Source organism: Dama dama, chromosome 5 (genome assembly GCF_033118175.1).
Source record: "Dama dama isolate Ldn47 chromosome 5, ASM3311817v1, whole genome shotgun sequence".
Lineage (NCBI taxonomy): Eukaryota > Metazoa > Chordata > Mammalia > Artiodactyla > Cervidae > Dama > Dama dama.
Window position 1 is genome coordinate 4,010,093 of NC_083685.1, and position 67,803 is coordinate 4,077,895.

Genomic DNA, 67,803 nt, shown 5'->3' on the forward strand with positions numbered 1-67,803 from the left:
ACTGAGCCAGCTCCCAGCAGCAGCAACCCCTGGGAGTAAAGGACGAGTTTTGGGACCATTCGCATAGTTCTCACATTGCTGAGGGCATCAAGAGATGACTTGTCGGGGGTGTGACAGTGCTGGTCTTCTACCGTGCCCGTTTCAAAGCCCAGGAAAGTGACCAGCCTTAAGACCCAGCCTCAGGACCCCTCTGAGGCACGGGCCCCTGGGGCCGGGAACGCCTGGCATCTCTCTCTGCCCCTCTAGGGACTCTTGTCTCAATCTCCCCCCTCCCCATCACCCACCCGCCTGCCAGGCCAGTCTCTGGTTCATCTCCTGGAGTTCAGTCTGGTAGAGAAGTGGAGAACCAGGCCGACCTTGTGACCGTCAGGCCAGGCCGCTCAAGAGCAAGGATCAGTGTCTAGACCCCCAGAAGTTCCTTGCTGCTGCCCGTCTGGGCCCCTCAGCGTGCCTCGGCCTCCCCGAGTCACCGACTATCTTTCACCTATCTCTGTCAGTGTCCTTTCCTCTGGTCTCTGCCATCACACAACCGACAACTGCGAGCGCCGCCTCTCTGACTTTCCACCTGCGCGCGGCTGCCGTCGCTCCGCGTTCTCCGCGGCCACCAGGGGGCGCGCGAGGCCCGGCCTGGGTGCTGGCGGTGCCGAGAGCCCGCCCCGCCTCCCGGCGCCCCGCCCCGCCTCCCGGCGCCCCGCCCCTCAGCGAACCCGCCCCGTCCGGCTGCAGCCCCGCCCCGCCCCTCGGCGCCCCGCCCCGTCCGGCTGCAGCCCCGCCCCGCCCCTCAGCGCCCCGCCCCGTCCGGCTGCGCCCTCAGTCCCGCCGCTCCCCCTCGCCCCCCCCGCGCCCGGGATCCCCCCTCCGGCGCCCCTGCGTCGTCTGTTCGCCGGGTCCTGCCATGGGCCCCGCCGCTAGCCCCGCGCTGAGGTCGCCGCCGCCGCCGCCGCCTCCGCCGCCGCCGCCGTCGCCGCTGCTGCTGCTGCTGCCCCTACTGCCGCTCTGGCTGGGCCTGGCGGGGCCGGGGGCCGCGGCGGACGGCGGCGAGCCGGCGGCCGGGGCGGGGCGGGGCGGGGCCCGCGCCGTGCGGGTGGACGTGAGGTTGCCGCGGCAGGACGCGCTGGTGCTGCAGGGGGTGAGGATCGGCCCCGAGGCCGACCCGGCGCCCCCGCTGGGCGGCCGCTTGCTGCTGGTGAGCGCCGCTGAGCCGCCGTAGACCCTGCACCCGCATCCGGTCTTCATCCTGGACCAAGCCCTGGCAGCCCAGCGCCCCCCTTCCCCCTGGCTGCCCAGGCTCCCAGCCCTCTGCCTTCCAGAACCTGAGATCGGGTGCCTTCTCCTGCATACTCGTTCCCGAACCCTGGCCTTGCATCCGCTGTGCGTCCGATCCCCTTCCTCCCCGCCCTCCCTCTACCCACGGCCCCTCGCCCCACAGATGGACATCGTGGATGCTGAGCAGGACGCACCCGTAGAAGGCTGGATTGCGGTGGCATACGTGGGCAAAGAGCAGGAGGCCCAGATTCACCAGGAGAGTCAGGGCGGCGGCCCACAGGCCTATCCCAAGGCTCTGGTTCAGCAGGTGCGGGGTTGGGGGGTGGTGGCCGGGGTGGTGGTATGTGGAAGAGGAGCTGGAGGAAGGGTTTTCAAGGCAATTGCTAGGACTGGACTACCCGATGGCCCCCTAAGGACCTTCCAGAGAAGCCCTGGTCCTGGGTGGGGCAAGGGACCCCCAGGTGTAGACTCAGATCAGGGTGTTTGGCAGCAGGGAGGTGGCAGGAGACCAGAGAGTGTCCGGAAGCTTGACCAGGCTCTGAGAGTATCCGATGGGGAGTTCCTGCTGGGGGCCGGTGGGCAGGCTTGCTCCACTTGGACCAGGGAAGGCACAGTGCTGTTTGGGTCCCACAGGGCATCTGGAGGTGGGAGTGGGAGGAATAAGGGTTTCTGTCCTTGACCTCAAGCTGCTTGCAGCTAGTCTGTCCAAGGGAAGTGCTCCCCAGGAGCCGAGAACAGCTGTGGGCAGGCTGTGTGCTGACCTCTGGCTCTGCCCTGCAGATGCGGAGGGCACTCTTCCTGGGAGCCTCAGCCCTGCTGCTTCTGGTCCTGAACCACAACGTGGTCCGGGAGGTAAACCGAGTCAGGCTAGGGGTGGGGTGGGGCTGGGGGGGGGACAGTGACCCGGGCAGACTGACCTCCCTGTGCCCCCTCCAGCTGGACATTTCCCAGCTTCTGCTCAGGCCAGTGATCGTCCTGCATTATTCCTCCAATGTCACCAAGCTGTTGGAGGCACTGCTGCAGTGAGTCGGGGCATGGGCTCCAAAGGACGGGGCTTGGGCGCTAGGGTCCCTCCCTGGCTTTGCCGTGAGGTCAGGGGGTCTTGGGACCAGGCCCTTCCATTTAATCTGAGCCTGTAGTCTCTTGGCCTGAGAAATCAGTGAAGAGACTGGAGGGAGGTGCCAGGGCGTGGAGCGAGGAGGCTGCTTTCTGGGTGGAGGGGATTGGGCTCCACACAGAGGAAGCCAGCTCCTGATGGGCTCTTCCCTGTGCTTGCGGGCCTCCTTGTCCGGCTGTTACGAGATATGGATAAACTAGTGGCTGGGAAAGGCCTGGGGCCAAAGCAGTATGGGGTGATACTCAGGGGATCCGCTTCCCAGAAGGCTGGGGCTGGTGGGTCTGAGCCTCTCCTCCCAAGAGCCCTTCCGTCTGGCGCCTCTGGCTTCCCCTCCCAGGAGGACCCAGGCCACGGCTGAGATCACCAGCGGAGAGTCCCTGTCGGCCAACATCGAGTGGAAGCTGACCCTGTGGACCACCTGTGGCCTCTCTAAGGACGGCTATGGAGGATGGCAGGACTTGGTGTGCCTGGGAGGCAGTCGCGCCCAGGAGCAGGTGGGTACTTGGGGGGCTGGGTACACACATGCCTTGTCTCAAGTCCTGTGGCCTCCCTCTGCCCAGGTAGGGAGACCACCTCTTGGACCTCCCAGGGCTGCTCTGAGGGTTCAGTACTGGGTGGGTGCCCTGTGTGGGTGCCTGACCCGGGGTCACGCACAGTCAGAGTTAGCTGCTGCTGTTTCACGTCCATTTGCCTCTTGGAAGCCTTGATTCCCCTTCAGACTCCTTACCTGGGTTTCACGTTTCTCCTATGAAAGCCAGGAAGGACAGAGGCTTCAGAAGATGAAGCCAGGCGCCTCCGGGGTCATGATTCCCATGGACCTCACCTGCCTGGTCCTTAGGGTGGATTCACTGGGGGAGGTAGGGGGTGGGGTTGACGCCCGGCTCCCCTCCCCAGAAGCCGCTGCAGCAGCTGTGGAACGCCATCCTGCTAGTGGCCATGCTCCTGTGCACAGGCCTCGTGGTGCAGGCTCAGCGGCAGGCATCCCGGCAGAGCCAGCGGGAGCCCGGAGGCCAGGTGGGAGCCAGCCCTTGGGGGGGCCCGTGGGAGGGGGGCCCATGTCCCCGGCGCTAGGAACTGTGCTGCCCTTCCCCCACCTCCCCCCAAGGTGGAGCTGCTCAAGCGCCGGGTGGTGCAGAGGCTGGCATCCCTCAAGACCCGGAGGTGCCGGCTGGGCCGGGCAGCGCATAGCCCCCTGGAGCCTGGTGCTGAGACCTGCGCTGTGTGTCTGGACTATTTCTGCAACAAGCAGGTTAGTGCCCCGGGCAAAGGTCAGCTGGGGCTATGATGCCTGCCCCGCTTCCGACACACCTGGGAAGCGCCCCCACCGGCCTTCTTCCTGCCCCACCAGAGCTCTGGGAAGCAGAATGGGTTGGGCAGAGGGGGGCACGGCGGGCCACAGGGGTTCCAGTTCCCAGCTCAGGTGAGAGCACAGGGCCTGGCCCCCAACACCGGAGGCCTTCCCTGTGGCCTGAGCCCACGCCGCCCACCCCTGCAGTGGCTCCGGGTGCTGCCCTGTAAGCATGAGTTCCATCGAGACTGCGTGGACCCCTGGCTAATGCTCCAGCAGACCTGCCCGCTATGCAAATTCAACGTCCTGGGTGAGCAACGAGGGGAGGGGCTCTTGGCCGGCTCCACCTGGTTCCCACCTGACGCCTCCCTCCCTGTTGTTTCTCCTCTCCTGCAGGGAACCGCTACTCCGATGATTAGCTGCCCCAGCGGGGTCTCTGCATGCGGGCAAGGGACCCCGCCTGCCTGCGCCCTGGGCACCCGGAACAGGACAGCAGCGGGGGGCAGGACAGCAGCCCTGTGATGGGAGGAGGGATGGGGCCTCCCCTGCTCAGGGGCAAGGCGCCCCCCACACACATCCACACCAGGAGCGAGGGACCACCGTCCCCAGCCTGAGGATGCACGGCCCGGACCTGGCAGGAAGACAGGCGGCTTTGGGGCCCTTGTCTGCCATCCTGGGGTGTCTCCGTCTGCCTCCTCACAGGCAGCACCCAGGACCCCGGGCAGGCATCTGGGGAAGAGGGTGTGGGCAGCGCCACTGCTCCCAGAGCTCTGGCAGCTCCCTGGCCTGGCTGGCAGGGCGTCCCTGAGGGCTGCGGCTGCAGTGGCCTGGCCTGGTTCTGTGCGTATTTATTGGGGGGTGGGGCGGGGGAGGCGCCATCTGGTCTTGGAGGCACCCTAGCCTGACCATCTTGTGGACACACCATGGTCAAGGCTATGATGTGGAACCTAGAGGCCCCCACTGCCTGCTGTCATTGGGCCTTCGGGCACTGGGGGCTGTGGGTCCCGTGGCCTGTCCAGCTGGGCTCCCATCTGGGGCCTGGCTGGGACCAGAGGCCTTAGAAACCATCTAGCCCTGTGCTTCTCTGTGGGGCTACAGGTTGCTGACCAGGATACTTGAAGCCACAGGGTAGATGTGGTACATTTTCCAGGGTCATCCATTTTTATTGAAAAAAAAAAGTTGGGGTTTGAGGAGGTTTAGTATTAAAATAAACATGGATATATTTTAATATAAGATGTAAGATTTGTGGATGTTTTAAGATAAACAAGTCACCTTGGGGGTCTACTGCCTGTGGGAGGTGGACTCTAAAATGCCTCCTAAGGGGACTTCCCTGGTGGCCCAGTGGTTAAGAACCGCCTGCTAGTGCAGGGGACACGGGTTCAATCCCTGGTCCGGGAAGATTCCACATGCCTTGGGGCAACTAAGGTGGTGTGCCCTAGAGCCCATGCTCTGCAACGAGAAGCCCCCACAGTGAGAAGCCCTTGCATTGCAACTGGAGAGTAGCCCTTACTCGCCACAACTAGAGAAAGCCCACACACAGCAAGGAAGACCCAGCGCAGCCAAAAATTAAAACAGCCCCTGGGATGCCCCCGGCCCCCGTGAACACACCTTGTGTGATCCTACAACTGAGACACCAATGGAGTCTACTCCTGTGATTAGGTTGTGTTGTGTGGCACGGTTGACCTTAATGTGTGGGAAGGTGTCCAGGGAGGCCTGACCTAACCAGGTGAGCCCATTAAAAGCAGAGCGTTTCCTCCAGCTGGTAGAAGAAGAGGAAGCCAGGAATTTGAAGTGTAGAGGGGATCGGAGCCCTGAGATATCCTCTGTTGCTGACTCGAAGATGGAGAAGCCACGTGGCGAGAAGTTGGACAGCCTCTCGGAGCCAAGAGTGGCCCTGATGGCAGCCAGTGGGGAAATGGACCTCTGTTCTGCAGCTGCAGGAGCTGGAACGCGGCCAGCAGTCAGAAGGAGCCTGGAACCTGCCCCAGTCCCTTGCACAAGGAATGCAGCCTGGCAGATGCTTTCATTTCGGCCTGGTTCCCAGGCCCTGAGCAGAGGACCCAGCTACACGGGGCCCAGAGGTCTGACCTGCGGACCTGTGAACTGCTGAATGGACACAGAGCGGAGCCCGGCTGCCGGGTTCGCCCCCGGCTCTCGGGCCCCTGCCTCAGGGAGCCGCCCTGTGAAGGGCCTAGATCAGGGAGCCCCCCGGGCTCCACAGAAGCAGGACTTGGGCTCCCCCCAGCCACACCCTGACCACACATGCCCCGCCTTGACCTTTTTCTGTAAACTGAGGTGCTCTGTTGGCCTCCTGACCAGGGAAAACTGTCTCAGAAAGCCAAGAGCACCCCCCACCCCCACCCCCACCCCCAGAAGTCCTCAGCGAGGTCTGAACGCCTGCCCTTCACAGGTAAGGGGGCTCAGGGCAGGCCGGAGGCTTCATGAGGAAAGCCGGACTACAGAGGGCTGGCGAGACTGGAGGCTTTGGTGCCGGGGCCCCGGGATAGGCCTGGGACAGCCAGGCTGGCGGGGGCGTCCCCGCTCTGGCTAGGTAAAGCCTTGCACTGCCTCCAGTGGCCTCGTGGGGATCCAACCTCCTGGGTTTAGAGAAAGCCTTTGTCACTCGTGTTTCCTGACGGTGAGGCATTCCTGAGTCACAGGAAGGCTGACTCTTGGGTCTTTAGTGTCCCGTGCCCGGGTGCGCAGCTGGCTGGCCCCTGCCTGCCTCTGACCCCTTCCTTGCCTCCGGGTCCCCACCGGGCCATCCCCCTTGGCCTGCACACCCCGACTCTGCCCCTGCTCTTTGTGGGCGGGGGTCAGTGCGTCTGCATTATCCCTCAGCCTTTGCTCTGGGCGGGGGGAGGGGGTCAAAAGACTGCCTTTCAGGTGGCCCCGGTGCCACAAGCTTCCTTCTGCCCTCAGCATGTCCTCGTCCCCTGCTGCCCGACAGGAGGGAGGCAGGAGGTTCCCGTCCACTGAGGGCATGCAGTGTGCCAGGCCTCTGCCAGCCAGTGACTCTCAGGACCGGGAAGGAAGGACTCTTCCCCGCGGAGCCAGGGCAGTAAGGCCAAGGTTGCCAAGATGGCCTGGGCTTTATTACGCCTGGTGGGCTGCCAGCTGCCTGCCCTGTGGCCCACCCCCCAACCTGCAGGTTACATGGGCCGCTCCTGGGGCTGGTGCGCCGGGCTGGCCTGGCCCCTGCCTGGTGACAGCCTCCTCCTCAGCCTGGCCAAGGCCCGAATGGGGTTCTGGGCGCAGTTGGTCGGGTAGGTCACGTCCTCTGGGGAGGACTTGCCGGGCCGGCTGTGGGGCCGCAGAGGCGGGGATGCCCGGGGCTGGCCTGGCAGGGTCCTGCCCGCGCTGGCTGTCCTGCTGCCTGGTGGGTGCCGCCTGCCCGGGGCCCTGTGGGAAGACCAGACGGCAAGATCTCCCGTGAGCGAGCGAGCGAGCGAGCGGGCTCCCCCCCGCCCCCAGCCACATGCCCCACCTCTGACAAAGCCTCACTCACCCCGGGGACGTCCTTGGGGCCTGGGCTGGGGGATCCGCTCCCTGAATTCCCTCGCCGGGAGGGGCCCAGAGCTGGTCCTCGGGGATCAGCTGTGAAGAAAACTGAACTCAGCAAGGCCCAGGGCCCCTCTGCACCCAACAGAGAGGGCGCCATAGAGAGCAGGGTCCGGGAGGGCTTGAACCTGTGGCCCAGGCCTTCCTCTGAGGGGCAGGTTTGGGAAGCCTCCTGGGGCCTGTCAGCTGTTAAGTGTGGGAAGATTTGCTTTTGGACGAGGCTCCTGGTGCACTTGAAATAAAGGTTCAAAGGGCTGGAGGGGGGCTTGGAGGGGGACGACATGTAAACACTCTCATGCCTTACTGAATAGTGGGAGGCTTTGCAGCAGGCACAGCTAAAGCCACCTGCCGGAAGTGCCCCACGTGCTGGGAGCAGGGTTGGCGGCAGGTTCCCCGGGGAAGCCCAAGACCTCCGCTGGGCCGGCGGTGGGGGTGGGCCGGCCCCACTCGGGCGGGGGAGCCATACTGCCCACCTTGAGGCCCCCCTGCTGGGCCACCTCCCGGATCTTGGACAGCATGGACCGCAGCCGCCCGTTCTCCTCCTGCAGGACCCGGATGCGGATGTCGTTGGCCTGCACCTGCCTCTCCATGTCGTCCGTGACGTTGCCAGAGCCTGTGGGGACGCATGCCTGGCACCGCACCCCAGCAGGTCAGCCTCTTGCGCTCAACAGGACAGCACTTCCGGGGGGCAGACGCGCTGTGCCTTGGGCCGGTGGCCCCATGGGCACGGGGAGGTGGGCGGGGTCAGTGCTCTGGGCCTCCCGCACCTTCCTTCTCCTGAGGCCTTGCCCCCACTCCGTAGCCCCCTGCCTGCTGGGAGGTGACTGCAGCCTTGCAGAATTTGAGCGTTGGGGTGGGGGACAGGAACTGGACCTCACTGAAGATTTAGCAAATAGGTAACGAAGTGAAGCTCTTCCGAGGCTACCCGTTTTTGGAGGGCCCGAGAGACAGTGACTTGCCCAAAGTCATGGCCAGCTCCTGGGTTTGAGTGCTAGGAATTCAGTGAGGCTATTCTTTCCCGCTGCTGAGGGGATGGGTGCTTCCCCCCTCCACCCCGACTCTGTGAACCAGGCAAGCTGCTGCCGCTTGTTATCCATTTCCTGGTTCGTCACCTGCCTGTGGGGCGGTCAACAGGGCATCACGAGGCCCAGCACTCAGAATTGACAACCTACGTGACCAGCTAGATCGCACTGGATCATCCTGCCAGCTCTGCACCGGATTCACCCAGAGCTCTAGGGACTGGAGGGGGTGGGACGAGGACCCAGGTGGCCTGGCAGCCGGTCTTCCACCGTGCTGGGTCCCTAGCACTCCCGTGTCATGGGGTCCCAGACACTGGACAGTTGGGGTCACCGTGCCCTTGGAGGTTTGGGGAGATGCCGGGACGGGGGACACGGAAGCTGAGCCAGGACTGGCATGTGGCGTGGCACAGGGCACAGGCCACAGAGGCAGCCAGACCGGTGTCTGGACTTGGCTGCGTGACTCTGAGCGGTCACCTCACTGCTGGGCCTCTGTGTCCCTGTCCACACCAGGAGTGGACAACACAAGGCACCCCGTATCACGGGGGCTCTGGAGGCCACACTACTGCACCCCCCACCACCACCCTCGCTGCAGGCCCCAGTGTCGTGCCCAGACAAGCGGCAGCCGCCGGCCCGCCCCAGGCCCCGGCGTGTCCTCTGCACCAAGCCTGGGTCCCTACTTTGGATCTGGGCCTCCGCGGGCCGGTGCAGGTCCGGGAAGGCCACCAGCAGCCTCTCCCGCTGCCTCAGCTCCACGAGCTCCCGCTCCAGCTCCGAGATGGTCAGCCGCAGGTCCGTGGTCGCCTGCTCCAGGCCTTGCTTCTCCCGCTGCAGGCTCTGCAGCAGCTCCTGGGGGCGGGGCAGGCTCGGAGCTGAGGCCCGGCTCGCAGCCCCGCCCCCCGGAGGAGCCGGCCCCGCCCCCCGGCCCGCCCCGCACCTGCTGGGCCCGGAGCTGGCACTGCCCCTGCTCCCTCTCGCCCTGCACGCACTGCAGCTGCTCCTCCACGTGGGCCCGCTGGGCCTCGGCCTCGTCCAGGCTGCCCCGCAGCTCCTCGCGCTCCTGGTCCAGGCTGTCCAGCTGCTGCAGCAGGGCTCGCTGTTTGGCCTGCAGGGACTGAGCCGGGGGTGGGCGGGAGGCCACGAAGGGCACAGGAGGCGACCGTCCCCAAGCCCACCCCCTGTGCTGCGTCCCGTCTGTGCACCTCCAGGCAGGGGTAGGCGTGGAGGGGCGAAGGGAGCCGGGTCCCAACCCTGGGCAAGGCCAGGGCCCTAGGCTTGCAGACCCAGCCCCCTGGAAAGCAGTTGGCCGACTCCCATCAGCCTGGCTCCCCCACTTCTTTCGGGTCACGGTCTCCACTCAGGAGTTCTCCGGAGGTCTCCAGCATGTCCCCCCTCGGTGGAGTTCTGTCTCCCCGCAGCCAGCCTTTGTTGCGGGAGCCCAGGCGCTGAGGAGGCCCCAGCCTCACCTCCTGGTGGCGGACCATGCTGTCCACGCGGGCCTTCTCCTTGTCCAGCTCCGTGCTGGCCCAGCGGATCTGCTGGCTGGCCCCGTCCAACCGCCCTGCCAGCAGCTCCACCTGCTGCTCCAGCTGCCGCACCTGCTGCTCAGCCTCCAACCGGTGCTCGGCCTCCGCCTGCAGCTGCTGGGCCTTGCTCTCTGCAGGACGGAGCGCGTGTGGGAAGGGGCAGGGCCCGGGAGCACCGCGGACTCCCCGCATGGCCTCCGACCCAGGATGGGACCTGGGAAGGGGGGCGCAGGGCTTGTCACAGCACGTCTCTGGGCCTCGCGGTGTTTGTCCTCAGCCACAGAGTGGGGCTCCGAGCCCCGCCCGAGGGTGGGTGCTGCAAACAGAAGGCCCTCTCTGGGTGGGAGGTGGCATCACCCAGCGGTGTGGCCAGTCAGTCCCAGCCTCCTCCGTGGTTCCCTTAGCTTTGCCCCCGAAGCCCGGGAGACAGAGACAGGGGGCTGGTGGTCTGGCCGCCGAGCGCAGGGCTCCTGCTCCTGGGTCCACGGCGGGATTCCTCACCCATGGCCTGCGTGGACTCGCGCTGCTGCTTCAGCTCCCCCTCCAGGCTGGCGACCTTCGTCTTGAGGTCACTTGTTTCTGTGGCAGCCACGCGAGAGAGGCCCTTCAGAGGCTCCTTCAGAGGCTCCCTGGGGCCTTGCAGGCGCTTCATGCCTAATGTGGCCCGCACCGTGGTGGGACACTTGGGAGGGGCTCTGGGGAGGTGCTGGCAGGCCTGGCCCCTCCACCCTGCTTTCTCTTGGGCGTCTGCCCCGTGTCTGTACCTCTCTGGGCCTCCATGTCCTCCCGGGAGGCGACAGGGAGGCTCAGAAAAGGCGGCAGCTTGCCCCAGCTACCTCAGGCTTCACGACCTCCATGGGGGCTGGCCCGCTTCAAGGCCCAAGGCCGTGTCTCTCTGCCTGACGGCTTCTGCGGAGGCCAGAGGGGCGCCTCTGCCGGCTGGGGGTACCAGGGTGGCATGAGCTCCCAGCAGTTCCCTTCTGTGACCCACAGGAGTGTATGAATCCCCCGGCTCCCTTGCCCCTCTGGTGGGACAACTCCTGTTCTCCACAGGCTCCTGCGTTCCCCAGCGGGATGGGGCTTAAGCTCCGGCAGGGTGGCTGGCCTGGCAAGCGCGCCCCTTTCGCTGCCTTCTGCCCCCTGCATCTCCTGCCCACTCCCAGCCCAGGTTTCTTCCACACCCTTGATGCAGGGTCAGCTCCCAGGGGAGCCTGCGCTCCAACGGCAGCACGCCCAGCGCTGGGGGGGGCTGACCTGCGAGCAGCTGCTGCCTCTCGCGCTCCCACTGGGCCCGGCGCTGCTCCGTCTCCTCGGCCTGCCGCTGCCGCGCCCCCTGCTCCTGCTGCAGGGCCTGCTCCAGCTCGCCCACCTGCATCCTCAGCCCGTCCTTCTGGCCCTCGGCCTCCTCCAGCTGGGCCCTCAGGGGCCCCACAAGCTTGCCGAGGCGCGCCAGGTCTTTGCTCTGCTCGGCCGCCCAGAGGCCCACGGTGGCAGCCGGCAGCGGCCTGTGCCCCATGCTGTCCCGCACCAGCTGCTGGAAGCGGCCCAGCGAAGAGGGCAGGTTCTGGCTCTGACACAGGTTGATGAGCATCTTGCCCACCTCCCGCAGGCTGCCCTGGACACTGGTGCACGCGTCACAGGGCACCAGGGCCGTCTCCACGGTCTGGGCGTGGACACTTCTCGTGTTCACGGCCGTCCTGCCTGGACGCTGCAGCGAGACGCTGACAGCGAGGCCATCCCGCTCTGGGCGGGCCTGGGGCAGACCTGGCACTGGGGAGGGCGGCTTGATGAGCTGGGCGGTCACCAGTTCCAGGCTCCCAGCCGGCTCGCCCTTGGCTGTGGGCTCGGAGGTGAGGGTCTCTCCTTGATTTGCCCTTTTCTGTGGTCGGGGAAAGAAAGGGGAAGCAGGTGAGGGAGACGGGCCTGGGCGGTGACCGGCTCCCTGGGGATCTCTGTGACAGCAGCCTCGCCCGATGCTCAGACGGTATCTGGTAGCAGCGTGAATGGGAGCGCGCCTTCTCCTGTCTGCGGCCTCCGTTACCAAGCCCAGGTCAGTGTGGGTACATGCCTGGCACTGGGCGGGTGACGTGGTGACAGACACAGCTGCCGGGCGCTGGGCCCTTGCTGGGTGGATTCACCTGCTCGTGTGTCACCGAAGCCACTCTCAGTTTTGGTTTCCTTACCATTACGGTGACAGCGGTCCTGCCCACAGGTGCTTGTGAGGGTTATGGGGTGACCCAAGACAAATGGGGCTCATGTGAACCCCATCAGGGCTTCCCTGGGGGCTCGGATGGTAAAGAATCCACCTGCAATGTGGGAGATCTGGGTTCGATCCCTGGGTCTGGAAGATTCCCCTGGAGAAGGGAATGGCTACCCACTCCAGTATTCTTGTCTGGAGAATTCCATGGAGAGAGGAGCCTGGCGGGCTACAGTCTATGGAGTTGCAGAGTCGGACACGACTGACTACTAACACTTTCATAATCCCCATTACTCAACCACACCCTGGGAGGGAAGAACTGTCGTCACTCCCACTGCACAGATGAACAAACTGAGGTTCAGAGTGGGTAGGAGTTTCCCAAAGTCCCACAGTGTAAACTACAGAGCCAGGTGGCCTAAACGTGACCCTCAAGGCTTGCGTCGCTAACTTCCAGGCTGCGTAGGAGCCAGCGACGGGCGCGGTACTCGCGTGGTGGGCAAGGCGGCTGAAGGGGCTGGCGTGAGGGTGACCGCAGTTGGGGAAGGAGAGTGATGGACCCACCTGGAGGGCTGCCTGCTGGCTGAGCATGCCCAGCCTCAGCAGACTGTTCCAGAAGCGTCGTACTGTGAGCCCCACGGACATGCAGGGCCCTGTAGCCCGGGCTGGGGGCACTACCTGCTCCAAGGTTAGGTTCTCCAGGTAGCTTGCGCAGCTCTGAAGCAGCAGCAGGAGCCTGCAGGCGGAGATGGTAGGGTCGACTAGGGCAGAGCCTGGTGCCAACGCACCCTGGCACCACACGACCAGTGGCCTCCGGCTCTGGAGACTGGCCTGGGCCTCAGGGGCTCGGAGCATCTCACAATATGCTCTGCCCAGCCCAAGAGCCACTTCCTCCAGGAAGCCCTCCCTGAGGCCAAGCTTGGGGCCTCTTCGGGGCCTCCTGGGTGGCAGCACTTCTGCTTGGCTGCTCCCCACTGGACGGGAGACTCTGGGAGGTTGGAGGTGCTGGCTGAGTGGCTGCCTTACGTCACGGGGCTCAGGGCCTTTACCTCACAGAGGACACAGCTGAGGCTCCCACGGCGGGGGAGGCCACACACGCCTCAGGGTGAGGGTGCTGGGCAGTGTGCCCTGCAGTCTCCTGGTTCTAGTTGTGTGTGTGTGTTGGGGGGCGGGGGGGCTTCTCCTGTGTGATGAGCTGCTTCTGTGACAGCAGAGACTGGAGGGAGAGAGGTCGGTCCCTCTCCTACCCTGATGCAGGGGCTAATTTTAAGGTAAAGGGGTGCTGGGGAGAGATGCAGGCATTTGCATGGGAACCTGGCTGTTTTAAAAGAAGAGGAACTGTGTTTACAAGACAGACCGGGCAGAAAAGTGACTTTCAGTTGTTGCAGGTACAAGAGGGCTGTCCAAACCCCCTGGGGCGTTGGGCCAAGAGGGCCTGCGGGAAGGGGTGCTGAGCGCCTCCCCAGCCCTGCCCCTCTCTGGCAGAGGTGCCTCCTCTGTGAATTGTGACAATGAATGAGCAGCCTGGGGGTGGGGTGGGGTGGGAGGAGGGTGGCCTGGACAGAGCAGCCAGGCAAGGGCTGGGAAGACATCTCAGCACCAGCTTCCTAGAAGGCGATGGGTAGACTGGGCTGTGCCGGGCAGGTGGGGCTTGGCCAGTCCAGAAAGGAGTGGGCGGGGCCTTCCTGGGAGAGGGCGCAGCAAGGAAGGAAGGAGGGTGTGTTCTGGGCTCACACCCCCTCACAGGGTCCGAGAAGTGCTTTCACACCCACAGTTCCTCTAGGCCTCTGAGTGGTTACCCCGGGCCTCTTTGTCCCCAGGCATGTCTTCCCCAAGCCGCTGGGGTCCCTGCCTGTCAGCCTGTGACCTCGTTAGCATGCAAGGTTTGGAGCACAGGGAGCCTGGGGCTGCGGTCCCCAGGGAGTGGAGGGTGATGACCCTGCTAACATGAACGACACTGTAGAAGCGATGGCGCTGCAGGCGGGGAGTCCAGTGACCTCTTCCCAGCAGGGCCAGGATGCGGACAAGCGCACCCCGAGTCTGGTCCCGTGACACAGAGAAGGAACAGGGTAGAGCCTGCAATGGAGACTCTGAGCAGCAGACAAAGCGTCCTCAACATGCAGAAACCCTTAGAGGCAGCTGGAGAAGCAGGTGTCAGAGCCGCGGGGCCGCACGGACCGCCGGGGTGGCCGACAACTCCCTGAAGATGGACGGCGAGACACAGCGCAGCACAGCACAACACGAGGAGCTGACCTGGCCCTGGACGGCACGCGCTCAAAGGTGATGGCTGTCACCGCCGGTGCCGGAGGGGACCCCGTGGCTGCTGCTGGGGTTTGAGGGGCGGGGGCCGGCATCCTGCGGTGAGCGGGTTCGGGTGAGGCCCTCACCTGTCGATGACCAGCTCCAGCAGCACAGCGTGGGCCAGCTGCGTGAACTCGGGGTCGCCCGGCACGTGGTCGTAGTGCTCCAGCAGGGCCACCATGTCCAGGTCACAGGCCACGCGGTCGGGGAACTTCCAGGAGGGGAAGCGCACGGGCCCGGCGCGGGAGAACACGTCGACGATGGCGCCCTGCAGGTCGGTGAGGTCCTTGCGCAGGCTGTCCATGCAGGCTGGGCTGCCCAGCAGGTGCGCCATCCTTGTGGCTCCTGGGGTGGGCAGAGAGGGCCCCCCATGAGCCAGAGCTGCATGGCTGCTCCTGGAAGAAGCTTCCGGAAGCCCCAGAAAACCTGCTGAAATCCAACCTTGACGGCGGGAAGTCTGTGGCCTGGCCCCTTCGGGACATGCTTGTGGGTGACCTCACCGGCCTCCCTCTCGTCCACCCCACCCCATGCCCACACTGCCGAGGCCGTCGGTCCACAGCTCCTCTGAGGACCTGTGTGACAGGCCCCCTGCTGAATGCTGGGTGCCTAACAGCTGTGTTCCCAGGCAAGAATACCGGAATGGGTTGCCATTTCCTCCTCCAGGGGATCTCCCCAACCCAGAGATCGAGCCCGAGTCTCTTGTGTCTCCTGCATGTCAGGCAGATTCTTTACCTCTGAGCCATGGACGAAGCCCATTTATTTTTATTTATTTACACAACTGTGCAGGAGGATGTACCCGCCGGCCTCCCCTCCCTGTGCAAAACCCTGGACAGGCCGCTGACAACTAAGAGAGAGTTGTAGCTACAGCAGGACAGGGAGCGCTGGGCCACTGTCATCACCTGCTTGGGCCGCTGCTGCAGCCGCCAGCTGGGCCACGGGCCTACCCACTGGAATCCGATCCACTTCTGCTATGGAGATCTGGGCCAAGCCTATCTGACCACATTATGCTGGCCAGCAGCCGCTTGGGACTCTCTCTGGCCCCGGGGAAAAGGCTGCCCCTGGGTACACTCCTCCCCTTGTTCTCTCTCCTCTCCCGTCCCCTCCACTTTGCACACCATCGGCTACAAGCGGCAGTTCCCGTGCGGGCACTCATTTCTGAACCCGTGCCCATCTGCTCCTTCTGAGTCACACCTCCCCACTGCAGTGTGACCTGGCCACCTGGGCGGGGACCCTAGGGCCTGCCTGTACCCACAGGGGCAGGGAGACCCAGAGGGCCCCAGGGTAGTTCCTGAGAGCCAGCCAGCCTCCCAGAGGACCAGCCCTGTCCTTACCTCTCTACGAGTGTCTGTCCGTGGAGCTGGACATCTGAGTGTGCCTGGCTCTCGGACTTGCCTGCAGGCTCTGGGGCTCAAGGTCAGATGCTCAGCCAGCTGCCTGGCTTCCTGTGTCCAGCCCTTCGGTCCCTGGGAGTAGATTAAGGGAGAATGAGGGAGTGTGCACTCTGGGAGGGCTTCCTGGGAGGAGGTTGCTGTGGAAGAAACGGGCTGCCCCAGGCGGGAGGAACAGCGAGGAAAAGAGCAGGTGGGGCTGTTGGCCTTGAGCTTGGGGCGCTGCTGGCTCTGACCACGGGACCTGCTGGGTCCTTTAAACAAATGAGGGAACTGAGGCTCTGGGAAGTTAGGGGGCTAGGCCAAGGTCACTCAGGGAGCTGGCATTCTGGCGTCCAACGTCTCTGCTCTGACTTCAGGCAGTGCTACTTCTAGAGCAGCACTGTCCAAAAGAAATACCATTCGAGCCACACACGGGAATGAAAATTCTATACTCATCACATTAAAAAAAAAAAGTAAAAAGAAAGAGGTCAATTAATTTTAATAACTATATTATTTAACTTTATATACCGAAAATATTTCTTCAATGTAAAATCAGTATAAAGATATTGTCTCAAAAATCCCATGTCTATGTGACATGCACAGCACATCCCAATGTGGACCAGCCACCATTTTCAAATACAGCACCACGTGGGCTGGTGGCTACTGCACTGGGCAGAGCAGGGGGAGGGGGTCAGATCGTGTTCAGTAAGCAAAAAAAAAAATGGTGACTGAGTACCTGCTATGTGCTGGGCACTGTCTTTTTTTTTTTTTTAATTAGTTGGAGGCCAATCACTTCACAACATTTCAGTGGGTTTTGTCATACATTGATTTGAATCAGCCATAGATTTACACGTATTCCCCATCTCGATCCCCCCTCCCACCTCCCTCTCCACCCGATTCCCCCGGGTCCTCCCAGTGCACCAGGCCCGAGCACTTGTCTCATGCATCCCACCTGGGCTGGTGATCTGTTTCACCATAGATAGTATACATGCTGTTCTTTTGAAATATCCCACCCTCACATTCTCCCACAGAGTTCAAAAGTCTGTTCTGTATTTCTGGGTCTCTTTTTCTGTTTTGCATATAGGGTTATCGTTACCATCTTTCTAAATTCCATATATATGTGTTAGTATGCTGTAATGTTCTTTATCTTTCTGGCTTACTTCACTCTGTATAAGGGGCTCCAGCTTCATCCATCTCATTAGGACTGGTTCAAATGAATTCTTTTTAATGGCTGAGTAATATTCCATGGTGTATATGTACCACAGCTTCCTTATCCATTCATCTGCTGATGGGCATCTAGGTTGCTTCCATGTCCTGGCTATTATAAACAGTGCTGCGATGAACATTGGGGTGCATGTGTCTCTTTCAGATCTGGTTTCCTCAGTGTGTATGCCCAGAAGTGGGATTGCTGGGTCATATGGCAGTTCTAGTTCCAGTTTTTTAAGAAATCTCCACACTGTTTTCCATAGCGGCTGTACTAGTTTGCATTCCCACCAACAGTGTAAGAGGGTTCCCTTTTCTCCACACCCTCTCCAGCATTTATTGCTTGTAGACTTTTGGATAGCAGCCATCCTGACTGGCGTGTAATGGTACCTCATTGTGGTTTTGATTTGCATTTCTCTGATAATGAGTGATGTTGAGCATCTTTTCATGTGTTTGTTAGCCATCTGTATGTCTTCTTTGGAGAAATGTCTGTTTAGTTCTTTGGCCCATTTTTTGATTGGGTCATTTATTTTTCTGGAATTGAGCTGCAGGAGTTGCTTGTATATTTTTGAGATTAATCCTTTGTCTGTTTCTTCATTTGCTATTATTTTCTCCCAATCTGAGGGCTGTCTTTTCACCTTACTTATAGTTTCCTTTGTAGTGCAAAAGCTTTTAAGTTTCATTAGGTCCCATTTGTTTAGTTTTGCTTTTATTTCCAATATTCTGGGAGGTGGGTCATAGAGGATCTTGCTGTGATTTATGTCGGAGAGTGTTTTGCCTATGTTCTCCTCTAGGAGTTTTATAGTTTCTGGTCTTACATTTAGATCTTTAATCCATTTTGAGTTTATTTTTGTGTATGGTGTTAGAAAGTGTTCTAGTTTCATTCTTTTACAAGTGGTTGACCAGTTTTCCCAGCACCACTTGTTAAAGAGGTTGTCTTTTTTCCATTGTATAACCTTGCCTCCTTTGTCAAAGATAAGGTGTCCATAGGTTCGTGGATTTATCTCTGGGCTTTCTATTCTGTTCCATTGATCTATATTTCTGTCTTTGTGGGCACTGTCTTTAAAGAATAGGGGCAGAGCAGGGCACGCAGCCCAGACCACCAGGAAGCTCCATCTGAGTCTGAGGGTCTCTGCGGGGAGGAAGTCATGGGTGTGTCAGTAGTGCAGTTCCACCCACAGGTGGGGTGATGTGGGTGGAAATACACACAGGTCACAAATACACACAGGTCAATGTCCCACCTACGTATGTTGCCCCAGTGATGACGTCTCATGAGATATCACCTATGAGATGTTATGTTCCCAAAGGATGGGGCAGAAACAAATGGAAAAAACCGACTGAAACATTCCGGGTTTCCTTCCTGGAACTGCAACAAGGAAATAAATAAAGCAAGCAAGAAACCCCACCGTGGGAGGAGGGGTTCTCAGGAGGTAAAGCACCTGGAACTCAGGAGCTTGCTTGTGTAGACACAAAGACACAATAACCTGTTTGCCCTCAAATAACTACAGTGGCCCTCTGGGGCCAGATGTTAGATTATGGTTCTTTAAAAAAAAAAATTATTTATTTTGGACTCTCTGGTTGTGGCATATGGGCTCAGGAGCTGTGGCGTGTGAGCCTAGTTAGTGAAGACAAAGCAAGTAACTGCACTAGTAGAAGAGTAAGAAAGGCCTGGGTTTGGATTCCCACTCCACCATATAAATTGATGATCTGTAAATGAGTTGCTCTAGGAAATAAATGATGGGAATGCATGTAGTGTTTGGCACATGGTCTGGCTCATGGTACATGTTCAACAAATCCTAACTATCGTTATAATTCAACGTTAATAGTAACAGTAACGTCAATCAGCTATGGTGTGAGAAAGAGACACGGAAGGAGATTTGGGAGGGCATCTTTTCCTATCACCCCCCCCCCACACACACACACCCCCATTTCATAGGTGAAGAAACTGAAGTCCAGGCAAGGCTTCAGAGCCAGACACATTCTGGAGTTGGGAGGGACGGGAGAGGGGAAAGGGAGAAGTCCCCAGGAGAAGCGAAAAGAGGAGGACTGGGGTGTGCTAGGGGACGGGGAAGTGGTCCGCGGGGACCAACCTGCGGACGTGAGGGGTGGAGCCTAAAGAAGAACCCTAGATCTGAGTCTGTACACCCGGCTCGAGGGCGGGACTATGGAAGGCGGGGGTGGAACTGGAAAAGGCAGGACCGCGGGAAAAGGGACCAGTGGGAATTAGGGATTGAGACTTGGGAAGGGGTCTGGAGGACGTGGAGCTGAAGTAAAGAGGGGCCTGGGAGAACAGGCAGGCGGAGTTTTGGCCAAAGTGGGAGGCCAATGGGAGAGAACCCGGGACTTAGAAGGCGGGGGTCGGAGGGAGAAGGGAAATGGCCTGGAAGAGTAAAGGAGAGGGGGATCCAGGCGTCGGGGCGGGAGATGGAAAAAGTCTCACCAGTCTCCGGCGTCGCAGCCTGAGCCCCTGTGTCTGGCGGATTCATGGAACTGCCCCCAGGCGCTCCTGCAGCTCCGGAGATCCAGTGCAAAACCTAACCCGGCTCCCCGACCGCTGCCACGGCAACGGCGTCTCGCGAGCGGGAAGGGCGGGAAGTGACGTCACGGATAAGGGGCGGGTCCGGACATGCGTCAGCCTGGCCCCCTCAGCGACAACTCGGTCGGCCGCCGCCATCTTGAGAGCTTGTCGTACTGTTGGTGCGGGGAAGGCGCTTTGACGCCGCACCGCTCACCTACACCGAGGCGGACTGGCAGCCCTGAGCGTCGCAGTCATGCCGGCCGGACCCGTGCAGGCGGTGCCCCCGCCGCCGCCCGCGGCCACCGAGCCCAAACAGGTACGGCGAGGTCTGCACCTCCACCGGCCGCTCGAGCAGGCCTGGGCCCTCCCCTCCGACGCGGGCGCTCCTGACTCGTGCAGGAAGGAGCTGCCGGTTAGGAGGACTTGGGGGCACTCCAAGTCCCAGGAGGCAGCGCGCTTCCCGCCTGCCTTCGGGTAGCGGATGAAGCCTTATTACTACCGTGGTTCTCAAACTAAGGTCCGCGGACCAGCGGCACCTGGGAGTTAATTAGAAATGCTAATTTCCCACCCCAGATCTTCTAAAATCAGAATCTGCGTTTTTAATAAGACCCCACGGTGATTTATTAACGTTTGAGAAGCGCTGTGCTAGCTCATTCTCTGGTCTTGTGTGGTTAATTGGGCCCACCGGCCCCAAGCCTTTGCCCCGAAGTCCCTAATTACCCAGCCTGCACGGTCCATCTTTGAGTGTTAACTCTTATCATTTGTTCTGTGCTTACTCTAAGCCCGACCCCGTGCCAGGCTCCGGTGTTAGCCAAATGAGTGAAGTACAGTTCGTGCTTTATTTAGGGAGCTCACGGACTAGTGGGGAGACAGATATGAGAGAATACGTAGTAAATATATTTACCGTCTCAGTCACCATAAAAGATACAGTTTCAGACAGCCCTTAAAAAGATTTCAGTCAGCTGAGGAGGAAAGACGGGCGTCAGTAATTGACGAGTGATAAACTATGGGTATTAGGAATGAGGCAGGAATTTTTTTTTTTTTAACTTGAAACTTTTTATTTTGTATCGGAGTATAGCTGATTATCAGTGTTGTGGTAATTTCAGGTGAAAAGCAAAGGACTCAGCCATGCATATACATGTTCTCCCTCAAACCCCACTCCCATTCAGGCTACCACATAACTTTGAGTAGAGTTCCTTGTGATATACAATAAGTCCTTATTGGTTATCCATTTGGAATATAGCAGTGTACATATGACCTTCCTAAACTCCCTAACTGTTTCTCCCCCCGGCAACCATAAATTTGTTTTCGAAGTCTGTTAGTCTCTTTTTGTTTTGTAAGTTCATTTGTATCATTTCATTTTAGATTCCACACATAAGGGATGCCAGCGGTATTTCTCCTTGTCTGACTTATTTCACTCAGTATGACTCTCTGAGTCCATGCATGTTGCTGTAAATGGCATCATTTCATTCTTTTTAGTGGCTGAGTACTATCCCATCATGTTTACGTACCACATCTTCATCCGTTTGTCTGTCGCTGGATGTTTAGCTTGCTTCCATGTCTGGTGCTGTGCTTAGTTGGTCTGACTCTTTGCAACCCCATGCACTGTGGTCTGCCAGGCTTCTTTGTCCTTGGGGATTCTCCAGGCAGTACTGAAGTGGGTTGCCATGCCCTCCTCCAGGGGTCTTCCCAACCAATGGACCGAACGCAGGTCTTTTGCATCGCAGGTGGATTCTTTACTGTCTGAGCCGCCAGGGAAGCCCAGGAATACTGGAGTGGGTAGCCTATCCCTTCTCCAGGGGATCTTTCCAACCCAGGAATCAAACTGGGGTCTCCTGCATTGCAGGCAGGTTCCTTACCAGCGGAGATCCCAGGGAAGCCCTTCCACATCTTGGCTATTTTAAACAGTGGAGGCAGCAATTCTAATCAACATTGCATTGATGGGCTAGAGGAGAGGTTAAGGTAGGCAAAGCCCATGGGAGTTTAAGCTAAGTTGTGTTTAGAAGGATGAATCAGTAGTTCACCAGGTAGGTGATGCAGCGGGCAAATACCATTCTTTATTCATTCAGCAAATTTATTGAGCACATCCTGTCTGTTGACCACTGCAAGTACCTCTGTATCTCTGGCATTTTCCCAGTATTTGGGGAAAAATAAGCCAGGTAAAGCCACCTAAGTGCAGAGATACCAAGGTCAGAATCAGACGGTGCCTCTGGTCAAGGGTAAAGAAGGTTAAAGCATGGAGTTGGGAAAGTGGTACAAGTGCTGTATTGCTGGGGGTTTGAAATTTTCCTAGCAGGCTTTTGGGAGAAGAACGGATGTAAGCTGGAGGCTGACGTGTTTGTGTTTCAGAAATGGAGGTAGACAGTGATGTGGAGAATTGCTTGGAGGAAAGATTGGTCGTGTTATTTAAAAGACATTGAGGACTGGCCTGCACTGGCTGGGGCATGGGACAGAGGGGACCGGTAAGCTGACATCACGAAAGGGCTGATGGTACAGGCTCTGCCTCTAAACTGATGTGTTGGAATCGGTTCTGCCACGTGGGCCTCCTCACGGAGAGGTCTCCATTTCTCAGTTCGTTATTTGTAGAACGACAGTAGTAAGGATACCTGAGGTCACAGGGCTTTGTAAGGTTTATAGATGTAATATGCTTAAAGTGCTCAGAGAAGTATGTGGAACCTACTCTGTGCTTGAGAAATGTTCCTTATCACTGAATGTGGAGGTTGTGGAAAGGAGAAGAGACCCACGTTTCTGCCCTGGATGACTGGAGGCACGTTTGGCCGTCCACGAGGAAGGTGGTTAGAGACGAAAGTGCCCGGGATCGTAGGTTCTCACAGCTCTGTGCCACGTGAGAGTGACAGGGGGCATTGGTGTGGGCAGGACGGTGCGGCCTAGAGGTGCTGGGGAAGTGGAGGACGTGCTGTCAGTGCCTGCTGAGGACAGTGTGGGGGGGACACCTCACATTATAGGGCAGGGGGTGAAACGGGAGCCCAGAGGGAGACTTGGGTGGAACGGTGGGCAGGAGAGACAGGGCTCAGGAGGTGAGGCTCTTGTGACGGAGTGGTCACTGGTCACACGGCCAGATAACCACAGTAACTGGCTGTAGGCTGTCTTTCTTTGGCAAGAGCCCTTGACCTGAATGAGGATCAGATGGGAGATGAGGAAGTGGAGACGACAAGACTGGGGGAACACGGGCTGTTGAGTTACCAGAGGAAGGCGGGGAGAAGATGGTAGTAGTTAGGAACGTGAGGAAGGCAGAGAAACTTTTTCTAAAATGAGAGGCTTGACCCTTTGTTAGAGGAAGAAGCTGGTGAGCAGAGTATTGGAACTTACAGGGCAGTTAATGCTGAGTATTCCAATGGTTTCACAAACCTCTTGAACATTGAATGGTGGTTTAGATCGTGGGACGGATGTAGAGGGAAAGGGCATTCGAGGCAGGAGTGGCCAGCAAGGAGTTTCCCATTTCTTTATTCAGCAGACAGTGGTGAAATATCCTGTATTAGGCACATCCAAGGGTGTGGGGATACAGACACGGCCTTCTGGATTCTGAATCATGGTATTTCAGAATGTGGGCAGATCCACGTCCCATTGTTCCCCCTGCCTACGTATCTCAATCACCTGGATGCTTGGTGAAAATGCAGATTCCCAGTGTCACAGAGTTGTTCCAGCTGGGGGGAGCCAGAGAGACTGCTCTTTTCATTGGTTCCTGGGAGAGTCCCGTGCAAGCCCAGAGCAGTTGAGAGAAATGGTTCTTCTGGAGCAGAGGTTCCTAACTCCAGGAAGTTGTGATGGATTGAATGGGAGAGAGTCTGTGTTCTCAGTAATATCCCAGAGGAGTTTAATGGTGGGCATCCGACACCAAGCCTGAAACTTCAAGGCCTTCTTTTTCCTGTTTTCACAGCCCACAGAAGAAGAAGCATCTTCAAAGGAGGATTCTACCCCTTCCAAGCCAGTGGTGGGTATTATTTACCCTCCTCCGGAGGTCAGAAACATCGTTGACAAGACTGCCAGCTTCGTGGCCAGGTAACGTAGCTGCTCATGCTCATGTTGGTCGCAGGTGGGTTTTAGCACAAGAACTGGGTTCTCACCAGGGTAACACCTGGGTCTTTAGAGTGGCATTGTCGGCTTAGGCCTGTCAGCTCATCAGAGACCACAGTGTGGTGTGAGGTCGGCTGTGGGCAGGACTGGCATCTCTCACACAGTCTGGCGGTGGCAGAGGACAGGCCCACCCAACTCCAGCGTCACCGAGAACCTCTGCTTCCTAACCACGCCTGAGGAAATGCCTGGAGGCTGTTTTGTCAGAGATGTGTGTCTGTCTGAGCTGCTGGCCAGAGGAAGACAGAACAGGGAGTGGATCAATCTCATGAAGCAAGGACTGCATTCCCGACCCAACTGCAGAATGGAATAACGTGCCCCCCGCAGAGTTACTGTGAGGCCAGAGGGAGGGGACTGGGTGCAATTCAGGTGCATCGTGTAGCTGTCGGCCCAGATGGCATGGAAGTCAGCTGGATTTCCTCTTGTCCCTCCCCATTATACTTGAGCACACCCACGCTTCCTCAAATGGAGTCTCCTTGATGGCCACTTGACTCCAAAGGTCAACCATCCCTGGTTTAGGGCATTTCGAGTATCCCTTTGGCAGCCAGCAGGCCACATTCAGCTTTCAGATCTTTTGTTTGTTATCAACAATTTCCCTAACTTTTGAATTGATTGTCACTGTTTAGAAATGAGACTGCACCGTAAGTCTGGATATTTGGCTTCTTTTGATGAGTTGGACAGTTCCTTGCATGGAAACGGTAGCTTGCCTCGAGCAGACAGCTGCCCTCAGTCAGGGCCGGCGCTGTCCAGCGAGCCACACCTTGACCCCAAGACAGCGTCCCCACCTAGGAGTGGGCTAGCTTTGGTTCAAGGCAGAAGCATCATTGAGTAGATGGGTTCTTCCTTTCTCAGTCTCCTTATGAAATGAAACATAGAAAGAGGTTCCTCTGCTTGATGTCTTTCACTGTGTCAGGCTCCATGTAGATTAACCGTCCACGTTTCCAAGGCTTTGATGAACCTGGGTACTGGGTTAAAACAGCTCTGTGCCTGATTAAACATTATCGGGCCATGTCTGATTTAGGGCAGCAGGTATTGCGTTCATAACTGTAATATCTCATAGCAACACTCATTCTTCCCCTTTCCCCCAGATATTCTGAAGACAATAAACAGGAAAAAGGTGTTAGAGGACGAATCACCAGTCTCACAACCAGAATAGTTTCTACCAGCTGTTTTCACTTTTTTCCTGTTTCCTCCTGGGCCTTGGCTTTCTTTTTTAGATTCTTGTAGTACTAGCAGAGATACTTTCACATCCTGCTTTTTCCCATTTGCCCTGTGCTGTGAACTTTTTCCTGGGTTGCCCCCTGGTCTCCTGATGCTGCATGGTCCTCTCTGGAGAAGACACACCGTGTTGAGGCGTTGCGCCTTCCTTGACCTGGCCAACTCCTCTGTGTCTTCCTTGGAGGTTGTTCCAGCATTTCAGTTTGGCACATAAAGCTGGAAGGAAGTCTCTGAGCATTTTCTTTCCCTTTTTCAATGTTTTCCTAGAAGAAAACTCTGTGTGGCACATTGCTGGCCGAAAGAGCATTTTTAAAGATTTCTTAAACATTTTGCCAAACAGCTTTCCAATAATTTTGTGCCAGCCACAGAAATAAGAATTCTTTCCAAGTTCCCTTAATAATAAATCTGTACGCCCGCATCTCTAGATCTTGACTTTGACTGTGATGCTTGCCCTGTGAGTGCTCAGTTGCTTAGTCATGTCTGACTCTTTGCGACCCCCTGGGCTGTAGCCCACCAGGCTGCTCTGTCCATGGGATGCTCCAGGCAAGACTACTGGAGCAGGTTGCCATGCCCTACCCCAGGGGACTTTCCCGAACCAGAGATTGAACCCATGGCTCCTGCCGGGTCACCTACGTTGCAGGTGGATTCTTTACTACCGTGCCACGTGGGAAGCCCCGATGCCTTGTAGGCATTTCTGAAACCTGTGGACTTGCTTTTGTTAGTGTTGCAATGAAAGCACGGATCAGCTTCTCAGGCTGGGTCACAGCAAACATGCAGGGCCCTCTGCGTTACTTGTGTGGAGTTCACATGTATTGAGTGAGTAAAATTCACCAGCCGTGTGGTTTTTCAAAAGGAGTTTTTTCTCTCTAGGTTTGGTCTTCCCTTCCCTGCATTTTCCTTTCAAGAAACTGAAGTGGAAATTACCCTTAAAAAGTCCCACCAGCTAGGTTGAGTCAGACTCATGTTTTTTTTCCTGCTGAAATCTATTCCTTATGTTAGAGAATATAATTCTAAACTTAACATTAAGCCAATTTAAAGCAACAGAGTCGCTTGGGATAAGCATGCCTGCCTTCTCATCATTTTATATTTTCATTGTTACCAGATGTGTGGTTGTGGCTTAGGAGGTGGTGGTGGAGGGGACAACCAGAGCCCCTTTTTTAGCAGCCCTTTGAGTGGTGGCCTGGTTTAGCCGTATTTAAGTGGACATCGACCTTATGTGGTTCACATTGTTTTAAGGTGGGGGGAACCCTTCGCCCTCGAGCATGGGTTTCGGCTGGACTAACACACTTGTCACACCCAGACCTCACGGTGTTAGTCACACCGCTGAGTGTGACCAGAACTTGCGGAGGAGCTAGCTGGGGTGCTGATGACCTTGGCCGCCGAGGTGGCTAAAGTGGGGCACAGCGTCACCTGCACCCTGCCTCCTCTTCAGCTGACCGGGCCAGGCGTGGAAGTCTGAAGACGGGGTGGCCTGGCTGCCACCAGCCTCTGGAGCCGTCCCTTGGTGTGTCTGGGGCACTTCTGAGAGCAGGGCTCTGGCCGCAGGAGTGAGGGAGGCCCCGCAGACGTCTCCTGGCTCCCAAATCACCTCTCCTGTTTATAGGGCAGCCCCTTCCAACCTTCAGAGCAGTAACAGCCCCTGGGGTGTTCAGGCCTGTGTGGTTCAATAGACTTTGGCTTCTCATTCACTAATTTAGTTTTCTCAATACTTCAGAGGAGAGATGGAAGGTGGTATTTAGCCATATTGTACACATGGGAAATTTGAGTCAGAGACGTTCAGTAACTTGGTAAGTCAGTAGTGAACCCAGGACTTGAACATGTCCATATCTTGTGTCTTTAAGGTGAGTGCACTTTCTGACTGATACAGGTATTGTGAATGTGTGATACTTTGAAATATTACTGCTGGGACTCTTTATTAAAAAATCAGGGTTCCCTATACATCATGAGAGGGACGTTTTTCATTCTGAGGGTTTAAAGGCATACACACTGGGGACACAGGGTGTGTGTGGGGGAAACTCCTCCAGATACAGAGAGACAGGGGCCTCCCTGACGTCACTGCTCCCTGTCACGTGAGCGTGCTTTATGCAGCTGCTTGGACCCCGGGCCTTGGAGAGCAGTGTTTCCTGTATGAGTCTCACCCAGTAGTAAAGGAGCCGGTTATAGCCAGTACTTGGACAAGGTGTTAAATCCTGTTTACATTTTCTTTTTTTCCCTATCCTTGCTAGCTAGAGGACAGCATCTCAGTTCAGTGTTAACATATCCTTGTACCTCCCAAGCAGTCAGTCATCATGCTTTTCAACTAAGAGAACTGGTGTCAGTCTCAGCAGACTTTGAACTGAACTTGAACCATGCTGCTTTGATTGACTCCTATTGACTTGTATGACTGCCTTTTGTTAGCAAAGCCATATGACTTTTATTTGAAGTAGTAACATATGCCTTCCTCCCCCTGATGCCCCCTTCCCCCCGCAGCACCCTGGCTGCCCCCCGCCCCCGGCCCCGCCCGGAGCCCTCTGCAGTGCAGTGAGGACATGTGGAGTCCTAACTCCTAGACGCCAGGGGATTCCCATGCCTTCCTTTTAAAGTACCTTTTCTTTGAAGTGAACACATTTTATTAAAAGAGCAGTAGTGAGGTGGTTTTGGAGATGATGAGACTGGTGGAGGTGCTGCAGGAATGATGGAGGTCTGAGGCCCTGGGATCGCTGAGGCCTGTGCGGGCTGCAGGAGCCGGGGGCGCCGGCAGCTGATGCCAGGAGTCTTGGGGAGGTGCTCTGCTGTGCCAAGGGAGGGGCCCGTTTGAGTGGTGGGTGGTGGCAAGAATGGGACTTGAGTGAGCCGTATTCTGGTCTAAGCACTTGAAAGGGCTGCAGTACCGATGCTTCTCTTTTTTCCCTTTTTCTAGAAATGGACCTGAATTTGAAGCGAGGATACGACAGAACGAGATCAACAACCCCAAGTTCAACTTCCTGAACCCCAACGACCCTTATCATGCCTACTACCGCCACAAGGTCAGCGAGTTCAAGGAGGGCAAGGCCCAGGAGCCCTCGGCCGCCATCCCCAAGGTCATGCAGCAGCAGCAGCAGGCCGCCCAGCAGCAGCTGCCCCAGAAGGTGGGCTCCAGCCCCGCGCCTCGCTGCCCCGGGGCTGAGGGAGGGAGACGATGAACTGCTGTCCACACTTCACAGCCACTGGTGCCTCACGGGGGCTGCGTGAGGAGGCCAGTAAAATGACCCTTTTTCAGATGAGGACTCGGAGGCTTAGGGAAGCACAGTTCGCCCAGGGCCACAGAGTCAGGACCCTGAAGTCCAGGCTCCCAGTCCCTGCTCCTTGTCTTGACCGTGGTGTCAGGACAGTGCCACAGCGTGGCTTGTGGAACCCTTGTGTTGTGTCCCCCTCTCCTGTCTTGCCTTCCCAGCACCCCTCTGTGTGGCCTGCCCTCACCCCCATAGCACTGGGAACGACGCGGGCTGTCCGTGAAGACACATTTTGCCTCTTGTGTAAACCTGGACTGGTCCTTTCTCCTCGCTCCCTTCTGAGCCTTGGTGGCAAAGGCTGCCTCTTGTGTTACGGTGGGAAGTAAAGGTTGGAGAAGGTTCTGAGGCCTTGCAGTGCAATTGACTACTCCCGGTGCCTCACGCAACCTAGTTTCCTCATCTGTAGAAAAAATTCACAGTACTTGTGTCCACCTCATGATTCGTGTGGAGGTCAGATGACGGGTCCTCTGCATACATGTAGGGCTTCCTACATCCTCTGTCCCCCTTGGGTGGGATTTAATAAACTATCTCTGTTGGATCTTCTGCCACCCAGTTTTGGTCCTCAGTTTCAGGGCAGCAGTGGAGATGCAGAGAGAGACAGTTCTCACTCAGAAAGCCATTCAGAGAGTTGAGGCCACACTGGGCCGAGACACTGATGCTGTTTGAGTTAGGCTTCTTTCCCACCGTGTGCTGGGGCATGCGTGTGATTAGCAGAGGAGTAGAGGGCCGTGCCATCCTCTGGTGGTGTGTTCCTGCCCCGCTTCTGGAGCCAGTCTGCCCCTTGCCTCTCGCCTCACATTCCCTTTGCATCTTAGGTTCAAGCCCAGGTGATACAAGAGACCATTGTGCCCAAAGAGCCCCCTCCCGAGTTTGAGTTCATCGCAGACCCCCCTTCCATCTCAGCCTTCGACCTGGACGTGGTGAAGCTGACGGCTCAGTTTGTGGCCAGGAATGGGCGCCAGTTTCTGACCCAGCTGATGCAGAAAGAGCAGCGCAACTACCAGTTTGACTTCCTCCGCCCGCAGCACAGCCTCTTCAACTACTTCACAAAGCTGGTGGAGCAGTACACCAAGGTGCCTGGGCGGGGCCCCGGGGCGGAGAGCGCGCTCCCACCAGTGCTCGATCCACTCTGCACGGAGCCCGCTCCTGTGTGGGGTCCTGAACAGTCATTCAAGTCACCAGACCCAAGGCTTACTATAGTTAACAGTGTCAGTTAATTTCCCCTAGTGGGCTGCTTCCAGGGCTAACTGCTTCCTGTTCCTTCTTCCTCCGAACGTGGGTATGGACGTCTAGCACTCTAACCTGAGGGCGCTGGTGTGTCTCTGGACCTGGAAACTCCAGGAACAGATGTGTTCCTGGGGAAGGGGGACAGGGAGGGTTTAAAGGGGCTGAGCTGCTCTGCCAGCGAGGGGGATATGGTTGGGCCAGTTGGAAAGAGTGGCTCTTTTACACAAAGCTACCATTTGTTCTCTCAGCAAATAAGCTTTGAGTATCAGGCACTACGTCAAGCTCTGGATATGTAGTAGTGAACTGAAGACAAAAATCTCTTGTCTTTATGGAGACTGGTCTAGCAGGGGGCAACAAGCAAGTGCACCGTTAGTGTGTGTCAGATGGTGATAAACACCGTGGATTAAATGCAGAGAAAGCAGGGCATGGGAGGCCAGGGAGGGGGAACCTGTGGGCTGCAGTCTTCAGCCTGCAGGGACCCTGGGGGGGCGTGTGCAGAAGCCTAAAGGCAGATCCACCCAGGGGCAGTCACTGCATGCTGATGGTGTGCATGCTGGTCTGATGGTGCTTTTGCTTACTTCCTGCTAATCCTCGCAGCCTTTTAAGCTGACAGTGCCACCTTTAAGTGGCGGTGTCACCGTTTTGTAGAAGCAAACCAAGTTACAGAGATTAAGTAACTTGCCCAGCGTTGCCCAGTCAAGTGAAGCTGAAGCTGGTCCCATAATCCTGTGCTCTCCTCTCTCCTCCACAGGCCACACTATCCCCTGTTGTGCTGCACTGATAGTTGCCTTAACTCTTCTGTGTTTCAGATCTTGATTCCACCCAAAGGTTTATTTACCAAGCTTAAGAAAGAGGCAGAGAACCCCCGGGAAGTGTTGGACCAGGTAAATGGGATTTCTTCTTTCTTTCTTTCTGATAGTCTTGTTTATTTGTGGCTGTGCTTTGTGCAGGCTTCCTCTGGTTGTGGCGAGTCGGGGCTACTCTTCAGTGCGGTGCGTGGGCTTCTCATGTCGCGGAGCACAGACTGGACATGTGGGCTTCAGTAGGCACAGCACGTGGGCCCTCGAGCGCTTGGGCTTAGCTGCTCCGAGGCATGTGGAATCTTCCCAGATCAGGGTTCCAACCTGTGTCCCCTGCATTGGCAGGCGTGCCACCAGGGAAGTCCAAAACTGAATTTCTGACAACCAGTTTCTGACAACACAAGTTACAGTGTGTGGATTCTGTTGTGTGTTTGGAAATGGTCTCTGAATCGGCACCTTGTTATGCTCCAGGCACAGTCGTGGTGGGAAGAAGGGCCTTGAGGCTGCAAAGACCAAAGAAACCTGGGTTCTCTGGTCCCCACCCTGCCGCTTTTCTCTCCACGTCTCTTGGTCTCCAGTTTTCTTCTCTTGCTAGAAGCCAGCTTTTGAATGGGTTCTTGGGTGACAACTGCCTTTTGAAGTCCGGCTTTCAGAGTCAGGAGACCAGGCATGTTGATGTTGGCGGTTCTGGGAGGCTGCTTGAAGCCTTCTGTTTAGCAGGCTGTCAGGCTGCCGCAGCTCTTGTGAACACATGGTTATCACATGGACTTCCTGGGAGGGAGGAGTTTGCTCGCCACCTGCCAACTCAAGCAAAAAACTTTGAGGTTCTAACAGAGAGCTAGCTGCCCTTGGGGCCCAGACGGAGGTCTTTGGCATTCACATTTTCAATTCTGTCCAGACTCTGGGCCTGGCTGAAACCAGATGCAGATTCCATAGTCTGCTCCAGGAAGTCCCCCTGGTGGGCAGAGTAGCCTCCTGTTCTGAAGGAAACACTGGCTCTGGTGAAGGCCCTGGAGGTGACAGCCTCCTCGAGAGCCGACCCTGATTCAGCTCGGCACTGCGCTGTTCCCCTCCCTTCAGGTGTGTTACCGCGTAGAATGGGCCAAGTTCCAGGAGCGTGAGAGGAAGAAGGAAGAGGAGGAGAAGGAGAAGGAGCGGGTCGCCTATGCTCAGATCGACTGGCATGACTTCGTGGTGGTGGAAACAGTGGACTTCCAACCCAACGAGCAAGGTCGGTCTGTGACTCCTGTTAGCGGAGCCAGGAGCGTGGTGCCATCATCCTGGGGGAGTGTGCCAGGTTGTCCCCGGGTAGCGGGAGGATCCTGTGGAGGCTTCTGTCTCCTCCCTGTTTCCAGAAGACTTCGGTTCTCCCGCTGCCCCAATTACACCCAGTTCAACAGATACCATTGTGCCCAGCCCTGGGTGGGCCTCTGGAGGTGGGAGAGAGACCAGGCGGCCCCAGCCCTGAGAGCTGACGGTGTGGGGAGGGCTGCTCGACCGGCCTCTGACAGGAGTGTCTGCGGAGCCCTCCCATGACTCCTGCTCGCCCTCTGCCAGGGAACTTCCCCCCACCCACCACCCCGGAGGAGCTGGGGGCCCGGATCCTCATTCAGGAGCGCTACGAGAAGTTTGGGGAGAGCGAGGAGGTCGAGATGGAGGTTGAGTCCGATGAGGAGGATGAGAAACAGGAGAAGGCAGAGGAGCCTCCATCCCAGCTGGACCAGGACACCCAAGTGCAAGACATGGACGAGGTGCGCTCCTGGGGGGCCTGGGCTGGCTCTTCCTTGGAGCCAAGGGCAAGGGGGTGCGCTCCTCCATCAGAGTGAGTGCTCCAGCCCCCTCGTGAGCCCTGGGAGGAGGCCTGGGTCCTGAATAAGGCGTCCCTCTTTCCAGCTCGGGCAACAAAGATTCCTTCATAGGCAAGGCTCCGGGAGCTGCGCCGGCCTGTTCGGTGACCTTCCTCTGCCCAGAGGCTCCGCTCGCTACCGCCCCCAGGCTGGCTCTCCTTAGGGAACCCTCTCTGCCGCATTCTTGGATGTTGTTGAGCCTAGGCCCGCGCCATCAGCAGTTTCCAGAGCTTTTCTGAGCATAGCTTGTGCTTTCTCTGGGCGCCTCTGCCCCTTCGAGCCAGCCCTCCCCACAGGCTTAGAGTCTCCAGAGCCAAGCCACTTTCCTCCCCTCGGAAAGAATTTGTGTGCAGCCTGAGAAGAAAGGCCCACGTGTCTGTGGGAATTGACTTTTTCTCTCCCTCCCAGCATTGCTCCTTGCGTGGCTCCCATTGAGTGCTGACTCGCCCCCCGCGGCCCTCCCCAGCACGTTAAGTGCCCTTGGCCTCCTGGGACTGCCTGGTGCCAGCTGCTGGAAATGCCTGGGCAGAGTGTCAGCACCACGGCCCCCAGCGCTCCCATTCATGCTGTGAGGAAGCTGCTTGGCCTGCTGCCGGCTGGCCCTGGCAGCCCGGGGAGCTCAGCACAGGGATGCCGGCCGGCAGAGGCCTCGGCTGCTTGCCACCCTGCGAGCTGCCGGGCTCAGCTGCAGGAAGGTGGCTTCTCACTCCTGCTCTGAGTCACACCACTGCCTTGCTTTTCAGGGTTCGGATGATGAAGAAGAAGGGCAGAAAGTGCCCCCACCTCCGGAGACACCCATGCCACCTCCTCTGCCCCCAACTCCAGACCAGGTCATTGTCCGGAAGGACTATGACCCAAAGGGTGGGTTCTGTTTTCCTGCCTCATGCTTCTCAGACCTGTTTGTTTCCAGGATGGCTGGAGGGGGCTTGTCATGAGGCATCGATAGCCCCTGTGTCGTGGGCCTCTCAACAGGGCGTGGGGCTTAGTCGTCCCTGGTGCCCTGGCACAGTGCACAGGGCCTGGGACAGCACGGCAGTGAGGGGACGGTGCAGGAATGAAGCAGCACCCTCTTAACCCAGGCTGCCACCCAGGGTTCTCACTCGGCCATCTCTGTTGCATTTCAGCTTCCAAGCCTCTGCCTCCAGCCCCCGCTCCTGATGAGTATCTTGTGTCCCCCATCACTGGGGAGAAGATCCCTGCCAGCAAGATGCAGGAGCACATGCGCATTGGGCTTCTCGACCCCCGTTGGCTGGAGCAGCGGGATCGCTCCATCCGTGAGAAGCAGAGCGATGACGAGGTGTACGCGCCAGGTGAGGTGGGGTGTTCCCCACTGTGACCACGCCCCTTCTTTGACCCAGCCCTAACTTACTTCAGCCCATTGGAGTCTCTAAATTAATAGTCAACTTTAATCAAATGTAGAAAGCTTTGAGGTCAGCAAGAGCTTTTGAGGATAGGTGCAGGCTAGGAAGCTACAAAAGAACCCCTCATTTTCTAGAAGCTTCTGCAGAGGATTCCTGCAAAGGCGGCCCCGAGATGGGTGGCGAGTGCCTGTCGGTATCCTGGAGCAGGATCTGACTGCAGCCGGGAGGGGTACTCACTCCCAGGCCGTCTTAGAGTAGAGGCTCTGGTGGCTGGAGGGCGCTGTGCATCTTGAACTGAGACACGTTGGTCCCTTGACTGTGAGAAGCAGCCCTTTGAAGAGACTGTCCTGGAGGATGGAGACCCCACTTTTAGAGTCTGGGCTCTTCTCCTTGCCATGCTGCTCATGTGGCCCTGTCCTCTCAGATGCCTTTCGTTAAGTCAGCGTTTGACACGCCTCGGTTTCCAAGCCTAGTGCTCATCAGGCGGCCTTCCCCAGGCTGAGAGGGCCGGTGCAAGGTTCTGGGACCCACAGACAGCTGTGTCCTGTAAGAACAGCCTCTGCCTGCATCAGTAGAGCCACCGCCTTGTCAGACGGGCAGCGGGTTTAGTTTCCCTCTCTGTCGCCCACTTCTGTTCTCTGACTGTCCAGGTCTGGATATCGAGAGCAGCTTGAAGCAGCTGGCTGAGCGGCGTACCGACATCTTTGGTGTGGAGGAAACGGCCATCGGTAAGAAGATTGGCGAGGAGGAGATCCAGAAGCCGGAAGAGAAGGTGCAGCTGTGACTCTTGAGTGCCTTTCCTGCTGTCGGCTCCCCACTTCGGGCTCAGTTCCGGCAGCCCTGACCGGCTCTGGCTTTGCTTCCCACGCAGGTGACCTGGGACGGCCACTCTGGCAGCATGGCCCGGACCCAGCAGGCCGCCCAGGCCAACATCACCCTCCAGGAGCAGATTGAGGCCATCCACAAGGCGAAGGGCCTGGTGCCGGAGGATGACACCAAAGAGAAGATCGGCCCGAGCAAGCCCAACGAAATCCCCCAGCAGCCGCCGCCACCATCCTCAGCCACCAACATCCCCAGCTCGGCCCCGCCCATTACGTCCGTGCCCCGGCCGCCCGCGGTTAGCCCGCAGCCACCCCGGACGGGTCCCTGGGAGCTGGGTTCCCTGGGTTGGACAGTGCTGGCTCAGGGCAGCAGTCTCACAGGAGCCTGAGGGCAGAACGGGTCAAGTCAAGAGAAAGGAACCCTTTAGTTAGAAGTGGGAACTTCCAGCCTGACCTTCCATTTGTGTGGGAGGGCTGGACACGGGAGGGAGGCGGGTGGCAAATGTGAGAAGCGGGCTTGGGTCAGGGAGGCCTGGAGGACTTAAGGGGCCTTGAAGGACTGCTGGCCTGACTCCAGGGGACTGAGTCAAGGGCAGTGTCTTCAGTTGCTCTCTCGTGGGTGGAGTCCCAAGTGGCAAGAGTGTCGCCCTGGGGGTCTCAGTGTAGTTCCTGTCAGAGCCTGTGTGAGGCTGCGCTCTGAGCCCCAGGACGTTGAGTCGACACTATCCAGTGGCTGCCGGCGGGTGTGCCTTAGGGTGCAGCTGTGGATTCCTGTGACCCGTGGGTCCCTTCCACCCACAGATGCCGCCTCCCGTCCGTACCACGGTCGTGTCCGCAGTACCCGTCATGCCCCGGCCCCCAATGGCGTCCGTGGTCCGGCTGCCCCCAGGCTCGGTGATTGCCCCTATGCCGCCAATCATCCACGCGCCCAGGATCAACGTGGTCCCCATGCCTCCCTCAGCCCCTCCCATCATGGCGCCTCGCCCACCACCCATGATTGTGCCGACAGGTCAGTGTCTCGTGTCGCTTTCCAGGCCACTGGGTCGGTCCTACAGGCCAAGCCCTGAGCAGAGCAGTGGCTGAGGGGAGGGCCTTGACTTTGCTCTGTGAGAGATCCCTGAGCTGGAGGGGGTTGGGCTCCTGGCTCCTGGCTCCTGGGGGAGACAGGCTGACGAGGCAGTGCTGGGCTATGTGCACCCAGTGGGGTCAGGCCTGGATGGGCACTGATCCTGTTGGCTGCCCCTGCTCCATCCATTGGTCCTGCCCCTCCTCCAGTTTCCTGCTACCCAGTCTGGGAAGGCTTCCAGGTCCCCAGCCAGGGAGCTTACTGGCTGCCAGACTCAGCCAGGAGAGGTCTTGCACACCTCTGACTGGGAGAAGTGGGAAACCTGTGCAGTCTCCCCTCACTGTCGCCAGCCGGGGTCCTGGGCTCCTTCCTCCCTCTCATGTGGCTGCTCGCTCCTGTCGTGCAGCTTTTGTGCCCGCCCCACCCGTGGCACCCGTCCCCGCTCCAGCCCCCATGCCGCCTGTCCACCCCCCGCCTCCCATGGAAGACGAGCCTGCCTCTAAGAAACTGAAGACCGAGGACAGCCTCATGCCCGAGGAGGAGTTTCTGCGCAGAAATAAGGCACGTGACCCCAGAGTGCTGCCCACACATGCAGTGTCTAGACTAGTAGGGGGACCAGTCCCGCCCCCATTATTCTTGACCCACCTATGCTGCTCCCATGGTTTTGGCTTCTGGGACCTAGGTCAGCTGCTGGAGGCCCGTGAGGCTTCTGAGCACATGCTCGATGTGGGGTCAGCTGTTAGCGGTCCCCCTGGTGTGAATGGTCATAGAGGCCAGCAGGGAGACCCAGCTGCACAGGCAGCAGGACTCTGGTATGAAAGGGGCTCTGGACACAGGAGGAAATCCTGGAGGCAGTTCTTCATTTCTTTGTGACCTTTGTCTCCAGTTGCAACCTTCAAGAGTCTTGTATCGTAGGGATCCTGTTGGGGTACTGGGAACAAGGACTGGGAACCTCGGCACTTCCGGGGCCTGGGGAAGCTGGCAGGCTCCAGTGAGGAGGCAGAAAGTCCCAGCCCCACTGCCCCAGGGCATTTGAGCAGATCTTTTTTTTTTTTCCCTTCTGACAGTAGTTTCCATTTCTTGAGTACCTACTCAAGTGCTGGGAGAGAGCCACGCCTTTTATGGAAGGCTCACAGCGTCACCATCCAGCAGTTGTGATCAGCTGCTTCCCTGAGTTGGGAACCCAGGTCTTCTGACCTCACAGTTCTGGTCTTTCCCTTGTGGTGCTTCTTGAGGCTTGCAGAGCACTTTCACGTCCCTTCTCAGCTCCAGCCTCACCAGTAGGCAGGGTAGGGATCATTCTAAAGAAGAGAGCTCAATTCTTGAAAAGCGGAGTGATGTGTTCCACACCACAGGTGGTGTCAGTAGTGAATCAGGCCAGAGTCCAGGAGTCCCGATGGACAGGTGACATTGTCTTGAGGGCCCGCGACTAGGAAAGCGTAGATCTGGTTGACCCAGGACTTCCCGGGCATAACTGCCATTCCTGATTTGCAGGGTCCAGTGTCCATTAAAGTCCAGGTGCCCAACATGCAGGATAAGACGGAATGGAAACTGAACGGCCAGGTGCTGGTCTTCACCCTCCCCCTCACAGACCAGGTAAGAGTTGCTGCCCCCAACTGGCCTCAGGCGCAGGGGCACCAAGGCATCAGGGGGACGCTTCCTCCAACTGACCTTAGCGAGGGGTGACTGACCGTTCCTTCGTTCCACAGGTCTCTGTCATCAAGGTGAAGATTCACGAAGCCACAGGCATGCCAGCAGGGAAACAGAAGTTGCAGTACGAGGTGAGTTGGGTGTCGGCTGTCCTCATCCTGTCTGTTGTCCCAGAAGCTAAGCCATTTGTGGGATCAGGAGTGGGAGACTCCTGGTTGTGACCATGTGAGTCCATCCTAGAAGCCATGATGCTGGCGGGGAGTGCTGGGGCAGGTTAGTTTGACAGGGTGAGGGAGGCTCTGGGAAGGTCACAGCAGTCTTATGCGGGGTCTGGGTGTCTCAGTGACATTTGGGGACAAGACTTGGGGGTGCTTTGGTAGGTTTCTGTCCGGGTGGTGGAGCCAGTCCGGTGAGTGTGGTCTCAGGTAGCCTGGGTTTGTGCTTGGACACAGGTGATGGTCCAGCGCACCCTGGTGCCTGCCAAATCATGGGGGACTGCTGTGTTCGCCCTCTTTGGACTTTGATCCCTACTCCAGGCCTGTTTTCTCATCTGTAAAATGAGGCTTTTGGACTAGTTGACCTCTAAAGATCTTATGATTTGAGAGTTAAAATTCCATAGGTTGATCTTGGGAGTGTTTCACTGCCGCCCTGCGCCACTCCTGTTCCTGCCCCCGCTGCCTTCAAGCCCCAGTGTTTGCTAAGAGTGTTGGGAGCTGTGAAGCAGCCACACTGCCTGAGGCACTGGGCTGAGGCACTTCTTCTATTTTCTAGGGCATTTTCATCAAGGATTCCAACTCGCTGGCTTACTACAACATGGCCAATGGTGCCGTCATCCACCTGGCACTCAAGGAGAGAGGCGGAAGGAAGAAGTAGAAGAGAAAAGCCTGCTGTCAGGTTCTGGCCACTGCCATTTTGCCTCTCCTGCCCCCACTCCCTGTCCCCGAGCCAGGAGACCCTGACTTGCACAACTGTGTCCCTCTTACTAAGTGTAGAAATTCAGACTGGCCTGCAGAGTTCCCCACCCCCACCCCCAACGGTGACGCAGAGGGCTTTCTCAGGCTCTCTCCTCCCCAGGTCCCTGGAATCCCTTTGTGTTCGGGTCTTGGTTTGAGGGCATTCATTTGTTCAGGCAGCCTGTTAGGAAACGTGAAACCAGGGATGTCCTGTAGGATGTTACCATAGTGCCAAGTGGCTCATAGAGTATGGTTGTCATCATCGTTAATCATTTTGTATTTTGCCATGGGCTAATAAACCTCTTCAACCCTTCTTGTGAAATCACTGTCATGAGACTTGTCTCCTGGCCACCCGTGCCCTGTCTGGACCTAGGAGTATGGCACAGTGCCTGTGGCTCTTCTGCCCTGAGGAATGCTGGGCTTCTCACTGAATTCTTGCTTGCATCAAGTCTTCTATGGCTCTTTCTTACATATGTTTTTGTTGCCCTTTTGAAACACATGGATCTTCAAAAAGCATAGGCCTGCACGTTTAACAGACTAATACGGAACACCTTCAACATGCCAGCACCGCAGAAGAACACAGACTGCTGGGCTGCAGTTCCGCAGTCAGTGGGCAGCACGCAGATGAGACCAGAGGCTGGCGGTTTCCCACAGGCCAGGGGTCACTCATCACCTGATAAGTGATCTTGAGCAGGTGGCTTATGCAGAGTGAGCACAAATATATGATGAGTTTTTTTTTCCCAAAACTGTATTTATTTTAAAAATACTTCATTGTTCCAAGGCCGTGAACTGTTTTTGTTAAACTTTATAGAATTATCCAACTACTCCTTACTGTTTCAAGCACTTGGTCAATTTTAATCAGGTGAGTGCTGTGCGGCTTGCAGGACCCTGGCTCCTGGACAGGGATTGGACCAGGGCCAAGGCCGTGAGAGCCCAGAACCCTAACCACTAGGCCAGCAGGGAACTCCCCGAGTCATGTGATTCTGGTGTGGGTGTTCTTTTTCACACGTGAGTGAACTGGGCACAGAGGCTGAATCACATGCCCACAGTCACACAGTAAGAAGATAAAAAGAGAATGTGTGCAAAACACTTGTCGCAGTCCTCGCCCGCTCGCGGGGCCAGGCTCACGGTTATTCTCGGAGTCGTGCTGTTACAGGGAGGAGGGTGCTGCTGTGTGTGGGTGTTCACAGGGAGGAAGGTGAGAGCCTGTTGATAACCATTTCCTGGTTTTAAACCTAATGTCGATTTCATTCTGAAGATATCGGGTGTTTCTCCCCTGAGAGTCCCCAGTGCCTTTTCCTTGCAGTCCTTCCCTTTCATCCTGAGAAGTCATTTCCCAGGTCCAGAGGGGGAGGCCATCCCCGAAGTCACAGTCTTCTAGTCACCATTCCTTCTACCGCCTCTCCAAGCTCAGTTTCCAACTCTAGACCTTGGGCTCAGGTGGCCCTTCGACAGTGCCAGTTATGTGGCTCCATTACAAACTGCTCACATTTGTAACTTGGTCAGTGGGATGTTACTCCTCACTCTGACATTTGCTTCCCACCTGGTAGCTAGAAATTTCCCCCGGGGGCCAGGACTGAAATTTGGCTTCCGGAAGCTTCAAGGTTTGGGTGCCAGAAGTGAGCCAGCTGCTTCTCCATGACCAGCACCAAAAATCCCCCTGGACAGCCCCTGGGTCTTTTTCCAGGAGGGAAGGGGGTTAGTAGAACTGGGGGAGTCCCACACTCCAAGCCCTCCTCTCTTCCTGGTATGGCTCTGGGACCAGCCTCTCCTCCACAGATGGGCAGATCTCACAGGACTTCCATGACTGAGGCTGCGCCTGGATGTTGGGAATGCTGCTGGCGGAATGTCAGTGAATGGGTCCTTTGAGCCGCCCTCCAGGGCCCAACTCAGCTTCCCGGAGCTCCTGAATGAACATCTGTTCTGGCTCACTCAGTCGCAGAAGGCCCATTGACCAGGTGGCCCTGTGGTCGCCAGTGGCCGCAGGCCCGGCGTGCAGCCCAGCTCTCTGCACTTCTTGTTTAGAGCCTGCAGCATGTAGGCTGCCCCTTGCTTGCACAGCTTTTCTGACCTCAGTTGCATTCCTCCGGGGATTATCTGGCCCATTTTCTAGATAAGATGGATACCCCGAGGCCAGCAAGGGCTCTGGAAGGCTAAAGCTGCTCTTGTATTCCTGGTGACCACAGCATCCTCACACCCGGCCAGACTGTGAAATGGGGAGAAATGCTCCTGTTGTGAGATTTCTGGGAAAACTGGGCCTGGCTCGGTGCTTGCACGAAGACGGTTCTGTGAGTAGTAGACACTGAGGAATTTCAGTTCCACCAGCTGCTTGAAATGAAAACCATGTGGCCCATTGGAGGCCACTAATGATTAAACCCATTTCACATTCTACAATTATGCATTAAAAGAATGTGTACAAAAATTATATTAGAATACTTGAAATATGCGATACACTGTAATTACAGCCATCCTTATAGGTAATATTTCATTTATTCCTATAATGCAGAAATCAAAAAGGCAAAAAAATACAATATAGCTTTCTTTTTTTTTTTTTCCTTTTTTCTCGGGCCCGCCGCCCGCTCGTGTGCACGGTGCGTGTGTCTGGGTGGCCGTCCGCGGGTGAGTGTAATATAGCTTATTTAAAAGTCCACGAATTAGTATGTAAGATTTTAAAAGTTTGCTTCTTTAAAAGTGAAATGTAAGTTCTTAAGATTATTAACTTGTCTGATTTGGGGATTTGATCTTAACTGTGTATGTTGCTTTATTTTTAAAATACATGTAAGTGAACAATTCTGGTACCCGAGTCATACAATCCATGATGCAGGACAGGATACACTCTTATTCCTTATCATGGTACAGAGAAGGTACTCGGTTCAGTTCAGTTCAGTCACTCAGTTGTGTCTGACTCTGCGACCCCATGGACTGCAGCATTGGAAAAGAGAAGGTACTACTGTTGTCTTAAGCTGGAGTCAACTAAACAAGTTGGTGTTCCCTACCTCTGAGCTGTGGTGATGATTAAATCAGATATAGACCTGTGTCCTAGTACAGAGTGAAGGAATACAGCCTTCTCAACACTGAGCAGTCAGTTCAGTTGCTCAGTTGTGTCCGACTCTGCAACCCCCTGGACTGCAGTATGCCAGGCTTCCCTATCCATCACCAGCTCCTGGAGATTGCTCAAACTCATCCACTGAGTCGGTGATGCCATCCAACCATCTCATCCTCTGTCGTCCCCTTCTCCTGCCTTCAATCTTTCCCAGCATCAGGGTCTTTTCTAAGGAGTCAGTTCCTTCACATCAGGTGGCCAAGGGCTTCTGCTTCAGCATCAGTCCTTCCAATGAATATTCAGGACTGATTTCCTTTAGGGTTGACTGGTTTGATCTTGCAGTCCAAGGGACTCTCAAGAGTCTTCTCCAACACCACAGCGCAAAAGCATCAGTTCTTCATTGCTCAGCCTTCTTTATGGTCCAACCCTCACATCCATACATGACTACTGGAAAAACCATGTCTTTGACTAGACGGACCTTTATTGGCAAAATAATATATCTGCTTTTTAATATGCTGTCTAGGTTGGTCACAGTTTTTCTTCCAGGGAACAAGTGTCTTAATTTCATGGCTGCAGTCACCATCTACAGTGATTTTGGAGTCCAAGAAAATAAAGTCTCACTATTTCCATTGTTTCCCCATCTATTTGCCATGAAGTGTTGGGACCGGATGCCATGATCTTAGTTTTTTGAATGTTGAGTTTTAAGCTAGCTTTTTCATTCTCCTCTTTCACTTTCATTAAGAGGCTCTTTAGTTCCTCTTTGCTTTCTGCCATAAGGGTGGTGTCATCTGTATATCTGAGGTTATTGATATTTCTCCCGGCAACCTTGATTCCAGCTTGTGCTTCATCCAACCTGGCATTTCTCATGATGTACTCTGCATATAAGTTAAATAAGCAGAGTGACAATATATAGCCTTGCTGTACTCCTTTCCCACCATTGAACAGAAGCTACCAGAAGAGTCATCCACTGGATGGATGGATGGAGGAAGCATGTGAGCCTGGAGCTGCTACCATGAGGAGTTATAGCTTGAGGATGAAGTGACCACAGGAAGGAGGACAAAGAGAAAAGGGGGCAACAAGGCTGTCATTCTTGGTGACAACCTCTGTATCAAACTGCTCCTGCAGCTTATATACAAAAAAGTGAATGTTTTTAAGCTGTGGACTTACTAACTGCAGTTTTGGGCTAACCCCATTTGTGTTGTCTGCCAAAACAGTCTTAACTGTTATCCTCAGTGTAGGGATAAAGAGCCTCTTGATGAAAGTGAAAGAGGAGAGTGAAAAAGTTGGCTTAAAACTTAACATTCAGAAAACTAAGACCATGGCATCCAGTCCCATCACTTCATGGTAAATAGATGAGGAAACAATGGAAACAGTGAGAGACTTTATTAACTAAAAAGCTATGGTTTTTCCAGTAGTCATGTATGGATGTGAAAGTTGGACTATAAAGAAAGCTGAGTGCTGAAGAATTGATGTTTTGAACTGTCGTGTTGGAGAAGACTCTTGAGAGTCCCTTGGACAGCAAGGAGATCCAACCAATCCATACAACCAGGAAATCAGTCCTGAATATTCATTGGAAGGACTGATGCTGAAGCTGAAACTCCCAATAGTTTGACCACCTGATGCAAAGAACTGACTCATTGGAAAAGACCCTGATGCTGAGAAAGATCAAAGGCAGGAGGAGAAGGGGACAACAGAGGATGAAATCATTGGATGGCATCACCAACTCTATGGACATGAGTTTGAGTAAGCTCCCAGAGTTAGTGATGGACAGAGAAACCTGGTGTGCTGCAGTCCATGGGTTGCAAAGAGTCGGCACGACTGAGCAACTCAACTGAACCGAAGGGATAAAGAAGCTTTATAGTTTGTTTACTCTTCACAGGCTCCTGGGCACCAGCTATCTACTTTATGAACGTCAGCTCTGCTCTCATTATAAAGACTATGATATCTGGACATATGTTTGCTCCTGGCGAACACTGACATTTCCTGAGCATTTTCCAGGATCCAGGATGGTGCTGACCAGAGGCCTGTGTCAGGGCCTCATACACTCCTACTTATGATGCCAGTAAGATGAGACTCACAGGTTTTCAACACATTCCTGTAGGTCTGGCCATGCATCTCTCATCCTTTAAAGAATACAGCAGCTGGTCTACCAGGGTGTCTCACAGTGTTGCCAAAGGCCTCTTATTTTGTGCTCCAGTGAACCATGTGATTGTGCAGGGCATTCCTTTGGACCATCCATTCATTCATTTCTGCTTTCTTACTCCGCTCAACTACACCATCTTCTGAACCTGCTTCCTTTTCAGGGCCTTTGTGCTTGCTGCCCTGCTTGCTGTATACTGTTCTCCCAGAGCACTGCAGAGAGCCTTCCTCATTTCCTTCCGCCTCCACTTCTGTCCACCCCTCCCCCAGAGTTACTAGAGTAACATGAGATAAGTTAAAGAGCTCTGGAGCCGGAAGTAAAGAACTGTAACATTTATTTAGTACCTATTGTATGCTGAAGGCTTCGGAGATGGTCCACCAACTCTTCACCAAGTAATTACTGACATTCCTATTTTTTAGAGGAGGAAACAGGATCTGAGAAGCTAAGCAATTTTTTTTTTTTTTAATTCTGGCCACAACACAGGGCATGTGGGATCTTAGTTCCCTGACCAGGGATCGAACCCACTCACCCCCTGCAGTGGAATTTCAGTCTTAACCATTGGACCACCAGCCAAGTCCCAAGCTAAGCAATTTTGCATGAGAATATCCAGTTACTGAGGGGCACAGCCATGAAGTGAAGTCTCCCAAGCCAAAAATTAGGAAAACTCCCTTGCTACAGCCACAGACTATGGTGGGAGACACTCAAGACAATACTGAATTTGCAAGTGTTTGGCAAACTACAGATGCCGCCACTCCTGGCTCCCATTGACTGGGTATTTCCATGTGCCAGATGCTTACCACATACTATCATACTAAAAATCTCAAGGCAACAACTCCAAGGAGACATTTTTTCATTTATTTACATTTTACAGGTAAGGACATGGGCTCAGAGAGAAGTGACTTGCTCAAGGTCACACAGTGACAGCAGAGATTCAAACCAAGGGTGGTCTTTTTTTTTTTTCCCATCCCATGTGGCTTGTGGGATCCCAGTTCCCTGTGCCCTCGGCAGTGAAAGTGCCATCGTAACCACTGGAACACCAGGGAACTCCCCCTGGATGGTCTTATGTAAGAAAATTAGAAGCTGGAGCCTCAAGGCCTTAACTTGAGATAAACATCTATCCAGTCTCCTAAGGAAGGACACTGGATGCTTCTAACCTGCCAACCCCCACCCCCACCCCAAAATCCCCTGGAGTGAACATCACTGTACAGGTGCCTCATAGAGGTGAACGTGTTTGGGATATGTGTGTTGAACCAGAATTGCAGTCAAAGGGCTGTGGATACTCTGCCAGACCTGGGCTCCACATCTGATCCAGGCATGTGACTCTCTCCTCCTTCCTTGGGATAGGCCCTCATCCTCTGGCCAGGTGTACTCTGCCCTTCCTGGGAGCTGGGACTAAGAGCCCGCCACTCTGGATCTGCTAGAGAGGTGGAACACATCCTCCCAGACTGAGAATTTAAGACCAAATAGCACATGCTCACCCCTGTGTCTGTTATTGCCCTGTTTATGGAAAATCAGAAGCCTATGGAACGTCAAGACTGCACAGTGAAGTCTTCAAGAATGTCTGAGCCACATGGCATTAAGGAAACGGCTGGTGAAGTCACTCACGGCTTAAGACCGCCCTTCTTGGGGCTGCTTTGGGCCCCTTAGCAGCCTGTCCCAGGCTCTGCAGCTCAGGCTTGGGTCTTCTGGTCTCTTCTCTCTAAGCCTGTCTCCCAATAGGTCTGCAGGGGAGTGTCAAATGACAATATGGTTGTGACTTATGAGCCATGAAGTACTGGACTGAGGTGAGGAGTTACCATTACAATTCTACGAGCTGATAATCCCTGGGTCAGAAGTTGGCTGCCAGGAGCTAAGTCTATATAAATACTATTAGCCTGTGCTTCCTAATAGAAGCTGTCGGTAAGTAGTAGTGGTAGTAGTGTTAGTCACTCAGTCGTGTCCGACTCTTTGCGATCCCATGGACTCTGGCCTGCCAGGCTCCTCTGTCCATGGGATTCTCCAGGCAAGAATACCTGTTGCCGAGAATGCTGTTGGTAAGAACTAGATTCAAATCTTGGCTCTGCCACAAGTTAGTTCTGAGACTTCAGGCAGCTGACATCACTTCCCTGCACCTCAGTTTCTTTAATTGTAAAATGGGACTAAATAAAAAATAAATAAATAAAATAAAATGGGACTAAATAGTCTCTGCTGTTTAGTCACTAAGTCATGTTGGACTCTTTTGTGACACCATGGACTGTAGCCCGTCCATGGAATTTCCCAGGCAGGAATACTGGAGCGGGTTGCCATTTACTTCTCCAGGGAATTTTCGAGACCCAGGGATTGAACTTGAGTCTCCTGCATTAGCAGGTAAATTCTTTACCACTGAGCCACCAGCGAAACCTAAAAATAGTATCTACCTCCTTGCTAAAAGATTGCAAGGGATGGTGTGACCAATTTGGAAAACAGCTTGCCAGTTCCTCAAAAGGTTAAAGACCCAGCAATTCCCACTCCTAGCTATCTACCCAAGAGAAATGAAAATGGATGAACCTTGAAAACATCTGAGGTGAAAGAAACCAGACACAAGGCCACATACTGTATGATTCCATTTATATGAAATGTCCAGAAAAAGCAAAACTATGGAGACAGATTAGTGGTTGCCAGGGACTGGGGGAGGAAGGATGGGGAGTGACTGGTAAGGATAGGAATGAATTTCTTTTTGGAGTGATGAAAACGTTCTAAAATTAGGTTACAGTGATGGCTGCACAACAATACAAATATTCTTAAAACACAATTATATACTTTAAATGGGCGATTTTTATGGTACCTCAATAAGGCTCTTGGAAAAATAAGTAGGTAGAATTCGTTCAGGGCAGTGAGTGGCTCAATAGTCGTTGGTCATTATTCTTATTAATTAGGTCTCCCTAATAGGCCCCAGAAGCAGTGAGCAGGGGAAGGAAAAGGCTGCTGAATTTCTATCTCAGCCTACCTCTTCAAGCTGCCATGTCCCTGGGCGAGTCCCCGAACCCATCCCGAGTCTCCTCAGAGCTACTCATAAATGAATGGGAGAACAATCCTCACCCACGTCTTTAAGGTCTCGCGAGGAGAGGGCGAGTGTTCCCAGAGGGCGCCCTCGGTCTCTGCCTGCGCGGTGCTGCAGGTATACGCCAGGCCGAGGCTAATCCGGAAAAGCCCTAAAGCTCTTTCAGGTGAGCTCTCTGTGATTGGCAGCTCGGGGGGAGGGATTCGGGTGACGGCTGCCCCGCCCCCTCACGTCGGGCCTGTTGGCGCCAGCCTGGGGGAGGTGGGCGGGCCCTGGGGTCCGCGGCACCCATTGGGCATTGCGGGGAGGAAGCGCCGGGAAGTCCTAGGGCCCCGCCCCCGGCCTTACGGCGACCAATGGGCGCGGCGCGTGGGCGGGGCGTCGGCGGCGTCGGCGGAGGTCTGGTGGCTAAGGCGGCTGAGGTGGCCGCTGAAGCTGAGGCGGCGGGCGCGGCCAGGATGGCGAAGAGCCTCGAAGAGAACGGGCCGCGCGCGCCCGCAGCTGAGGGGAGCCTGTCGGGGACTCGGGAGAGCTTGGCCCCGGGCCCCGACGCCGCAGCCACCGACGAGCTTAGCTCTCTGGGCTCCGACTCAGAGACCAACGGCTTCGCCGAGCGCCGCATCGACAAGTTCGGCTTCATCGTGGGCTCGCAGGGCGCAGAGGGCGCGTGAGTATCGCCGGGGCTCGGAGCCAGGGGATCAGGGGCCGGGGCAGGACCCGCGGCGGTGCCTCGACGCTGACAGAGCCGCTCTCAGGAAGGACAGACACGTCTCCCTTCCAACCGGGAACAACGATCTCTTATCTCCTTTGCCCCACCCGCACCTCCCCCCCACCCCCGGCGGACTGACCCGCCCCTAGGAAGGGCCTCGAGTGCTCTCCTCACCTGAGCTCACAGGTCGACTGATACCTTTCCCAACCCCAGCGCTGCCACCCTCGCCTTAGGGCTGGTTGGCTCGGCCAGCTCCCGACAGGCTCACAGGTGGTCTCCCCTCCCCCAACAGCGCGGTATTCTCCGTATCCCGCCCCCTGCAAGACTCCCTGACGTCCTTGTCTCAGCACCCGCCACCGCCACATCAGGGGGACACCTTAGGCTTCAGAGGGACGGGCTGCCCTGCCCCCACCGCGCTCGGGCACAGACTGACCCTCATCTCAAGGCGCAGGGACCTCTAGATAGACTGACATTGGTCACCTCCCTCCTACCTTGGGATAGACAGTCACTTCCCCTCATGGTAGGGACAGAGAGTGCCCCCCTCCCCCTCAGAGGCAGGTTTCTCCCTGTCACCAGCAACAGGTGGGCAGGCACTGCCCCTTCCCAGTACCCACAGGGGGACGGTACCTCACCTCTAGGACAGACTGTCAGTGCTTCCTCTCCAAATGCAGACTAGGGGGCAGGCAAGGAGACAGCAGGGTCCCCACTTGTAGGACACCTAGATCCCCCCACCCCGGGGCCCCCAGCTGGCAGGCAGAGCAATGTGAGGCGGTGGAGCAGCACCTTCCCTCCAAGCGGGGTGAGCTGAGCAGCCACATTCTGCCCCCAGTCCTCACAGGGATCATATGTATGGGTTGGTGATCCCTCTAGGAAAGATGGACTCCATAGCCCACTCACATCCCAGCTGTCCTGTCACTTGAGACCAGTGTTCTTCACGGAACTTACAAGCCTCCCTTGAGATATATCTCCCCTTCAATAGAGAGCGCCACACAATCACCTGGGAAAGCCTACAGGACTCAGCCATGACCCTATTCTAGAGATTCCTTCCTCCCCTTCTCTGACCAGCTGTGATCGTCTAAGGCTTCTTCAGCCTCTCTTATGACTTATGGAAGAGCCTTGACCGTCTGTAAGATCCCCACCCCACACAAGCAACCCCATAAAGTTCACTTCTGGGATTTTCCACAATCCCAAAGCCTCATATTCACCAGGCCTCCTTCTTTGGAAAGTTGGAGAGAAATGCAGGCCCCTCCCCTAAGAAGAGTTCTCTTTTACCCACTGGATCTGTCTCCTCCAGCCTCTTCCCACTTGCTTAGAGCAAGCCAAGCCTAGTCTAGTCCAGAACTCAGAGAACACCCCTTATTTTGATCCTTCACTCTGACTTGAAGCTTTGTCACAGTTCCCCAGGGAATAGATCATTTTTGAATTGAAGAGCAAATACCAGATTAGGGTCCTGGGAGGGATGAGGTCTAGAAAAGTGGGAAAGGAGTTACCAGTTGCATTTGTGGGTGCTTGGAAGGAAGAGTTCAGATTTGCTGGTGAATTCTGGGAGATAAAAACTCCTACTTAAAAAAAGAATCCTACTACATGCTTATCAGGAAGTTAACTAGATCTCAGGGTACGAAGCAGTGTGAAATAGTGGGAAAAGGCCAGATTTAGGAAGAAATCACACTTCCTGGCTGTGTGACCTTGGGCAAGAGCTTGAATCTCTGAGCCTGTTTACTCACTGTAAAGGGCAACAGTAACACCTATTCCCAAGATTACTATAGAGATTAAGTATTCAAAGGTGCCTAGCACAGTGCCTGGTGCAAGTAGTGGCCTAGGAAAATGTTAGTTTCCTTTCTTTGCCTTCTAAGGGTCTGAAAATTGAGGAGAAAATGAGGGCATACCTCTGGTATTTGTGAACAGAGAGAGGCCCCAGTGGGAGCACCTCCCTTTGGCTGTAATCCCCAACCAAGCAGCCAGACATCTGTCTTTCCCACCCTCCAACCGCAAACCCAAGCTTTGCAAGACGCCCTCTGCATCATTGGTGTCTATAGGGCTGGGGCTGAGGTGGGATTCCAGGTCTCTTCCTCTCTCTCTGCTTCACTTTCTTAACCCTGTTGGCCACCCTAAAATCTCTGGTGTCTGAAAACTTGGATGTTCCCTGTAGAGTCAATATTGTGGTTCAAAAAAAATAGCCAGAAGTAAGTCCCTGCCCAAGGCCATAAGAGAGGAAGTTATGGGAAGTTTCAGAGTGACCGCCCTGAACCCAGTCTCGTGGTTGAAGGCTAAGAGTCCATGTGCTAGCCCAGAGAAGTGAAACATTAGCCCTGATGGCTGCAGTGGAGATGGCTAGGACTCTGGCTCTGGATTAAAGGTCTGTCTCAGCCATCCTGGGCCAAAGGTTGTCTTAAGACAGTTTTGGCATTTGCCAGGGGCTAGTGGGGTAGGGGAAGAAAGTAGATCAGAAGCTACTTCCTCAGGTGACTGCTTGGTGCCTGTTGTGAGTAGATCATAAAATCATAGACTTATATCCCTCCCATAGAAGGGATCTTAAGAATTTGACCAGTGTAACCCTAACTTCTTATATGATGAGGAAACTGAGGTCACAGAGAAGAGAAGAACTTGCTTAAGCTTACACAGTACACTAGTGGCAGAACCAGGTCTTGAAACCACAGTTTCTGACTCCCAAGTCAGGACAGTTTCCATTGCCTTTACCACCCATTAATATGGCCTGGTGGCCCCAGCAGTAAACTGAGTCCTGGACAGAACTCAAGATCCCTAACAGGAACCTGTTTGCCCTTACCTTCCCTGGCTTAGCTCAGTACTTTTGACTCCCTCAGCAGTGTGGGAGGTCCACAGGGATGGTCCAGCAAGGATAAGATTGTGTTGTCATTACCACTTTGTTACACTTCATTAGACTGATGAGCTTCAGAACTAGGACCAGGCCTTTTTTATTTGGCTGCAGTTTGCGGGATCTTGAGTTGGGATTGACCAGGGATTGAACACAGATCCTTGGCAGTTTGGCAGTGAAAGCCCAGTCCTAACCACTGGACCACCAGGGAATTCCCTGGGACCAGGCTTATTCACTTTGTTCTCAGGCCTGCAGAGAAGTAAGTGATCAGTTAACATTTTCTGACACACATTTCAAGTCAGGAAGGTGAGAGCCACCTTACAGATGGCCATCTTCCTATGGATAGGTAAACTGAGGCCTGAAGGAAATGATTAACCTCACCTGTTCAGTCAGTTGGGCGCAAAGCCAGGAAGTAAACCCAGAACTCCTGATTCCCAGCCCTAGGCTCTCTTTACTTCACCTTGTCTGTCTTTTGAGTCTGCTCTGCAGGGAACCTTTGTGGGGCCTGAGATGGTCTCTGCCTGCTATGGAGCAGTAGCCAGTGATGGGGAGAGGCAAGAAAGCACCCAGCCAGTGAAGGGCCCTATGGTGGTGTGAGTGCAGACCAAGTGCTGAGAGCATTGGCTCCTTCAGCTTGGCTCGCAGCTGAGCTAGCTGTTGGAGCCCAAAATGGACCGGAGGAGAAGAAAGAAGGGTCTTCCTCAGGGACGGGTGGCCAGAGAACTTTGGGAACAGGAGGAGCAGACCTGTTTGTGGGGAGGGTGTCCCTTTGGAGTTGGTCAAGAAAGGACAGAAGGATACCAGTGGATACCAGGTCTCTGGCCTGAGGAAGATGGCCTGAGGGGGGCGGGTCCCTGCCCTCCCCCTCCTTTTCCTATGTGATTGCCAAGACTGGCCTCGAAACTGGAGTTTCCCACCCAGCTTCAGTGCTCAGTGCTGCAGGCCAGATGAGGTGAGGAGCTGTGCTGTCTGGGATCCCGTGGGTGTTGGCTTCCTGTTCGGGGAGAAATGGATCTGAACTGGGCCCAGGGAGAAACATCTGGAACAGCAGTTTGTCTTTTGCTGATTCAGTTCCCCTGTCCCCTGGGCCCTCCACTATTCCTAGTCAACTGTGACTTTGGAAATCATGTAACTGGCTCTGTTGACATGCCTATAGTTTGGTCTCTGCCACTTACTGTTGGGCCAGGGCCCTCCTGACAGGCTAGGTCCTGCCTCCCTGCTTTTCCACCACCTTCTCTAGTTTGTAAGTTCAGGACATCCTCTTTTCTTGAGCTGTTACAGTTCCCAGGAGAGCCTAGAGCTGGATGTGGAGTGGTCCCTGGGTGGCCCATCTGGAAAGAGACTACTGCACATGTGGGGCCCCGGTCTATGACTCGGGGCCACATGTCCTTCATTTTCTCTCCTCCTCCTCTTCCTCCAGCTTCAAAGAAAAATCCGGTTTGGTAGCCCTTTGGGTGTTCTAGGACCTCAGACAAGACTTGACTTGGTGAAGGAGGGGGCCAGATCACCAGCTGCTGCCCTGGGAAGGTGCCTGTGTGCCGCCTGCTAGGAAACTCTAAGCTGTGGGAAAGAGATAAAGCAGTGGGACCTGCTTGATGTTTTGTATTCCTAGCATCTAGGTTTGAAACAGGACCTTCGGGGGGCCAGTCAGGCCTGGCTCCGGTCCAGCCTCCCAGTCTGTTTACACTGAGGGAGGGGAAAGAAGGTGCTCTGTTCGCCCTCACACCTAAGGCTTTGAGCCCAGATGTTTGTGTGACCTTGGACATACTGCTTCACTCTTCTGAGCCTCAGTTTTTCACTGTGAAACAGTTATGATAACACTGACTTTGCAGGATTGTTGTGGGGGTTAAAAGAACTGATGCTTGCAAAGAGCCTGACAACACTGTAGGTGCTCAGTGAATGTTCTGCCTCCTCATAGAGATTGGAGTACCTGGTGCATCCTGTCTTTTCATTTTCTACTTTCCATCTCTGGCTGTGATGATGAGCATCAGTGAGATCCATCCCCTGTGAGCAGGAGTGAACACCAACCCATGATGAACCCTCACTTTCCCCTGAGAAGCGTGGTTATCCCATTTAGTAGATGAGTACACTGAGGTTCTGAGAAGAAGGCACTCAAGGTTTGCCAGCTGGTAAATGGCAGAACTGGGACTGGAACCTGTTTCTTGACACCGAATCCAGTGACTAAGCCTTGCTAAGGTGTAGCAGGTAGGATGCCAGGTGCTCACCATCCCTGAGGCCCCCACACCCAGGGCAGGAAGCCTGTGGGTAATATGGGGATATATAGGAAGAAGCAGCCAGCTCCACCCATTGGAGCTCAGAAAGAAGAAGTGGCATTTGATTCAGGCTTCAGAAGGAGCAAGGAAGGGCAATCTGCGATATGAGAGGGGAAGTGTGTGAAGAAAAGCCAGCTGTTTGAGAAATGTGTGCCAAGAGGCGACAGGAAGAGCGGGAGGTGGGAGGATGAGGTGAAGCATAGGGAGGGAGGGAAGTGGGTTGGGCAGAGGTCACTGGCCGTGAGTGTCAGACTGAGGCCTCCTGTGTTTCATTAAGGTCAGTCTGGTGCAGGCATGGAAGATGGTATGAAGAGGAGCTGGACCACAGGCAGTGAGAGCAGTTGGGAAAGTTTGGGACAGCCCAGAAGGGCTGCAGAGAGGTCTGGAAGGTTCTGGAGCTGAGAGGATGAAGAGTCAGCAAGTTGGGCATGGTACCTGATCAGCTGTGTGGACCTATAGGGACTTACAAAGGCTTTGGCTGAGCTGAAGTGGCCCTCGCCATCCCAGGGCCTCTGACCACAGGGAAGGAAGGCCATCTGCAACCTTCCTTTGAAGCAGACAGTGGGCTGCTGCTGACTGCTTTGTCACAGCCCTGGGCTCCCCAAGGTGCCTGGCATGGCTGGCATGCTCAGGGCCCATCAAGGGGTTCTTTGTATCTCTCCAGTAAGAGAGCGGATTAGCTGGCCTGGTTGGGAAGGGGTGGGTGAGTGGAACTGAGCTTTGTGGTCTCTCCTGGTAGACCTATTGGATGGCAAGGAAGGCTGTCAGAAGAGCTAGCCACCTCTCTATGCAGAGAGGAGGAAGCCCTGAGGGCATGGAAAACCTCCCTTAGGGCAGCATGTAGCTTGGCCGGGGGTGGGGGGGGGGGCATGTTTATAAGGCTCTTAGGCACAGCATAAGCTCATCGGGGGTTTCGAGGGTTTCTTACCTGGTTCAGTGGTAAAGAATCCGCCTGCCAGTGCAGGAGATGCTAGTTCGATCCCTGTGTCAGAAACATCCCCTGGAGAGGGAAATGACAATCCACTCCAGTATTCTTGCCTGGGAAATCCCATGGACAGAGGAACCTGGTACGCTGTAGTCTGTGGGGTCACAAAGAGTCCGACACAGCTTGGCAACTAAACAACAATAAAAGCTGATCAAGAGGAGGCAGCCTGGCAGCAGAGGGCTGACTTCCTCCCACCTCCAGTCTTTATTTTGTTCCTGGAGCTGGTGCCTCAGCTGGGAAATGGAAGCAAGTCCGGTGCCTATGAGAACATGAACCCCTCAGCCCTTAAGGGCACCACCATGCTCTTCTCAGAGATGATTCTGGCTGGACATGGGGATTTATGCTAGTATGGGAAAGGGTTCTGAACACAGGGACCAAGGTGCCAGGGCTGGCTCCACCACCTGGTGATCTGTGAGTTAAGCATGTCCTCTCACCTGACCGTAGGACTAATGCTCCTTGCTTTTCATCTAGCACATGCTACGTGTTCAGCCATGTGCTAGGCTCTGGGGATGCAGACCTGGAGCATAGCAGGCCAGGAGATAAAGGTGTGGTCTGATGATGAGGATTAAATGAGGTGACTGGATTAGGAGCATGTGTAAACAAACAGTGCTGACCAGGGATCAGGAAACCCAAGTCCTAGGCTTCACTGGGCCCCTAACTAACCCTGTGGCCTTGAGAAATTTGCTTAATTTTTCTAAGCCTCAGTTTCCCTTACATATAAACTAAGGTAGCTTTATTGAATGAAGTTGAAGAGTTCTTCTGCTTCTAACATACTGAGGCTGCCCTTGGAGTATACAAAAAGGGCCTTGAGAAGTTTTTTTCCCCCTGGGTTGGGAAGATCCCCTGGAGAAGGAAATGGCAACCCACTCCAGTACTCTTGCCTGGAAAATCCCATGGACGGAGGAGCCTACTAGGCTATAGTACATGGGGTCGCAAAGAATCGGACACGACTGAGCGACTTCACTTTCGTCTTCACTTTTGTCAGGTACCTCATAAGTGCAGGGGTGGTCAGGGCACAGCCCACAGAGGCCAGAGCTTTCAGCATGCTGTGTTTCTCTTAGGAGAGGACCTCTCTTTGTTTGTCAGACCAGTGGCCCTCATGTCTTTGGGAGTGCAGTCAAATCAAAGAATGCTTTGATCTGTCTAGCTCTTTGCTCTGCACAGTGCTTTCTTTCTCATTGCCTTGCAGTGATCCTAACAGGAGCAGTGGGAACTCAGGAGGGTGAGTTTTATTTTGCCCTGTTTACAGACAGGGAAACGTAAGCTGAACAAGCAAGGAAACTGTGCCTGGAAGCCAGGGTTCTGCCTTTCCAATTTTCCACCTTACCAAAGCTGGTTGCCTCTGTGTGGCCACTCCTCCCTCTTCCTGTCCCAGCCTTAGGACTTTCAGTCCAGCTCCAAATGTCTATACTTCTCCTAGTGGGTTTCTCAAGTTGTTTTTCTTGGCTTTTTTCTTTCTTTCTTTAAAAAAAAAAATTTATTTGACTGTGCTGAGTCTTAATTGTGTCATGTGGGATCTAGTTCCCTGAGTAGGGATCAGACCTGGGCCCCCTGCACTGGGAGCAGGGGTTGGGAGTTCCAGCCACTGGACCACCATGGAAGTCCTGTTTTTGTTGTTGAGTTGTTATAATGGATGGCACACTTCCTATCCCAGATCCTCCACACAGCACCTCACGCAAGATGAGGCGGGAGCAGCTGAATGCTAAGGGAGCCCAGGAACATAGTATGGAGAACTCTTGTTCTTCCTCCCTGCCTTCTGGGCCCTGGATTCTGTGTGTCCAAAAGTGGTCCTTCCTAGCCAGCCACATTTGGAGGATGCTTCCCTTTCTGTCTTGATTTCAAAAAAGGAGAACCTAAGTTTGGGAGATCCTGGGTTCAGGACACCAGCAGACTGGCTTCAAGCCCTGGCTCTGTCACTTTCTATCCATGTGACCTCTCTGAGTCTGCAGATGGGCCAGGTGGTGGCGTTGGGAGTGGGAACTGGCCTCATGTGAGTTATAGTTATGAGTACTAAGGAGATGGTGTTGATAAAGTGCCCAGCAGTGTCTACCACCAAGTAAGGGTTCTGTGGTACATGGTGGCTCTTATAATTCAAGTGTGAATTATCCTCTAAGGTTTACTTCAGGCCTTTGGCCTAATGGTGAGAGAACAAGGCAGCCTGGGTTTGAAGATCCATACTCCTCCTTGTGCTCTGCCTACATACCCTTGGACCCTGGGGGCAAGATGGGAGCCAGTCCCACTCAGCTTGTGGTCTGGAGCTTTCTGACCTGCCAGGGCAGGTTGGGAATCCCCCAGTCAGTTCCTCATTGAGTCATCTGGAACAGGGCTGCAGGTGACCCTGACTCTGAGGGCCTGATGCGAGGGCCTTGTCTTCTCTTTGGCGTGAAGATAAAGTGGAAGCGAGAACAGAGGTGGGTCTCCTGAAAGATTCCATTCGAAGCAGGCAGTCGTAGGGCTGCCTGGGGCCTCTGCCCTCTTGGATAGAGATAGTCACTTGGGGAAGAAATCAGAGTTTGCTTCACAATTACCCCCACCCTCCTGTGTTCCTCGTGAACTTTCACCCTGGGCTCCCTGTCCTGCCTCTGAGTGACCCCCTCCGTCCTCCTAGCACAGTCACTTGGTCATGCCACTTTGCAGAAGCGCCTGCATGGTGGACCAGGCTTTCACCAAGACCACCGTGTTTAACTCCGTGAGATATGGTTATTATCATCATAATCTCCATTTTACAGAGGTAGATCCCAGATCCCAGAGTGGTAAAGTGACTTGCCAAGCATCACACAGCATGTGGCTCTGTGTTCAGGGAGGTCCAAGCTCCCTGGGAAGAGGGCTTGCACCCACCCAGCCGAGTGGATAGCAGCCAGTGCCAGAGCTGAGTGACAAAGCAGAAGAAGGGCCTGAGTACACCTCCCAGAGCTGTCCTCTGCTCCCCTTGGATGGTGCCTAGTTACTGGCTTGCTGAAAAACCTGAATTTCTACATCTGCCCAAGGGTGGGGTGGAGGTGATAATTAGAGGACCTATTTCATATGCTTGTTGTCAGGATTAAATGAAATAATCTAAGTGCTGAGCACCATGTCTGGTCCATAGCAAGTGCCTGGTAAGGGTTATAACAGACATTCAATTATGTTAACTGAATATAGAATTATAATGTTGTAAAAGGCCATCATCAAACACATCTGGGCTCAGCCCTGTGCTGGGCTTCAGGGAGGATCTGTAGCTGGACTCAGGCCAGGGAGGGAGCGCCCTTCATCAAGCAGTTTCTGTGCTCATGCTTTTCCCATCTGATTTCACGGAAGAGGATAGTATTCCCATCTCACTGGGGAGAAAGCTGAAACTTAGAGTGCCCGAGGTCACAGAGCGACCGAATCTGTCATCAGACATTTATTGAGCACCAGCTAGGCAGCAGGCCTGGAGAAGGGCATGGCAACCCACTCCAGTCTTCTTGCTTGGAGAATCCTAACAGACAGAGGAGCCTGGTGGGCTACAGTCCTTGGGGTCGCAAAGAGCCGGACACGACTGAGCGACTAACAGAGGCCCCAGGCTCTGTTCTAGTGTCAGGACACACTGGGGAGAGTGGTTGGCAGAGTCCCTGCCCCCCAGGAGCACACCTTCTCTTGGAATGCCGCCTCAGTGAGCAGACGGGACAGTCAGGTGGAGAAGCCAGACTCGCTCCACTGGACTGCTCACATTCCCCGAACACACCAGGCTCTTTTCCATTAACGTGTGCTTTCTCATCCTGGGTCTTCTGCCTGATGTGCTGTTTCCCCTATCTCACCCTGGCCACTTCCTGTCACCCTTCAAGGATCATCCCAACAGTCAGCTCCCCTTTAAGGTTTTCCCTGAACACATGCACCCCTACCCTGGGGGCTTCTTGCCGTCTCCTAGCACCTTCCACCCTCCTCCTCGCTTCTGTGATAGCACCTCTGTGTGGGCTAGTTATTTACTCCCCCATCTGTCTCCTCTACCAGATTGACCTCCTCAAGGGCAGGACCTACATTTTATTCAACTTTGTAGATTCAGGGCCTGGAACACATCTGGAGAGATGTGTGTGGAATGTAATGAGGTGCTGTTTGTGTTCTGTCCCTTCAATGGCTAGGAGGGACTTTGTAGAGATGAGAGGCTGGTCTGAATGAGGCCTCGGGAAACAAGTGGGACTGAAGTAGAGTCGGGGTAGGGGTGAGGGTGGGCAGCGTAGAGAGAGGGCCATCTAGAAATAGGGCTGGGCATGTGCAGAGGGACTAGGAGGGCCTGGGAGCCAGGGCCTGAAGTTGTGTTGAACAAGGAGGGCAGTAGGGAGCCTTGCAGAGACAAACAGTGAGTCAAGGCTAAATCGATAAGATCTGTCAATCAAATCTAGCAGTTTTGTAAGGATGGGTGAGGGGAGCTGTATATGAGTCATGGTGCCCACAGTGATATTGTGAGCTGAGGACCCAGTTGCCAGTGGGGAGTTTCAGGTAATACTCTGCCCGGTAGGGGTGGGGACTTGGAGAAGAGATGTCCCCAGTTGAGAATAGTCTCTATTTTCATTGTTGTTGTTTAGTTGCTCACTTGTATCTGACTCTTTGCGACCCCATGGACTGTAGCCTGCCAGGCTCCTCTGTGCGTGGGACTTCCCAGGCAGGAATACTGGGGTGGGTTGCCATTTCCTTCTCCAGGGGATCTTCCCGACCCGGGGATGAAACCCGCATCTCCTGCACTGGCAGGTGGATTCTTTACCGCCGAGCCACCAGGGAAGACCGAATAGTCTCCATACCTTTCTGCATTGGTCAGAGAGAGCTGCCCTGGGGGTTTTTGCTCTGATCTTTGCCTTTCCCTAGCTGAGTGGGAGTCAGGGGAGGGGGGTTCCTTGCTTTTTGGAGCCAGCAAGGCTGGTGCTTAAAGGAACTATTTCTTGCCTCTGACATCAAGGGGGGTGGGGCTGTGCCGAGTGGAGAGTTGGGCAGAGGCCCAGGGCACGGAGGCCAGAGATGGGTGGAGAGAACCTGTTTACTATTGTGCGCTGACCCAGGGCTGGAAGGAGCAAAGCCAGGGAATTCCTTGTGGGAAAGGGAGGCAGGCCCAGACCCAGCTTGCACGGGGTGTTGGGGAAGAGTGAAGCAAGCGGGACTCTTTCACCTAGACCGGGAGCCTGCGTACTGCCCTGCCTCCGTGCGGGGGCTGCCAGGCCGCAGGAGGGTGCACCGGGCTGCTGCAGACCATCCTCCTTCCCCACACTGACTCACAGCGCGACCTCGGGCAGATCACTTACCCTTCGGTCCCTAGGCCTCCCTCGCTGTCTGGGGACTCACTCCAGAACCTTACAGGCCTCCCAGCCCTGACCGTCGGCCATTTGTAGATCACCAGCCTCTCTTGCCTTCTCGTTTCCTATCATGGATGATTATGGGGCTGGCATAAAGGCTGTTTATACTTTTAGTCATTACCACCACTTAGATTAATGAACTCCAGAGTTTGTTACTCAGTGTGCAAAGTAGGTCAGCCTTTTTGTTTAGCCTCACTCCTTTTTCCAGCTCTGGGTGGGAGAGAGGAGTTCCCCCACCCTTGTTGTCCCTGGATCTGTGATTGCGCATCCACTTCCCGATTTTCCACACTTGCATCTTGCTCACTCTTGCCGTCTCTGCACAGAGAGCAGTGGTTGTCTCCTGGGTGGTAAAGGAAGAGGGGGGGACCGTACCGGGTACTGAGGCCCTGCTACACGTGGGCCACCGAGTGCTTACTGGATGGCTCAGTGCCCAGTGGCATCTCTACTTCCAGGCTGTGTGACCTTGGATGGATTACTCAGCTCTGCTAAACTTGAGTTTTCATGTGCTTCCTTGGGCAATTGTGTGCCTGCGTAGTGCTGGGCAGAATGGTGCAGAATGGGTGCTGGAAGTGTGTCCGTTCTTCCTGTCTCATGTGGTCTTTACTGCTGCCCTCCAAAGGGGTGGCCTTGCCCCCATGTTACAGGTGGCGAGCTGGAAGCTCATAGAGTGGCAGAACTGGGTCAGAAGCCAAGAGTTACAGTCTGTGTATCACTGAGTAAATGACTTAATCTCTTGGGGTCTCAGTTGCTTCCTGGGTAAAATGGGGATACTCCTGCCCTGCTCTGTGTGTGTGTAGACCAGTCAGATGAGAAGAGGGATGTGAAGGTGCTAGGCAAGCTGCAAATACTGGTCACCTCAGTGCTACCATTAGCTGGCCACCCACCAGGCTGGGTCCTTATACACATGTATTCTTCATTTAGACCTTATGTGTGTGGTCCCACTTGAAGATGAAGTTGAGACTTCAAGGTCTGTCTCCCAGGTGGAAGAGCTGGAATGGAAACCTCGGTTGGTTGGCTTCAAGGTCCCCACTCTTTTTACTGTCTCCCACACTCCACATGGCCTTCCTGACGGTTGAGATGAGGAGAATCCATCCCGAGGTCTCGACCTTGGGCCTTATGCTTGGGCTGTGTTTCTCTTTGTTTGGGCTGGTTTGGAGAGGGAGGCTTAGTGGAGGGGGGTTACATTGGTTCCTTGGGACCAGGGTTTATCTGACACCTTTGCATAAAGGGGTCATGGGCACAGGCACCACACCTGGCTGAGTGTGCCAACCAGAGGGGCTGAGGCGTGCTTGGGCGGAAAGTGCATGATGGGAAGGACTAGGCGGAGAGAGCTCGGTAGCCAGGTAGCCTTGGGAGCTGGTCTTGTCCATCTCATCTCTTGGAGGTCTTCAGCTTCTGGGTTTGGGGAGAAGGTTGGGGAGCCTGGCATCAGGGGGCTGTCATTGCTGCCTTGGGCCGTGGCATGGCACAGCACAGCTAAGCTTAGTTTAGCTGAGAGCCCAGCAGAATCTGGGCTCAGTCACTCTCTGGCTGCACATTTCTGTCCTCTCTGTGCCTCCCTCCCCAGGAGGTGGTGGTCAAGGTGTACTTGTGAGCTTTGCCCATCCAGCATATTGGCCTCACTGAGCTTTCCTAGGTTTGGGCAGGCTGCTCACTGGGACAGTCAGAGCACTGGAGGAAGGCTTAGACTGTCTCCAGGGGGTTGAGGGCCAGAGATGGAGCCCCACAGTGGCCTCTGGAGAACGGCCTGATTTCCTCCCAGTCTTCCCGGGGCGGGAGAAGCAGCACAGGAGTCACTGTGGCAAAGGAAAGCTCTGGTTTTGCCACTTAATAGCTTTGTGACTTTGCCCAAGTCATACAATCTCTCTGATTGGGTCAGGTTTCTCATGGGTCCAGTGGAAATAGTAATTAATCTGTGAGGCTCTCACTGGGCTACTAGGGGCACAAATACAATTGCTGTAGGCAGCAGTGGCTTGTAGCCCTGAAGGCAATAGATGAAAGTAATGATATCATGGAGAAAACCAGGCAGGCATCTGTGGGTATCTGTGAGGTACACAGTGGGAGTTACATAGCTCAAGACCCAGTCCAGTTAGGGAGTGACAGGGCTGAGCAACATGACCAAGTTGTAATGAACTGCTCATTTCACATCACATCTTGATTCATTGGTGATTTAGTGCTGAAATCAATTGGTGATTGATGTGTGATTTAGTGCTGAAATTGATTTTAGGGGATTGTGACCAGTATTAAAAGAAAAAGAAGTAGGAAGTAGGATGGAATAATACAAAAATTGAACTGAAAATATCAGGTTCTTTAGTACATGTAGGAGTAAATTGTTTCATAAAATGTATTTTGGTTACGTGTGTATGTGTGTATGTGTATAGTCTCAGTACAAAATGTATTTCTTACTGTGAGTTTCAGTTTAAAAACTTGGAGAGATGGTGTTATAAGTAGTTGAGATAAACGTCTTCAGGTTGGAAGACAGCTAACAAGATCTGGGCAGGCACAGCCGCTGTGTGGAGGTTCAGGGAGTGACTTTGGGGTTCAGAGCATGCACTGTGGACTGAGGCAAGCCTAGGTTTGAATGCAGCTGCATGGCCTTGGGGGCTTCCCTGGTGGCTCAGAGGTAAAGAACCTGCCTGCCAAGCAGAAGGTTCAATCCCTGGGTCAGGAAGATCCCCTGAAGAAGGAAATGGCAAACCCACTCCAGTATCCTTGCCTGGGAAACCCCATGGACAGAGGAGCTCGGTGGGCTGCAGTCATGGGTTCACGAAAGAGTCAGACATGACTGAGACTAACCAGCAGCATGGCCTCGAGAAGGCCCTTACCTTTCCTAAGTCTAGGGCTCTGCTTCTGGAAAGTGGAGATAACGTTGCAGTGGGTTATTATGAAAGGCATATGAAAATAATATATATATATATATATGTATTTTATGTAATATATATGTATTTTGAAAGATGTTGGTAAGGTAGTAAATGATTTTAAAATGGTAACTACTGTTGCTGCTGTTATTGTTGAAGTTGTCATTTTTATTATGTTGGGCCCCTAAAGTGTTGCTGTGACTTGGAGAGGGGAGAAGAGGCATTCCAGGTAGGGGTGGGTGGGTGACGAGGGATAATTACGTTTGCCTAGTATGAGGCTGATCTGGCTGAGAATTGTGCAGCCTTAGAAGGGGGTGCTGCAATAGACAGAAGGTACCAGAAAACTTAACAGGATGGCTTCGGCTTCACCTGGAGATGACGAAGGCCCAGCCCTGAGGAGTTCCACTAGACACCGTCCTCATTAGACTCTTTTGGTTGCGGAGACTCCTTCAGACCACCTTAAGGACAGAGGAGTTTTCTGCAAGAGTGAGTGAAACTCTCAGACTGGAAGCATCCCCATGGGCCGTTTGGCCTCTTAAGTTGGTCATTTGGTCAGCCTCCCTGTCACTGGCAGCTGGCACACACTCTCCCCCCACTGTTAGGAGGAAGCCACCTCAGGGCCTCCACACCGTCGTCATTTGCAGAGACGCCCAGACCCAAGTCCACGTCACGGCTCCTTTCTGGGCATCTTTGGAGGGTCAGTTCACAAGGCAGGCCATCCAGTTGTATAGCAGACAGGCTCAGAGAGGGCAAGGCGCTATTTCAGAAGGAGTTTCTGTATCAGACAGCAGTCTGGTCAGATGCCCTCTGAGATCCTGACCCACCAGACTGGAGAGTTTGTGAACCTTCTGATTTTTAAAGAAAATGGGTAGTGTCCAGCCATTCAGGAACACATTCTGTATGTGACAAGAAGTTCACCTATAGTTAGAATGTCAAGTGCTGAGTGCCAGGTACAGCAGGTGGTTAAACTCCTTTGCTATTGGAGGAGAGGCCACTCAAATGACCATCTTTCCTCCAAAATTTCCCAATTTAAGGTTTTGAAAATAAAAATAGATCTTTCAATGGACATGTACATTTAAAGTAGTAGTGGATTTTTTGTTTGTTTCTGAAACGACCTTACCAAATCAATGGTGTAGTTTAAAATCAGTAGTGCCTTAGAATCCAGGAAATATGGTCGTTTGTTTTGTACCCGTTTGAAATTCCGGTTTGAGGTTTGATGCTGGGTCTTTGAAACTGCAAAAGCTGTTATCTGGCATCATTTAAAAGAACACTGAGCTTGAACGTGTTCCCCTGTGTATTTGTAGTTGGGAGACTGGGTATCTCTGAGGCCCTGCTGTCAGATCTTATCAGCAGAGACAGACTAGAGGGTCAGGGTGTCACATGGATACGTATTTAATCAGCTGGGAATTCTCTGGAAACTGGTAATCTCAGGCAAAAGCCTTGCCCTCTTATGAGCCTCCATTTTCTCTTCTGCTCAATGGGGCAATTGGATCAGATGTTATCCACATCCATAGCTGCCAGAACTTCCTGTTGACTCCGTGTGGCTACCTCCTTTAGTTTTAGGTAACTAGAAGGCTCATCCCCTGACTTCTGTGACTGAGTGCTTTGTAGTGATGGGAGGTGACCTGGCCTGTGATGCTGGGCCTTTGGTTTGGGCTCCCTGGGTGTTTGGGGGCTGCCTGGAGATATGCATATATTTGTTTGTAAATTACCTGATCTAAAGGTGTGGTCTCTGCTTTTCTCCTGAGGGGAGGGATAGGAAGGAGCCAGTCCTTGTGCCTTGGTTCTGCTTCCAGGTGGTGAGAGGGTGGGTCGGTGGCCTGTGTGGAGGGGCCGTCATCTCTCCTCGGCTAATCAGCTCTAGGGCTGCTCTCAGGCCCCTGCAGTTCTCCAGATAAAAAACCGAAGAAGAGGACCTGCCTGTTTGTGTCTGGGAGCTCTGCTCTGCCAGGGCCCCTCCCACTGCTCGTCCAACCAGTAAAAGTTCTAGCAGTGCATTTCCTTCCTGTAGAAAGAGAATCAGAGGCTCAAGGCCTGGGCCAAACCCTGGCCCTGCTGTGTCCTGTTCCTGAGAGCCTCCACCCCGCACTGCGTTCCGGGAGGTCAGGCAGTGCTGAGTGCAGGCCCTTGGCTATGACTGACTTGGATTCGAGTCTGGGTTTCTCCACTGACTTGCTGCTTGACTCTGAGCAGAATGCCCTTCCTGGATGTCTCACCTCTGGTGAGGCCAGTGCTTTTCTCACGGGGAAAGGGGCAGGGGGAGGCACAAGGAAGAAACGCAAGAGATCCATAATCTACTACTTTAAAAGTAATAATGAGAGTGTGTACGTGTGTAGAGAAGGACACATACACGGTATTTTCATTGTTTTCTTACCAGTATTGCTCTGTAGGCTGAATACAAGGAAGGACATGTAGAGTACGCAGTCTTCAAATGCTAGTCATCTTCTCTTTGCCGCGTGGTTATGTGAACTCAGGAACTTCCAGGGACTCCCTCCTTGGAAGGAGCCCACTCACTCGAAGCACCCTCTAAGCCAGGGATGTCGCCCAGCCTGCCGCAGCTGCTTCAGGGCTGCCCAGGGTGGGTCTCCAAGCTGAGATGTTTCCCCACCAGCTCTCATGGGCGTTCAGAGCCTGTGGAATGTCAGTGCCATGAGACCTGGGACTTGTTCTAGTCACAGGACTGTTCCCCACAGTCTACCCAGACGCCCTAGCCCTAGAGCTCTCTCTGCATAGCTGTGACAGCTGCTCCGTGAGTAAATGTGCAAATCTGAGTGGTGTCTGATGGGGCTTTGAAGTATATTTTGAATTTGGATAGGCAGAGACAACTTGGAGTGTTCCTGCAAAGGGACTGGCATGAGCAAAGGCTGAGAGGGAAACAGGGCCAGGGTGTAATTGGGGAAACCATGAGTAACTAGTTTTGTTAGAGTGCAGAGGTGAGCATGTTATCCCTGTACTTGTTTGACTAGTTTTTCGTCCAGCTCCGTACCGTGTATGCCGGTTCTCTGGAGAGGCTTGTTTATCGGCACAGATCCAGGGTGCGAATGCTGTGCTTTGGGGCACAGGTGCAGGCACTGGGGCCCCTGGCCCCTTGACACACAGGGGAGTGAGCGCTTGAACCTAGTGTCTGTCCAGCCTGTGCCTTCTGGGGAGGGCGTTGTGTTCCCTCGGCTCTGTGTTAGAAGGTTCGCGAGTTAGCCCCGAAGGGAACAGTGGGATGAGGGGCAGGGGGAGGGACGGGGACTGGCCAGGCTGGTACCTGTGGCCTCAGCCAGGGCCTTTGCTCTCTCGGCACCTCTGACGGGCCCTGCCCTCTGCTCCACAGGCTGGAGGAAGTCCCCCTGGAGGTGCTGAGGCAGAGGGAGTCCAAGTGGCTGGACATGCTCAACAACTGGGACAAGTGGATGGCCAAGAAGCACAAAAAGGTGAGGGGCCTGGCCTTAGGCCTGGGGCTAGGAGTTGCAGTTGGGGAGGCCTGGGGCTGAAGAGGCAGGGGCTGTATCAGCACGGAGGAGCAGGAGAGTCTCCGGCCGCCCGCTGTCCCCCCACCGGCTTGGAAAGGGGGACAGAAGCTGGTCTTCCCGGATAACACCAGACTCATGCGGAGTTCTTTCCTCCAGTCACACTTCAAAGCTGCTCTTAGCTGAAGGCCCTTCAGGCAGCTTTCCTCCAGTGCTCGCGGGCAAGTCTTCACTACTGCCTACCAGCCAGGGGAGGACTTGATATACTAACAGTGGCTAATGTATGTTGACGCAGCGTGCTGGGCACTTAGCCGGGTCATCCTTACAGCACCCCAGTGAGGTTGGTGGCGGTGGTATCAGGTATGACTGATGGCAGAGTCAAAGTTTGAGCCCAGGACAGGAGTCTCACTTCAGTGCCTGCACACTTCGCACCATAATAAGGGGCCTTCTTTACCCTCTAGGTTAATTCGATGAGTTCCCTTTTGTCCCCTAGCCAAAGCAAAAAGAAGGAAAAGTGACTTCACAGTTTAATGGTCTCATAAAAATGAAAATACCAGTGGTTCTTTTCTGGTGGGCTGTATTTAGGCGCCAGCTCCGCCACACTGTAGGCGCATCCTTGTCCACCACATGTGTGTTGATCCTGTTGTTCACCTTAGCAGGGTCTGTTTACTCCCTGGCTGAGCGGAGGCCTGTCCACAGTCCCACAGCCGGGGGACCCCCCTGGCCTGCATCGTCAGCTGACATGCTGGTCTGGGCCAAGCTGGCACAGCCGCTGCAGGCCCTAGCAGAAACCCAGGGCTAAAGGTCACATTTGGGCTTGGGTTCACCCACACAGCCCCCACTCTCCATGCCCATGGCTATCGGAGTGACTTTGGGCGATCACCTCACTCCCCCAGCCTCAGTTTCCCTGCTCAAGTGGGAATGAACGTCTTGTTGCAAGGCTCCTCCTGTAAAGCCCTGTGCCCGTGGGAGGAGAGGTGCACCCAGACTGGGGCTCTTTCTTACTGTTCTGTGTGGACTTTGGGGCTATCATTTTTTGCTTATTAGAAAAAATTTCACTTAAAAAAACACTTTTTAAGGCAGTTGTTACCCAGCTGCTTCCTGCCTGACTCTGGGGTCTGTTTTCCTGCTTCCTCAGCCCTCGGGCCTTTATCCTGAGCTTCAGCTCCTCTCACTGCCTGCGGAGGTGACTCGTGGCTGGCAGGGAGATGGCTGTGGCATTCTCACCCCCGCCTCCTTGCAGATGGGGATTCCAGAGGGGAGCCGTGGGGAGCTCCTCTCCGCAGAGCAGCCAGCATCACTTCCTCTTCCTCTTTGCTTCCCTGGCACTGCGGTTAGAGACCAGGGCTACCCGCCCAGCCGGGGCCACCAGAGGAGGCTGCACTCCACCCTCCCCAGGGACCCTAGTGTACCGCTTGTCTCCTGCCGCTCTGGCCCCGGAGCTCTCACTGCCTTGCCGCGCCAGCTGGGTTGGGAGGTGGTGGCACCGGAAGGACGACACCTGCACCAGAAATGGATCCAGACCCGCCACACTGATGCTGAGTCCCCGGGACCCCGTCAGGCCCTGCAGAGAGACAGGGCGCTGGTTGGAATGCTGTCTTCCCCTGTCGGGCTCTGCTTAAAGTTTGCCCTGCCCTCCTTGAGCTCAGCAGCTGGGTGTGGCTTCTCTCAGTTGTCATCAGAACTCTCCTTTCCCAAGGCCTTACCTCAGATAATGGCAATTCCTGTGCTTTCTGTTTGCTGAGCACTCTCTGGCTTTACCCTTGCTCTTCCCCACCTCTGCGTCTCCCTAAGAGGTTATCATCTCCAGCACCCTGAGCTGAGGAGGCTGCCAGAGATCAGAGGGGGAAGGTTAGTCGCTCAGTCACGTCTGACTCTTTGCGACCCCATGGACTGTATCCCGCCAGGCTCCTCTCTCCATGGGATTTCCCAGGCAAGAATACTGGAGTGATTGCCATTTCCTCCTCCAGGAGATCTTCCTGACCTAGGGATCGAACCCGAATCTCCTGTATTACAGGCAGATTCTTTACCACTGAGCCACCAAGGAAGCTGGTTGTATTCCCAGCTCTCCATCCCCACCTCCCCCACCTCGGGCCTGGGTGAGGCCGGGCCGCTCTGAGAGCTTAGTGGACGGAAGGTATTCCTGGACTCTCCTTGGTCCTGAGCAGGCTGAGGGTGGTGGGGCTGCAATGATATGTGGGGGCCGGCTCAGCTGAGCTTGTCCCTGGGGAGCCTGAAGGGCCTATAGTTCTAGGTCATGTGCACCCCTTCGCCAAAGCCCACCCAGACCACGCGGCTTCCTTCAGGAGACCCCAGTCCCACAGCAGCGGGAAACTGTCCGTGGAGTCAGGCAGGTCCCTTCTGCTCCCTTCCTCTCCCCGCTTTGCAGGCAGTCCCAGAAGTGCAACTTGGCTCCTCTGACCAGCCATTCTGCTCTTCCCGCACTGCCCTCAGCCTGCCTGCCTGTCTCCTTCCTGGTTCTTGACTCCCTCTGACCCTTGGAAAGTTTTCTCTTGTTTGCGCTGGTCATCAGGAAGCCCGGGCCTCCTGTGCTCCCTTCTCAGAGAGCCTCCAAGGGGACTCTCTGAGGGGGTTTCCAGATGAGGGGACTTAGGAGTGAGCCCGGGGCCCAGGGCCTCTGAGTCAGGTGTCCTCCTGGGATTGGAGGGGCAGAGAGGAAGCCATCATTTGTTAACACCGACCCTTTGCACCACTTCTGATAGAATCCTAGTTGTTACCAGTTTGATCTTACAGTTGATGAGAGGTGATGGGCTGAGGTCAGTGCTGGATTCAAACCCATCACCCAAGCACCGCCCACTTCCCACTGCCCTGAGCCCCATCTCCACCCCAGGCCAGGCTGCTCGGTACAGGGGCCCAGGGCAGTGTCACTGGACAGTCCCCCACCCTCTTTCCAGGGGAATGGTGCCTCTGCCTTTGCCCTCAATCTCCTTGACCCTTGGCCTGAGGTCAAGGAGGATGATCAGGGCACCTGCCTTCGAGCCTCACTCTGCCCTGAAGCCCAGAGGAACCTCATCTCCCCATGGGACTTGGAGAGGCCTGAGGAGCACCCAGGGCTCCGTCCTCCAGCCTGTGCAGTGTGGCTGGGAGTTGGCATGGTCCCTGATGGAATGACCTTAATATTATCCCCACTCTGCGCCTCAGTTTCTCCATCTGTGAAACACATGATGCTTTCTCAAGCTGGGTTTTGGCAGTGGAAGACTTTTTTCTGTTGAAGAGTACAGGCGTATGCATTGAGCACTAGCTCTGGGTCGTGAGCTCCCCAGGCACTTCCTCCCTCCCCTCTCCCAGCCCGTGATGGGGAAGGCCGGCGCCAGTTTAGCCCGGGATCAGGACTCATACCCAGACCAGCTGTCTCCACCCCGGTCTGGAAATTGTGAGAGCTCGGGGTCAAGGAGAGCAGAAGAGGGGGGATTCTTGACCAAACAAAGGGGAAGCCATTCTGATTGGCTCCCGTCTTCTTCCTGAATTCTGCTGAGATCTTTCCTCTCTAGGCTGGATGTATCCTGCCACACGGCTGCTTA

The 67,803-nt window shown here is 55.1% G+C and overlaps 4 protein-coding genes across 4 annotated transcripts in view; 3 read left to right on the top strand and 1 right to left on the bottom strand.

Moving 5' to 3' along the window:
* The first annotated feature begins 859 nt into the window (after positions 1 to 859).
* RNF215 (ring finger protein 215) lies at positions 860 to 4,904 on the top strand. Its single transcript, XM_061141553.1, has 9 exons — positions 860 to 1,186; positions 1,430 to 1,573; positions 2,047 to 2,118; positions 2,203 to 2,288; positions 2,721 to 2,877; positions 3,278 to 3,397; positions 3,489 to 3,632; positions 3,879 to 3,981; positions 4,068 to 4,904. The coding sequence occupies exons 1-9, from the start codon at positions 896 to 898 to the stop codon at positions 4,088 to 4,090; spliced, it is 1,140 nt and encodes a 379-aa protein (XP_060997536.1). The 5' UTR covers positions 860 to 895; the 3' UTR covers positions 4,091 to 4,904.
* Positions 4,905 to 6,723: 1,819 nt separating this feature from the next.
* CCDC157 (coiled-coil domain containing 157) lies at positions 6,724 to 19,497 on the bottom strand. The gene is made up of 12 exons (XM_061145085.1): positions 19,283 to 19,497; positions 15,601 to 15,732; positions 14,356 to 14,614; positions 12,533 to 12,704; positions 11,029 to 11,653; positions 10,276 to 10,353; positions 9,715 to 9,905; positions 9,186 to 9,362; positions 8,929 to 9,097; positions 7,706 to 7,881; positions 7,180 to 7,268; positions 6,724 to 7,073 (listed from the first exon to the last, which is right to left on the bottom strand). Exons 3-12 carry the CDS (start codon positions 14,601 to 14,603, stop codon positions 6,824 to 6,826), a joined length of 2,175 nt encoding a protein of 724 aa, XP_061001068.1. The 5' UTR covers positions 14,604 to 14,614; positions 15,601 to 15,732; positions 19,283 to 19,497; the 3' UTR covers positions 6,724 to 6,823.
* On the top strand, positions 19,493 to 37,968 carry SF3A1 (splicing factor 3a subunit 1). Its single transcript, XM_061141554.1, has 16 exons — positions 19,493 to 19,676; positions 23,259 to 23,380; positions 27,570 to 27,777; positions 28,737 to 28,994; positions 29,958 to 30,032; positions 31,029 to 31,179; positions 31,506 to 31,699; positions 32,539 to 32,656; positions 32,920 to 33,105; positions 33,807 to 33,928; positions 34,028 to 34,273; positions 34,779 to 34,986; positions 35,450 to 35,604; positions 36,538 to 36,639; positions 36,753 to 36,824; positions 37,465 to 37,968. The coding sequence occupies exons 1-16, from the start codon at positions 19,614 to 19,616 to the stop codon at positions 37,564 to 37,566; spliced, it is 2,382 nt and encodes a 793-aa protein (XP_060997537.1). The 5' UTR covers positions 19,493 to 19,613; the 3' UTR covers positions 37,567 to 37,968.
* Positions 37,969 to 46,226: 8,258 nt separating this feature from the next.
* TBC1D10A (TBC1 domain family member 10A) overlaps positions 46,227 to 67,803 on the top strand; it is a 28,692-nt gene continuing 7,115 nt past the window's right edge. Inside the window, exons 1-2 of the mRNA XM_061141555.1 lie at positions 46,227 to 46,515; positions 64,126 to 64,225. Of these exons, the coding sequence (XP_060997538.1) occupies positions 46,307 to 46,515; positions 64,126 to 64,225 (309 nt within the window). The 5' untranslated portion in view covers positions 46,227 to 46,306. The remainder of the gene's footprint in view (positions 46,516 to 64,125; positions 64,226 to 67,803) is intronic.

Bases quoted from the DNA above. Each gene is read 5' to 3' on its own strand.
- RNF215 (XM_061141553.1), top strand. From the start codon at position 896: ATGGGCCCCGCCGCTAGCCCCGCGCTGAGGTCGCCGCCGCCGCCGCCG. The intron at 2,289-2,720 runs GTGAGTCGGGGC...TTCCCCTCCCAG, and splicing joins CTGTTGGAGGCACTGCTGCA to GAGGACCCAGGCCACGGCTG. The intron at 3,633-3,878 runs GTTAGTGCCCCG...CCACCCCTGCAG, and splicing joins ACTATTTCTGCAACAAGCAG to TGGCTCCGGGTGCTGCCCTG.
- CCDC157 (XM_061145085.1), bottom strand. From the start codon at position 14,603: ATGGCGCACCTGCTGGGCAGCCCAGCCTGCATGGACAGCCTGCGCAAG. The intron at 7,269-7,705 runs GTGGGCAGTATG...TTTTCTTCACAG, and splicing joins CCCAGCAGGGGGGCCTCAAG to CTGATCCCCGAGGACCAGCT. The intron at 7,074-7,179 runs GTGAGTGAGGCT...GTCTTCCCACAG, and splicing joins GCCCCAAGGACGTCCCCGGG to GGCCCCGGGCAGGCGGCACC.
- SF3A1 (XM_061141554.1), top strand. From the start codon at position 19,614: ATGCCGGCCGGACCCGTGCAGGCGGTGCCCCCGCCGCCGCCCGCGGCC. The intron at 34,987-35,449 runs GTCAGTGTCTCG...CCTGTCGTGCAG, and splicing joins ACCCATGATTGTGCCGACAG to CTTTTGTGCCCGCCCCACCC. The intron at 35,605-36,537 runs GCACGTGACCCC...CCTGATTTGCAG, and splicing joins AGTTTCTGCGCAGAAATAAG to GGTCCAGTGTCCATTAAAGT.